The sequence below is a fragment of the Passer domesticus genome, chromosome 15, assembly GCF_036417665.1.
Source record: "Passer domesticus isolate bPasDom1 chromosome 15, bPasDom1.hap1, whole genome shotgun sequence".
Classification (NCBI taxonomy): domain Eukaryota; kingdom Metazoa; phylum Chordata; class Aves; order Passeriformes; family Passeridae; genus Passer; species Passer domesticus.
In genome coordinates, this window is record NC_087488.1 from 16,257,116 (window position 1) to 16,318,063 (window position 60,948).

At 60.5% G+C, this 60,948-nt stretch overlaps 2 protein-coding genes across 6 annotated transcripts in view; both read left to right on the top strand.

Annotated features, from left to right (window-relative positions):
- The window catches only part of PRKCB (protein kinase C beta), a 93,504-nt gene extending 67,731 nt beyond the window's left edge, over positions 1–25,773 (top strand). Inside the window, exons 11-18 of one of the 3 annotated variants that reach the window (XR_010348197.1) lie at positions 2,347–2,438; positions 3,253–3,315; positions 4,789–4,927; positions 6,529–6,609; positions 6,851–6,958; positions 9,064–9,204; positions 21,913–23,383; positions 23,444–25,773. Coding sequence is in view for 2 of the 3 variants with exons in the window: in XM_064390614.1 (XP_064246684.1) it covers positions 2,347–2,438; positions 3,253–3,315; positions 4,789–4,927; positions 6,529–6,609; positions 6,851–6,958; positions 9,064–9,204; positions 16,533–16,691 (783 nt within the window). In the remaining variant the exon portion in view is untranslated. Of the gene's footprint in view, positions 1–2,346; positions 2,439–3,252; positions 3,316–4,788; positions 4,928–6,528; positions 6,610–6,850; positions 6,959–9,063; positions 9,205–16,532; positions 17,784–21,912 lie in introns of those variants that run through there. The other 2 variants (XM_064390614.1, XM_064390615.1) reach the window with 2 other exon arrangements.
- Positions 25,774–29,749: 3,976 nt separating this feature from the next.
- Positions 29,750–54,662, top strand: CACNG3 (calcium voltage-gated channel auxiliary subunit gamma 3). 3 transcript variants are annotated; one of them, XM_064389991.1, is made up of 5 exons: positions 29,750–30,057; positions 31,066–31,259; positions 50,277–50,360; positions 52,003–52,143; positions 53,235–54,662. In XM_064389991.1, exons 2-5 carry the CDS (start codon positions 31,076–31,078, stop codon positions 53,744–53,746), a joined length of 921 nt encoding a protein of 306 aa, XP_064246061.1. In that variant the 5' UTR covers positions 29,750–30,057; positions 31,066–31,075; the 3' UTR covers positions 53,747–54,662. The 3 variants fall into 3 exon arrangements, with proteins under 3 accessions (XP_064246061.1, XP_064246062.1, XP_064246060.1); XM_064389992.1 differs by lacking the exon at positions 29,750–30,057 and having other exon boundaries at positions 30,797–31,259; positions 53,235–53,481; positions 53,605–54,662; XM_064389990.1 differs by lacking the exon at positions 29,750–30,057 and having other exon boundaries at positions 30,808–31,259.
- Positions 54,663–60,948: the final 6,286 nt, after the last annotated feature.

Here is a 60,948-nt window from a genome sequence, read left to right on the forward strand (position 1 = left end):
AGGCAGGGGATGGAGCAGTGGATTAGAAGGGCACTGAAAGGAGCCCTGGCAGTGCCACCCTGGCTGCCAGGGACAGGGGAGTGTCACCAGCTCCGTGCCAGGCTCTGCAGTGCATTTCCATCTGCGTGCTGCTGGGGTTGGGTGCTCCAGCCTTGGTGGCACGGGCAGAGGCAGGACACAGGACAGCCCGGTGCCCGTCCCTGCGTGCAGCCCGTGGGCTGCCGTGCCATCTGCCCGCCTCAGGCACAGCACGGCTCTGCTGGGCACCAGCTCCCTTCCCCAGCCGGAGGGGGAGGGCTCAGCTGGCGCTCCAAGAGCCGTGTCTGTCATGCTCTCCCTCCCTGAAGCAGATCGATATATTTAGGAGCAGCTGCAGCCCAGCCCGGCGCTGCCTGCTCAAGGTGACATTGCCACACGTGGCTCCCCACGGGGCTGCCCAGGGCTGTCCCCACTCAGGGGGTGCTCCCCAGTCCCCAGGCAGCTGAACAGCCAAACTCCCCACTCTGTCCCACCAGTGCCAGCTGTTTTACACAGCCCCATGGCCCCTGTGCTCTGTGTTCATCCCCCGGGGCTGCCCCACAGCTGGGGGCTGGGCTGGGGCAGCAGCTGCTGGGCCCAGATCCTCTGGGTGGGCACTGCCAGCTGGGAAATGTCCTGTGGATGCTGAGCCCATTGCTCTGGGTGGGCACTGCCAGCTGGGAAATGTCCTGTGGATGCTGAGCCCATTGCTCTGGGTGGGCACTGCCAGCTGGGAAATGCCCCCTGGGTGCTGAGCCCATTGCTCTGGGTGGGCACTGCCAGCTGGGAAATGCCCTGTGGGTGCTGAGCCCAGCTCCTCTGGGTGGGCACTGCCAGCTGGGAAATGCCCCCTGGGTGCTGAGCCCATTGCTCTGGGTGGGCACTGCCAGCTGGGAAATGCCCTGTGGGTGCTGAGCCCATTGCTCTGGGTGGGCACTGCCAGCTGGGAAATGTCCTGTGGGTGCTGAGCCCAGCTCCTCTGGGTGGGCACTGCCAGCTGGGAAATGCCCTGTGGGTGCTGAGCCCAGCTCCTCTGGGTGGGCACTGCCAGCTGGGAAATGCCCCCTGGGTGCTGAGCCCATTGCTCTGGGTGGGCACTGCCAGCTGGGAAATGCCCTGTGGGTGCTGAGCCCAGCTCCTCTGGGTGGGCACTGCCAGCTGGGAAATGCCCTGTGGGTGCTGAGCCCAGCTCCTCTGGGTGGGCACTGCCAGCTGGGAAATGCCCCCTGGGTGCTGAGCCCATTGCTCTGGGTGGGCACTGCCAGCTGGGAAATGTCCTGAGGGTGCTGAGCCCATTGCTCTGGGTGGGCACTGCCAGCTGGGAAGAGCCCCCGGGTGCTGCCCCCAGTTTCCCCTCACCCTGGCTATGGCAGTGTCCAGCTGCATCTCCTGGGGGCTCCCTGTCCTTCCTGCCTGCAAAGCGGGGCACGGCTTGGTTGAGGAGGAAACGAGCAAGGAGTTTTTTATTGTGCAATGCTGGAACCTGCAGCTCCGCAGTGCTCCTGTGTCCCCCTTCCCCCGGGGTGGGATGGGCAGCCTGGGCTGTGTCCTGGGTTGACAAACTTGCCCTGAACCAGGACAGGCTGTCCCTGGGCTCGTGCCTGGAGGGCCCGTGGCACTGCAGCCCTTGTCCCCCGTCCCTCTGCAGCTCTCCTGGAGCCCCTCCAGGCCCTGCAAGGGGCTCTGGGGTCCCCTGGAGCCTCCCCTGGGGCACCCCCAGCTCTCCCAGGCTGGTTCCAGCCCTGGAGCAGCTCCGTGGCCTCCTCTGGACCCCCTTAACCCCATGTGAGCCTGGCCAGAGGGACCCCTCAGAGCCGGCTGGAAGGAGTGGGGAGGGGGGAGCAGCCCCCTCCTTCTCTCCTGCAGAGCTGTGCCCCCCCAGCACTGCCATCCTGGAGGGGGCTGGGGGTCACACACCCCTGTCACACACCCCTCCCGGGGCCTGGCCGAGTCCTGGTGGCCGAGGATGGACTTTGGTGCCCTTGGGAGCTGCTCCTGTCTCCCCTGGCAGCCTGGGAATGCCAGCAGGGACCTGCAGAGCAGCTCTGAGGATGGCTTCGTCAGGAAGAGCAGATGTATTCCTGGGAAGTGAGAAACCTCTGGTCTAGGGGTGCCCCCCCTTGCCTTCCCCAGCGGGTCTGTGTGCAGAGCTCCAGTCCTGGGTGCTCCCAAGGAAGGAGTGCTCTGGGCTCTGCAAGGACAGCAGCCCTGGGGAGGACAGGGATCATTCCCTGGAATTGGAGCTCCAGTTGCCTTGTTCCCATCTCTGCCCCCCGCAGACTCCCTGCTCTGACAGTGCTGCTGCTAACTGCTCCTCTGTTCCTCCAGGATCGCCTGTACTTCGTGATGGAGTACGTGAATGGTGGGGACCTGATGTACCAGATCCAGCAGGTCGGCAGGTTCAAGGAGCCCCACGCCGTGTGAGTGCAGTGCTCTGGCACCTCTGGGCTGGGTGTGGGGTGCACCCCTGCCAGGGGCTGCAAACAGAGCCCCGGGCTTTGCAGTGCAGCTCCTGGGCAGAAAGCAGGAATGGGAAGGTGCACGAGAGCTCTGTGTGGGATGCTGGTGCCCCCCACCTCACCTTGGGGCACATTGTACCTGTGAGCAGTGGAGTGAAATAGATAAATTTGGGTACATCAGGGCACAAGGCAGGGAGGTGTGGAGGCTTCCTGGGAGACACCAGGCCTGGTCCTTTCCCAGGGCACCACAGGGATGTTGGGTTTTGGCTCCTCTGCCAGGGTGGCCACCCCAAGTGTTAACTGGGGCTCTTGGCTCCTGTTCCTTGAGAGCTGGGCAGAGCAGGATGTGTTCCTGAGAGCCTTCAGATGCTCACATAAAACCCACATAAAACACTGAGCACAGCCTGGTGGGCTGAACTGGTGTCTGGGAGCCCTCAGACCCAGAATATGCCCGAGGGCAGGGTGGCAGGACCTGCTGGCCCCAGAGCAGGGATGACTTTCCAAGCCACGCTGCCAACGTGAGGAGCAGCCATGGTCCAGCTCTTGCTTCATCTGTGCAAGCAGAAGTGACAGCCCCAGCAGCCCGCTGGCATCACTGCCAGCTCAGGCTGCCTCGGGTCATTCCCGGGTGCTCCTCCTCTGGAATTTCCCTGCCCTGGCTGCCTTGTCCTTTGGTCACACCTGCCTGACGCGTTTCCTTCGCTGCCACCCGACTGGCAAGGTTTTCATTGATCTCCTGCAATTATCAGTCTTCCTTTCAAACCTCCTCTTTCAGATTCTACGCAGCAGAAATAGCCATCGGGCTCTTCTTCCTGCAGAGCAAAGGCATCATTTATCGGTAGGTGAGCTCGTTCCTCCCCCTCCCTCCCTTCCCCCAGCCCCACCCAGAGCTGGAGCCGTGGGCAGAGCACAGCCCAGGGTCCTGCTGTGCCCCCAGCCCCCTGCCCGTGCCATGGACGGGGTCTGGCAGCTGCCCACAGGTACAGGAACAGCATCCTTAGGGCTGGAAAAGCCCTGTGGGATCACTGAGCCATCCACACCAGATGTGTCCCAAAAGGGAGCTGGGAGCTGCAGGGTGCCCTGCTCTGGGAGAAGTCCCTGCTTTACCCTGTTCATGGGAAGGCAGCTCTGGTTCTGTCCTGCCCCTGCTCCCGTGTTCCTCTCCACACAACACCAGTGCTCCCTGGCAGCCTGGAGCAGCTCCAAGGCCGAGTTTGGCTGCAGGGCCCTGCTCCCTTACCTTGGCCACTGGAGCCAGCGCTTGTTCCGAGCTCTGCCGTGCCACCCTGTCACTCCTGCCTCTGTCACTCAGCCCCTGAGGCTGCTCTGCCATTCCCAATACGATTCCAGCACCCAGAGGCAGCTGGGTCACTGCCACGTGCAGGAGCAGGCTCACAGGCTGCTGGTGTAGCTCTGAAACCAGCATTCACTGCTCTTCCCTGCTTGGGAGAGTTCCCAGAGCCCAGGGTGGAGCAGAGCATCCTAATGAGTGTCAGATACCATTAAGAGCTCTGTAAAGGGAGATGCCAACAGTGCTGCTGGAGTCAGGAGATGCTAAAGATGAAAGAAGTGGAACAAACTTGACGTGAGGGCTGATTCTTGCCATCAGCTGCTGCAGAGAGATTCTAGGTCTGTTGGTCCCCAGTGGCTCTGCTTCCTTCCTTCCTCGGAATCCGAATCCCAGCTCGGGTCCGTCTGCCTTTGGCCTGTCAGGGTTCTGAGCACTGACATGATAATTAGAAAATACAGCCTTGAACCCAGCCAGAATGTATAATCTGCACCAAAATGCCCAGACTTTGCTACAGAAGTGTCCTTGAGGCTGCAGCATCCACCTCTGGAGTGGTGGCTGGAGACTGGGATTCAGATCCAGGGATCTGTGCTTGGATCCACCTCTGCAGAGGGGCAGAGCTCCTGGGGGCTGGGTGCCACAAACAGTATTCTGAGCTGAGGAGCAGAGGGAAACACAGCTGGTTTGTGTTTCAGGGGGGCAGAGCGCAGGTGAGGCAGGGACTTGTGCTGAGTAGGTGCTTCTCCATGGTGAGAGCTCTAAGTGCACTTTGATTTTCACAGGAGTGAAAGGAAAAAATCAATTAAATCGGTCTCCTGCCAGATGAGTGCTTTCCATCGCACACTTCAAAGCCCTGTGCCCAGCACAGCATTCCTGTGGGTTAAAAGTAAAATCAACACTCCATCCTGACAGATCTGAGTTATTTTCCCTCGTTTCCCCAAACGTTTTGCTGCCAGGGCGTGAGACGTGGGCGCGGCGGGGCTGGCGCTGTGCCCCGTGTCACGCTCTGCTCTCGCCCTGCAGGGACCTCAAGCTGGACAATGTCATGCTGGACAGCGAGGGGCACATAAAGATCGCCGACTTTGGCATGTGCAAGGAGAACATCTGGGACGGGGTGACCACCAAGACCTTCTGTGGCACCCCGGACTACATCGCGCCCGAGGTACGGACGGGATGGCGGCCGATGCTCCCCGTGCTCCCTCTGCTCCCCCCCTGGGCTCACCCGGCTTTGGGCAGCTCTCCAGCTGAAACAGGGGCACTCAGGAGCCCACCATCAGCCTGCAAAGTTCATGCCCGCGGCCCTGTGCATCCCCACAGCCCCCTGAGGGAGCAGGGCTGCTGGATTTGCCTCCCTGTGGTGCTGTGTGCTGCCCCCACCCCAAAGAGCAGCACATCCTCCTGCTGCTCTCCCTGCAGTGTGATTTCCTCACGGGGGTTTTCCCACGTCCGTCCCGTGCCTGTTCTGTCCTTGGCATGCTCAGACCCTCTGCAGGTTGCTGCTCACTTGCTCCCTTGCTCCTGGAAATGGCAAACCCAGGGGCTCAGCTCTGCCCCTCACTCTGTGTGATAGAAGCTTCCAGCACAACAGGACCAGTGAGAAACAGGGAATTATCAGTGGATAACATTTCCATGTGGAGTGGAAATCCTTGGATCTCTCCAGCTCACTGTTTGCAGTGAGGGGCTGTGTGGCTGGTGGGGAGGGCTCCCCATCCATGGCTTAGATCCCCACAAAAAGACTTTGCATTTGGTTATTAGTGATGTGACAGAGTCACACATGACACTTCCATGAAGTGCTGTATGGGCTCAGTTTAATGCCAGACTTGTGAAATTCAGAGTAATTATTCTCAAATGTCTCTTCACTTAAAAGTATCCCTCTAAACTCTTGTCACTCTGCTGAATTTGCAATGATGAAGTTAATATTTATTCATTAAATGTTTCAGAGAAAGGGATTCTCTTTGCTAGGACATCAGTGCACTTGTGTGCTAAACCACATTGTGCTTGCTGCACCCAGTGAGGTTTCCCACCATTGCATCCAACGTGTGCTCCATCCCTCATCCCAGCAGGATTAATTCTGGTGGTGTTGGTGCAGGGCTTGTGACTGTGGGTGATTAATGCTCCTTCAAAGCAGGACAAATGACCAGCTCTCCATGTGTTTGCCCAAGTGTTTTCACTTGAACTCTTATTTTCTTCTCCTTGCTCTGATTTGTCTTTTTCCAGAAGAACAGCAAATGGGAAATTAGGATGCAAATCACTTTGGCTCCCAGGAAAGGCATTAAAGCCTGCTGCCCGTGGGTCCCAGAAGAGGATCCACTGCATTTGGGAACAGCAGGAAGGCTGTGGCTGTGGTGCCATGGGCACGCTCCAGCTGGGCTGTGTCACTGCCAGCCTTTGTCACCCACCAGCCTGTGTCACCTGCAGGGCTCTGTCACCTGTGTCACCTGCAGGGCTCTGTCACCCACTGGGCTGTGACCTTCCCAAACCAGCAGTGGGGGACAGCACGGACAGGGGATTTCTTTTAAGATCTCTTCCCTTTTAAAGGCCTGCAAGGTGTGAACTGTTCCCACCCGAATTTCCCAGGCTGCTGGTAGAGAGCCAGGGCTGGACTCGGGGTCCCTCGGGGAGGGGTTTTGGTGCTGAAGGCTGTCCCAGGGAATACCCCTGAGCCCTGCAGCTCAGGCTGGCTTTGCCTGTGTCAGAGCCAGGCTGTGACGCTGCTGTTGCTGGTGTGAACTGTTCTTATGCTGTAATTTTGGTTGTTTGCAGATCATTGCCTACCAGCCCTACGGGAAGTCGGTGGATTGGTGGGCGTTTGGAGTGCTGCTCTATGAGATGCTGGCTGGCCAGGTGACTGAGTTTGTCTCCTCTGGGCTGGCTCCATTGTGAGCACGGGCTGCTGTGGCATTTGCCACGCTTGGCACGTGGGTGGGCAGCTCCCTGAGCTGGGGTGACACTGCTCTGGGCACTGCAGTGACAGGACTGTGTCACAGTGTGGCATGCCCCAGGCTGGCCCCAGGCCAAGGGCCAGAGCAGCCCCAGGAGCTTTGGGATCCAGGCAGGCCCCTGAAGCTGTGTCTGCTTGGCTCAGGCCCCCTTTGAGGGAGAAGATGAAGACGAGCTCTTCCAGTCCATCATGGAGCACAACGTCGCCTACCCCAAGTCCATGTCCAAGGAGGCCGTGGCCATCTGCAAAGGGGTAAGGGCTGGCCTGGGTCCTCTGCTGGGCTGGGGGAGGGTGGGGAGTGGCAGCCTGCAGCCCTGGCTCCAGCCCACCCACTGCTCCCAGCATGGCCAGGGTCTGGCACTCCTGGGCTCTGGTGCCTGTGCCCGCCAGGGCTAAAGCCACAACTCGTGCTCTGTGTGTGTGTGTGTACTACACACAGATAAAATAACACCTGCATCCTCCCCGTGCCCCTAGACTGAGCAGAAATACAGCTGGGGCTGGGGCTGGGGCTGGGGCTGGGGCTGGCCTGGGGCAGGGGAGGGCCAGCACAGAGCTGCGTGCTGGCCAGAGGGTGGAAGGGAGGGCTCCTGCCCAGACACCCTCTGCCCCACCAGCTGAGGGCAGGGCAGCTCTGGGAACCTTTGCCTGGAATGAAAAATGATGCTCAGGGAAAATGGATGTGATTCCCAAGCAGATTTCCTAAGATCAGAGCCAAAACCTTCATCCTCCCACTTAGCTGTGATAAGTTGCCCTTCAGGACAACCTGAAGCTCTGCTGCTGTCTCCATGAGGTCAGGGCAGCATTTTCATTATCCTGTCTCTTAATTTGCACTGAAGCTCTGCCTTGCCCAGCATGCCGAGCTGGGCTCTCCATGGACTGGGCCTAGGCCTGACTTAATTGCAGCCTGAGTTAATTTGGGATGTGATGGATAAAGGCTGCCGAGGTCCTGATGTTGTTCTGTGTGCCTGGGGCTGAGCCTCATCTCACCCCCCAGCGCCACACACCGCTATAAATAAGTGTTTGTGTAGGAATTTAAGAAATGTTTGCTTATAATAGTTAATATTGAAAATATCTGAACGTTCCCTGTCTCAAAATAGTGTTTCTGTCTGCAAGTGGCACACGCTGCGCTCCGCTCCCACTGCGGCACTGCAGAGCCTCTCGCTGCCGTTGCCAGGATCCCGAGCTGGGTTTCCGAGAGCAGCCGCTCGTCCCGTGGGGAAGGGCTGCTGCAGGGCTCCCACCCGGGCCGGGCTGTTTGCACAGGGGCTCTCCAGGGAGCTGCTGCCTCGTCAAGCTGCTCCCCATCACTCTCCAGCTGCTGTCACAGCTGGAGCCGGGGATGGGGGGCTGTTTGCTCACAGAGCAGTTGGTGGCTCTGCTCTCGCCTTGTGTTTCTTGGAGGTTTTTTTGTCTTTTCAGGGTTTGGGGTTTTTTTCCCCAGGGTTTCCCTGGCTTTCAGTGCCCTGTTGCAGCTGTCAAAGATCAGCTTTCCTGAGCGAGTTTGTTTTGTGCCCTGGGGTGGCAGGGCTGACCTGTACCCACGAGTGGTGGGAGGTGTCCCCAGCTGGAGCACTGGCACCTCCTGTCCCCCCTGGGGGTCTCACAGACCCCAGCCCTGGGGCACAGAGCCAGCCTGGCTGCAGCCCTGGCGCCAGGGTGAACTGCCCTGCTTTTAATGAACAGTGCTTTTGCTGCAAGTGTGAAGCTCATATTCTCCATCCTTATCAAGGTCTTGTGAGTCTCTGGAATCTCCATCTGATCTCTGAGCAGGGCTCAATCCCTGCCCCAGGATATTAATGTTGTACAGCTGCCCGTGGTTCCTGGGGCCCTTTCCCTTGCTGAGCCAGTGAAGAGAAGTTTAGATGATAAACAACATTAATGGACTGTTCTTTTTTCCTCCAAACTGACTCTCTCATTAGAAATCCATCTTGTGTCTGCTCCGGAGGTGAGGGGTTCTGCTTCCAGGGCTGAGGGCAGATTTGGAGGGCAGATTGTCCATCTTAAAGGGGCAGTGGGGTTTATAGTTCACTCTGCAGATGCTGAGAAGTCTGTGCCAAGCCAAGGGAGCGCTGGGCAGTGCCCCTGCTGCAGCCAGGTGCTGAGGGAGCCCTGCCAGCACCCGGGGGGGTTCCTTGGCAAACCAGTTTCACTCCCAGATGGAAGGGGGACGTGCCCATCCTGCCAGTGCTCGTGTACCTGCCATCTGCACAGGCTGCTCTTGCAGAGCACTGTCACCTTCCCTGTCCCTGAGCCACTCCAGCTCCTTCCTCAGTGCCCTCTCCTCGGAGCCCCAAAGGCTGCCCAGAGGGGACACTGGGGGCAGTGGGACACGCTGTGACCGTTTCCTGCCTCCCCAGCTGATGACCAAGCACCCTGCCAAGCGCCTGGGCTGCGGCCCCGAGGGGGAGCGGGACATCAAGGAGCACGCCTTCTTCCGCTACATCGACTGGGACAAGCTGGAGCGCAAGGAGATCCAGCCGCCCTTCAAGCCAAAGGCTGTAAGTGTGCTGGGGGGCCCTGTGCCACTGCTGGGGGCCCTGTGCCACTGCCGGGAGCCCCTGTGCCACTGCTGGGGGCCCTGTGCCACTGCCGGGAGCCCCTGTGCCACTGCTGGGGGCCCTGTGCCACTGCTGAGTGCCCCTGTGCCACTGCTGAGTGCCCCTGTGCCACTGCTGGGGGGCCCTGTGCCACTGCTGGGGGCCCTGTGCCACTGCCGGGAGCCCCTGTCCCTGTGCTGGGAGCCCCTGTGCCACTGCTGGGGGGCCCTGTGCCACTGCTGAGTGCCCCTGTGCCACTGCTGGGGGGCCCTGTGCCACTGCTGAGTGCCCCTGTGCCGCTGCTGGGAGCCCCTGTCCCTGTGCTGAGTGCCCCTGTGCCACTGCTGGGTGCCCCCCTGTCCCACTGCCAGGGAGCCTCCCTGGCCTCTCCCACCCTGGCTGGGTGCTGCTGGCCCTGGAGCTCCCTGTGCCCTTGGAGGCTGGTGTTCCCTGGCACCTGGCACGTGCCACAGCCCTGCTGGGCCAGGAGCAGTCCCTGATGCCGTCCCAGCTCTGCCTTGCAGGGGTGGCAGCTCCATACCCTCAGTTCCTGGAGCTTTGTGTTGCAGCCTGTTTTGTCACCCCAGGTCTGTCGGGCTGTTGGGGTTTTCCTCCCTTTTGCTCAGGTCTTTTCTTTAATCCCACCTTTATTCCAGCACCCAGCTCAGCTCAGTGTGCCCGGCTGGGCAGTGCAGCTGGATTTCACCACAGCTTCTCTGCAGGGTGGAGGGAGGCTGGAGCCTGGCTCTGCAGCCCGGGGATCCTCTGCTGCTGCTCAGCCCTGCCTGGCTCTGCTGGGGGTGAGCTGGGAGTGCAGCCCGGGGCCATGGGCAAAGCCAGGTGGAGGTGGCAGCAACTGGAAACTGTCAAAAAAACCAGGAATGCCTGCGTGCTCCTGGTCCAGCTGTATGTGCAGTGACCCCTGTCCCTGTGACACGTGTCCCTGTGACCCCTGTCCCTGTGACCCCTGTCCCTGTGACACCTGTCCCTGTGACCCCTGTCCCTGTGGCACCTGTCCCTGTGACCCCTGTCCCTGTGACACCTGTCCCTGTGGCAGCAGGGCAGGGGTGGCAGCAGGGCAGGGGTGGCAGCAGGGCAGGGGTGGCAGCAGGGCAGGGGGCAGCCTGGACCCCTGTGTGGGTGTCCCTGCCCCTGGTGCTGCTCTGTGTCCCCAGACTCTGCCTGGCCGTGCTCTCCCTGCCCTTGTGAGTCACAGCAGCAGGGATGTCCCTCCCTGGCTCTCTCTGTCCCTGGGGCTGGCAGGGTCCCAGCAGTGTCTGAGTGTCCCTGTGCTGCTCCAGGCCCTCAGGCTTGCCCGGTTCTGGTGCTGCCCTGGGTGCTGGTGGCTGCAGTGCCCCAGCTGGGCACGGCTGTTTCACAGAGCTGAGTCCACACTGACTCTGCTCTCAGGCTGTGTTGGTGTCACTGTGGGGCCATTCCTCAGTCTGTCCCCCCAGGCCAGCTCAGAGCCCAGGGATGCTCGTGTGTCACCTGCAGCCTGCCTGTCCCTGTGCCCACAAGAACCTTCTGCTGCTCTGCCTCACAGACACCCTGCTCGTTCCCTGGTGCTTGGAAAGCTCTGCTTGCAGGGACCGCATGGACTGGGAGCTCCTGTGGTGGGGGGAGCTCGGTGCCTTTAGCTCTGCTCTCTCTGTGCCTCTCTGCTCCAGCAGGTTTTTCCCTCCCACAGCTCTTCCCTGGCTGATCCAAGCGGAATGAACACCCCTGGGTGGGTGGGCAGAGGCTGCACAGCCCCAGGGAGGGGCTGGGGGCTGGCCTGGAGAGCTGCCCTGGCCCTGGGGCTGCCCTCCTGTCTTTGGGGCTGATGTTTGTGTTTCAGGCAGGTGTTTCTCCCCAGGTTCCTGCTGGCAGCGCTGCCTTTGCAGGGAGCTCGTGGGTGCTGTCCTTGGGGCTGTGCCCACCTCAGGGGGGCCATGTCCTGCTCTCCTCCTGCCTGGGGATGGGGAGATGCAGGATGGGCAGCACAGGAGCCAGGGTCGTGCCTGCTTGCCTTTCCCTGGCAGGAAGGGAACCCTCAGGGCACTGGAGCCTGCAGAGCAGCATTGCTGGGACAGCTGTAACTTTGGTATCAAAGTGTCTGGGGCTGTCTGTGCCCCATGATTCACTGTCTGGGTGGGATCTGCCCTTGTGCCAGGGGTGCTGAGGTACAGGGGGATCCATGAGCTGTGAGGGATCCTCCTCACCTGGATTCACTGAAGGGGCACCCTGGGGTTGTTCTGCACAAGTCCCTGTCTCCTGAATCCATGGCTTCTGCCTTCTCCCACCTCTGTGTCCATTTTCCAGCGGAGCTGCTGCTGCTGTGTCCCCTGCTGCCATCTCTCTGTTCCTGAGCAGGTGCCCAGTGTCACTGCCTGCCCTGGGCAGGGCACGGCGTTGGTGCTTGGTGCTTCACAGTGAAAAACAGCTGAATTCCACCAAAAGTGCTGTCTTACTGCTCTGCTGCTTTAAACTGTGCAAATTTTATCCTGTTTGAAATGTCTCCTTCCTCCAGAAATCCCTCTGACAGCAGCCCTGGGGAGGGGCACTGTAAGCTGCTGCCTGTCGCCTCAGCCAGCGCTGGCGCCCGGAAAATTCCCTGTTTGATAGGACAGGGAGATTAACAGCAGCTGATGTGGGATTTAGGGAGGATTAAGACAACTCAGGTACCTGCTGATAGCTGATATTTCCCCAGCAGCGCTGGAAAAAGCTGGTTTTTGGTGCCAGGCGTGAGCACAGGGCGGAGCAGCAGGGATGGCAGTGGGGCTTGGACACTGCACGGAGCGTTTGGGGGTGGCAGGGGACATGTGGCCCCATGTTTGTGACCTGTGATTGCTGCACAGGGCCTTGCTGCTGGCCTGGCTCTTCACCTTGGCTTAAGTCTATGTTGTTTTCCTTTTATTTTCTCATAGTTAGCATCTGTAAAGGTCAGGCTGCAGTAATTGTGTGTGTCCAGAGCTTCAAAATAAGAATAAGATGCAAATGAGGGCTGGGACTCGGCCCCAGCTGTCCCCAGCTGTCCCCTCCTGCAGCCCATGCCCATCCAGGCTCATTCTGCATCTCAGAGCTCGTGTTTGGTGTGAGCTGGGCTCAGCTCCTCAGCCCCCTGGCCCGCAGAGCCCCCTTTGCCCTGTGCCTCTGCTGCAGCCCCAAACCCTCTGGCCACGTTCCTGTGGCCCCTCTGCAGTTTGGGGTGGGGGCACAGGGGTCCTGGGGGGCTCGGGGTGCCTGGGCAGGGATCCACACCCCTCCCAAAGGCTCCATCATCCCCCCCACAGCAGGGGAGGCTCCAGCCTGCGCCTGGCCGGAGCTCAGAGCCAATTCCTCAATTCCCAGGAGCTGCTGTGTTGCTTTGTGCTTGATTAACCTTTATCACAGAGTCAGGAACAAGACAGATCAGGGGCTGGCTTGTCTTTGGTGCTTCTGACGTGGGGCTCTGCTTGGCTGCTCCCTGCTCTGGCTGGTGCATAACAATTCCTTTCCTGGGTCTGCAGTTACCCTGGGAGTGTATTTACACTTCCCTGCTCTCCCTGTCTCTCGTTGAGATAATTATTGTTTTTGGTATCTAATTACTCCTTTACTTTACATAAAGCCTAGTGATTTGAAAAGTCTCATTTTGAAAGCACTGGAATCACACAGCAGAGCCCAGGATTATTCACAACAGCATGGGGGGGGTTAAAAAATGGCTTTTAATCTAATAATTTTTAATTGCATAAATTAATTTCCCCCTAACTGCTCAGAGTTAATTAATACTGAAAGGCCACTTGCAGACCTGGCTGTGTAAGAACAGCAGCTCCATGCACAGGGGTTTTGTAGCCTTAGTTCAGCCTGCACAGGGTGGGTTCTGATGTTTGCATAAGTCATTTCCTAATTAGATGGGATTTAAGGATCGAGGGGCTGACCTGGGCAGGTGGATGTGCTGAGGTTGAACACCTCTGGAAATCCAGTCAGGATTTACTCTGGGAGACCCAGGGCCCTGTAAAGACTGTGGCATTTCCCAGGCTCCTCAGCCTCTGTTTTCAGTGTAAATGTGGCTTTGTGCCTGGCTCAGGGCTGGTCCTGCACCAGGAGCCCTGCAAGGACACAGGGATGGGCTGCAGCACCCCAAACTGGAGCCAGACACCCCTGAAAGGCCCCAGTGCCCCCCGAGCAGCACAGGCACCCCCAGCGCGGCCCCAGGGTCGTGCTGGACCCCAGTTCCCCTAAACGTGACTGCCAGGGTTGCCCTGCTCCTCCCCGGGGTGCAGGGAGCCAGAGCAGCCCAGGAGGGTCAGCCTTGCCCAGGAGATGCCTGCAAGGCTGGGGGTTGTGGCTGTGCTGCTGTTTTGGGACAAAACCCTGGGAATGGAGGGTGCCCAGCACCTCCCTGGGCACTGGGACCAGGGTGGGTGGCAGCAGCATCCTCAGCTCCTTACGGTCCTTGATTGCATCCCAGGGATCAATGGCAAATATTTTATTGTGCCTTTTGTCTCTATTTGAAGTCGAGCAGGGAGGTGATTAAATACAAGGCCGTCTTTGGAGCTGACAGGTTTATTTCTGCAGCTCAGGAGGAAAAGCCATTCTGTGCTGGCTATAAATATTAGACAGGACACCCCGGGATTTATGTAAGATAAATTCCCACCCTCCCCCTTTCTGCAGGCAGGATGGAGTGATGCCTGCACGTTCATATCAGACTCAAACGAGGACGATTTTTCACTAGGTGGCTTTAGATAAATGTAAAAATTCATATGGCATCTGTGTCCACCAGGCAGGAGCTGGGTTTGGGAGCTGTAAAGAAGGTGCCCGTGCAGACAGAGACCTTTTCTGCCTGCAGCAGCAGGATCCTCCCTGCTTCCCCAAACTGGAGCCTGCACCCCCTCCTCAGCCTCGGGGCTGGGCTGGGATGTGCCCTCTGTAAACTCAGAGACAGCTTTCAGCTTTAAATATTGAATTTAGCCATGCATTTTATCTGCATCCAAACAGCAAGTCCATAAATTCCATGCAGCAGGGCAGGAAATACCATGGATAGATGCAACTTTTCAAATTTTCCATCCACATACTCTTACCTCATTGTGTGATAGTGAGAAATCCTCGCTTGCCAATATTCATATTAAAATATATCTGTGCTTCCTATTCCAACAACTGGCAGCCTCTCATCAGGATTAATTCTCCAGTCCTTCTGAGGGGGTTGCTGGTTTGGATTTTTTATTTTTATTTTTATTTTTTCTCTCTAAGGCAGCACATTTCTCTGTAGCCACAGGGCAGGCAGTGCTGTCAGACATGGCACGTGGGCTGCCCTGCCCTGGGCACTGGGAGCTGCTGGGGCTGGGGGCTCTGGGTGTGCACTGGGGGCTCTGTGGGGCTCAGGGTGTGCACTGGGGGGCTCTGGGTGTGCACTGGGAGCTCAGGATGTGCTCTGGGGGGCTCTGGGGGCACTGGGAGCTGCTGGGGCTGCCAGGTGAGCCCTGCCAGGGATGGCACAGCCCCTTCCCCAGCCGCCCTGCTGCCAGTCTGTGCCATGCCAGCGGGCTCCTCGTGCCCTGCCCTTGGCTCCTGGGCGCTGTGGGGCTGGCACTCCCACCTGCAGGGTCTCACTGCTCTTTGAGGCTGGTGAGGTGGCCTGGGGAAGGCGCTGGGCTCTGGCTGACCCACAGACATCTCACCCCTGCTCTGCTCAGGGCTCAGGCTGGGCTGATCCTGTGCCCTGGCTGCTGCAGTGCCCAGGGCAGGGAGGGGAGCAGGAGCCCAGCCCTGCTGAGCTCAGGCCTTGGGCAGCAGGAGTTTAACCAAGCCAGACCAGAAATGTAAAGACCTGGCCTTGCCAAGGCAGGGGTGCCACGGTGCCCACCCTGAGGGGCTGGAGCTGGGGGTAAATCCCCTCAAACATTGTCCCCTGAGCTTTGTTCAGAGGTTTGAGGAGAGCAAGTGTCTCACGTGGTGCTGTAGGGACGTGCAGAGCTGCCAGAACAGCAGCCCACCAGAGGCTGATGGATATTCACACTGTCCTCCCTGAAAGCTCTGAGCAGAGGAAGGAACTGGGAAACACTGACTTCTGCGTGTATTTGTCATTAATATTTTATTACATTTAGTCTGATGTTTATTAAAAATGCAAATCTGTTTACTTAACAAATGGAAGTTAAACACCCAGGAAAAATTGTGGCAGTGCTTGGAGCGTGTGTTCTCCCTGGGGCACTGGGAGAGGCCTGGGGGCACTGGGAGAGAGGCCTGGGCACTGGGAGCTGCTGCCAGGGCACTGGGAGAGAGGCCTGGGGGCACTGGGAGAGAGGCCTGGGCACTGGGAGCTGCTGCCTAGGCACTGGGAGCTGCTGCCTGGGCACTGGGAGAGAGGCCTGGGGGCACTGGGAGAGAGGCCTGGGCACTGGGAGCTGCTGCCTAGGCACTGGGAGCTGCTGCCTGGGCACTGGGAGAGAGGCCTGGGGGCACTGGGAGAGAGGCCTGGGCACTGGGAGAGAGGCCTGGGAGCACTGGGAGAGAGGCCTGGGCACTGGGAGAGAGGCCTGGGCACTGGGAGCTGCTGCCTGGGCACTGGGAGAGAGGCCTGGGCACTGGGAGCTGCTGCCAGGGCAGCTCTCTGAGAGCCTGCAGAGCCTGGCTTGTGTGACAGGAGGGACAGGGCCAGCCCTGGGGTGTGACGTGTGGGTGACAGGCAGGGATGGAGCCTGCTCTTGGCTGTGCAGTCACCTGGCACCCACCTGATGCCAGCTGCTGCTGCTGCTGTTCCCCTAAATCAGCCTGGGAAGATACAGCACCCTTGTTTTGATTGCTAAGGAAATGAAATCAGGATTTGGCACCTCTGGGGACCATGAGGCTGTGGAGCACTGTGGTCTGACTGGACTGGAGGGGAGGGACAGTCCTGGGAATCAGAACCATGGAATCCCAGACTGGTTTGGGGTGGAAGGGACCTTAAATCCCATGCCACCCTGGCATGGCAGGGACACCTCCCACTGTGCCAGGCTGCTCCCAGCCCCAGTGTCCAGCCTGGCCTGGGCACTGCCAGGGATGGATCCTCCCCTCCAGGAGGAAACCTCTGAGCAGCCCGGCCACGGTGGAAGCCCCCTGGGCAGGGGGGATGCCCACGTGGGCGCTGCCCTGCCAGCAGGTGCCAGCTGTGTGTGGCAGGAGCAGTGCCAGCCATGGCAGCCCATCTCACCGCGCTGCATTCCGCGGCACAGCGGGGTGTGCTGGCCGTGCCGTGCCGTGCCGTGCCGTGCCCTCGTGCCTAACCCCGCGTGCTGTGCCCTTTTCCCGTGCCACGCTTCCTGCCCCACCCACCAGTTCTTTTCTCCTCCTAGTGCGGACGCAATGCCGAAAACTTCGACCGGTTTTTCACGCGCCACCCGCCCGTGCTCACACCTCCCGACCAGGAAGTCGTCGGGAACATTGACCAGTCAGAATTCGAGGGATTTTCCTTTGTTAACTCTGAGTTTTTTAAGGCTCCGGCCAAGAGCTAAGGCGCTGTGCAGATCCCATCCCTGCAGCCGTCCTCCGGCCCCGGCTGCTGCTGTGGGACACATTCCACTGCAAACTGCATCCGTGGGCTTGCTTTAGCTCCTTACTAGAGTGACCATATCTCAAGTGTCTGCCTGTTCTTTGGGGTGTCGCTGCAGGGGAGTGATGTGCAAGAAATGCTGCAAATGGCTTTTGTAACGTTTTGTTTGGAGAAAATGGGAGCAGCTCAGGGGGTGACAGAACGAAATCGGAGACACGGTGACAACTGGGAGAAATGCCTTCATCATGTGCTTTAATTCCTGCTCTTTCCTTTTTCTACTCTTTTAAATAATCATGAAAATTTAATATTTAGCCTTAGTGGCAAGTAAATGTTTTTAATGAGGCCGTTCCCCAGAGTCTCTCTCGTCCCTGAAGCTCAGGAGAGCCAAGGTGCTGGGCTGGCTCCTTTTTTGGCCGTGTCCTGCTGTGTTCCAGCCCACCACAGCTCCCCTCCTGCACAGATGCTGTGGGCTGGCTGGGTCCCCAGCACTGGGATGAGTTATTTGGGCAGGCAGAGCTGCCCTTGGCAAAGATTCCTCCTGATTTGTGCAGTTTCTAAGTAGCATTTTTTAAGATCAAAGCAAACATCCCCTGGTGAATGGGAAATTTGGAAGAGCTGCCTTTGAATCCATGGTCACCCTAGTAAACACCACCAACATCCATTCTGTAGCAAAGCTTTTTCTTCTTTCCAAATGCCAAAGCCACTGATGGAGTTTGTTAGCTGTGCTTTAAATGTGTCAAAAATGGTATTGACCCAAACGGGAGGTACTTAACTCTGACCAGTATTGTGAATTCTGATATGAGGCGTGTAAAGAAGCTTGAAGCTTGTTTCAACGGGTACTTCTGTCCTTAAAAATGGCCCGAGTTTTGTTTCTGGCATCAAAGGAAACATTTCAGGAAGGGTGAATTTCTCTTGCAAGGACAACAGTCACACTGCTTCCTTTTATACCCTTGCAGATGTTCATGGGCTGTCACTGTATCAATCTGCTTCATTTGTAATGTGCCAATTTATTTTTTTCTGATACCGATTATAAAATAAAAAGTAAGAAAACCCACCCCAGAAACCTGCATGTGTTTGGCAGTAATGAGTTTCTGCAGTTCAGCCAGGTGCCTCCTGCCGACAGCCGGGGCTGGAAGCCGCCCCGGCCGCTGGGGGAGGCTGGCTCAGTGGCTCAGTCCCTGCGTTCGTCCCAAAAACCCGAGCTGGGATGTACTGGAAGCATCAACCGGGAGGGAGCGACTGCCCGCAGCCTCCTGCAGCAGCGCCCACGGCCCGGGGAGAGGACACGGCAGGAAGGATGCTCCAAGGAGAGGACACGGCAGGAAGGATGCTCCGGGCTCAGCACACGGCAGGAAGGATGCTCCGGGGAGAGGACACGGCAGGAAGGATGCTCCGAGCTCAGCACATGGCAGGAAGGATGCTTCGGGGAGAGGACACGACAAGAAGGATGCTCCGGGCTGGGACACGACAAGAAGGATGCTCCGGGCTGGGACACGGCAGGAAGGATGCTCCGGGCTCAGGACATGGCAGAGCCCGGCAGGAAGGATGCTCCGGGCTGGGACACGGCAGGAAGGATGCTCCGGGCTCAGGACATGGCAGAGCCCGGCAGGAAGGATGCTCCGGGCTGGGACACGACAAGAAGGATGCTCCGGGGAGAGGACACGGCAGGAAGGATGCTCCGGGCCCAGCCGCTGCGGCACCGCCCCGCACTCCCCGGGCTGCGGAGGCCGGCGTGGCTCACCCAGCCCTGCCCGCTCTCCCCGGAGCGCTTCTCAGGAGCGATTGGCACTTCCAGCTGGACAGGGACTACGGGCCCCCGTTAACCTCCCTCCTGCTCTGGGAATGGCTTCTGCCCGGTTCCGGACGCTGCAGGGCTGTTCCGAGAGGCCCCGAGCATCGGCCAGAGCTGCTCCCGGCCGCGCTGGGGCTGTGCCCTGGGCAGGGGGCTCCGTGGCAGCTCAGGGGGGTCCCCATCCCTGGGCCGGGCAGAAAGCTGCTCCGGGCCAGCTGTACCTGGGCCCGGTGCCAGGGGCTGTGGGACCCCGGCTGTCTGCCGTGCCACCACCATGCCATGACATTGCCGCACCGTCACATCGCCACGCTGTGACATCTCTACACCGTGACACTGCCACACCGTGACACTGCCACGCCGTGACATCACCACACCGTGACACTGCCACGCCGTGACACTGCCACACCGTGACATCGCCACACCGTGACATCGCCACACCGTGACACTGCCACACCGTGACACTGCCACGCCGTGACACTGCCACGCCGTGACATCGCCACACCGTGACACTGCCACACCGTGACATCGCCGCACCGTGACACTGCCACACCGTGACACTGCCACGCCGTGACATCGCCACACCGTGACACTGCCACACCGTGACACTGCCACGCCGTGACATCGCCACACCGTGACACTGCCACACCGTGACACTGCCACGCCGTGACATCGCCACACCGTGACACTGCCACGCCGTGACACTGCCACACCGTGACATCGCCACACCGTGACATCGCCACACCGTGACACTGCCACGCCGTGACATCGCCACACCGTGACATCGCCACACCGTGACACTGCCACGCCGTGTCACCGCCGTGCTCCTCGCCGTGCTCGTCTCCCATCGCTGGGGGCACTTTGTGCCCTGATTGTGCCCTGCCTCCCCTCTCTCCACGAGAGCCACGCTGCCGTCCCCTGCCTGCTCCCACGCTGTTCATCATCCTGACAGAGGCCAAATCGCCGCCAGCTCAGGCAGAACTCAAGGTAAGGCTCCAGCAGCCCGCACTTCGCTCAGCTCCAGCCAGGCCAGGGAGTGGGGGCTGCTGGAGAGGGCAGGGCAGGGAGGGGCTGCCCTGAGCCCCCTCCCGGGCCCATCGCAGCCTCTCCCAGGGCTTCTGCTGCCAAAAGCAGCAGCAGGTTTTCCCCACTCCAGGCTCCCAGGCTGAGCGCTCCCGAGGGCTGGGGACCAAGCTGCAGCAGTCACATGTGGATGTGTCATTCCCTTGCAGCCTCCAAAGCCTTCCTGCTCAGGAGAAGCTCCTGGCTTGGCAGGACGGTGCTGTCCTTGCTTTGGATGGATGTGGCCTTCAGGAGCCACCTGGTCATCTCAGAACCCTCCAGGACCTGGGGCCACTTTCCACAGAGAGACCCAAGCACAGCCACGGCCACTCTACAGGGACCTCCCGGGGACCCTGCTGCCATCGAGGTGGGCTTGTCCTCACGTTCCGACTGCTTCACCCTTTGCCTGCAGAACTCTGCTCCTGAAGTTGATCCTTCACCCTGTCTGCCCTTCCTGCTCCTGCTCTGTGCCCCCAAATCCACATCTCCTTCCTTCTCTGCTGGAGAGAGGGGCCCTGGAGGGACCCTGGTGCCCTGGGAGTGTCACCGTGTGCCCACAGCCTGACAGCACAGCCAGCACAGCCACATCTGCCTCTTCTGCTTCTCCTCTCTCGGCTCCTTCAGCTCCATCCAGACCTGTTTTCTTCCCACCTCGTCTCTGCTCCGTCATCCTTGGCTTTTCCTGATCTTCTCCCCAAGGCTAAAGCCCTCCTGACGGGATGTCTGCTGTGGCAAGTGGAATCTCCGAGCACCCCCTGATCCTGAGGCACTGCTGGCTCCTGTCCCAGGCTCAATCCAGCTCCACTGGGTTGGTGTGCAGGAGGACCTGGCTCTGTGTCCTGGCCGTGCTCCTGCTCGAGGCAGGAGGGTGCCCCAGTGTCCCACTGGGCCAGGAGGGGCTGCAGGGAGGACACAGCCTCTGTCCTGCCAGTCCTTCCCCAGGACAGCAGTGGGAGCCCAGCCCGGGGGTGGGATGGGTGCAGGACCTGCAGGCCCCCCACAGTTACTGTCCTCAGTTCCAGCTGGCAGATTCGTCCAGGTTTGGAAATCCTGGTGCAGCAGAGCCCAGCGAGGACCTGGCATGGTGGGGCCACACTTCAAAGGCAAAGTCTGGGGAAAGTGGAAAACAAATAGAGGTTTCTGCAAGGCTGGCAGGGTCCTACCTGTGTCACAGCAGGGGAAGGTCACCTCCAGCAGGGAGCTGGGGTCTCTCCTGTTTGGGGACATGGAAGGAGGGGTGGAGAAGCCTTTTGTCCCTGTTGGCTTTAGCAACGAGGCAGAGCAGAGCCAGCTCCCGGCTGCCAGTGTCCCTCAGTGCCAGTCACCGTGGGTGAGGGAGCTGGGGTGCCTGTGCTGCAGCTCCAGTGCTGTCACCCCTGCAGCCACGGCTCTGTCCCGTCCCCCAGGACAGCCCTGGGCCAGGCGCTCTCTGATCTGCAGGGTTTAGAGGAGCAGCCCACGCGCTCCCGGGCTGGCTCCGCAGTGCTGGGAGCAGGCTCCCGTGCTAATCCTGACACTAACGTCCTGCTTTTCCCTTTTCTGCCTTGGGTGTAGCTGCAAAGTTGTTCTCCTTAAGAAATTGCAAGGAGAAAATGTTGCATATGTGGAATTTTCCTTCTCAGAGGTTTTGAAGTGCTGTGTGTTTTCTCTCTGTACAACCCTGGAGCAAATCACATCCTCCATCAATGAACCCGTGTTGGTTAACAGCATATCACGGCATCATTCAAAAATCAAGCTTAAAGCAGACAGAGCTCTTACAGCCGATTATTTTGTGCACATTTTGACATGGTAGTGACTGTTGCTGCCATTTTGAGGCATGTTGCTTCCTCCAGGCTCCTTCCTCCTGTGCAGTGCCGAGCTCTGGTTGCAGTGAGGGTTCTGCTGCTGAGAACTGCTCTGTGCTCTCTCTCTCCCACAGCAAACAGGACAGGAGGGATGTTCCCTCCCCAGCACGGCTCTCACCTGTCCCTGTGTGTCCTGCTCGTGTGTCTCAGGCGTGTTAAACTGGTGTTCTCCTTTCCTGCTGGTGGTGTGGGGCTGCTTCTGTTTCAGTGAGCTCCTGCTCGGTGGCAGCTTGAGAAGGCAGCGTGGAGTGTGGAGTGTGGGACAGCACAGCTCCCTTGGGGACATTGCAGCTCCCTTGGGGACAGCACAGCTCCCGGGGACAGTGCAGCTCCCTTGGGGACACCACAGCTCCCCTGGGACATCACAGCTCCCCGGGGACAGTGTGGCTCCTCGGGTGATGCCACCACCCTGGTGCTGTCACCTCTGGTGCTGTCACCTCGGTGCCTCGCTCCTTCCCCAGTGTAACTCTGTGCTTTCCGTTTCACAGAAGGACAAACGCGACACTTCCAACTTCGACAAAGAGTTCACCCGGCAGCCGGTGGAGCTGACGCCCACGGACAAACTCTTCATCATGAACTTGGACCAGAACGAGTTTGCTGGATTCTCCTACACCAACCCCGAGTTTGTCATTAACGTGTAGTCGCGGCGCAGCCCTGTCCTCGCTGTCCCACGCCAGGTGGCCCTGTACATAGGACACTAGTCTTCCGGGATTAGCAGTGCAGACACACGTCCCCTCCCGCCAAACACGCCACCGCTTCTCCCCGGAGCTCTCCGTGTCCGTGCCACTCGCTAGCTTGGTGTCCCTAGCCGAGGTGTCCGGGGTGCCAGTTACCGGTCAGTGATACTTCTAGGAACTATAGTTGGTGGTGACTCATAGAGTTTTTAAACAGACATATACCAAACCGCTACGGTCTCTGTCGTTTTCGCAGCGGGACGCTGAGATCCCCGTGAGCCAGCCAGTCCCGAGGCGTTGCTGTGGAATGCTGAGCATGGTTGATCGCTTAAAGCGTTGTGCTGAAGCTTGCGATGAGTGTGAGCTTGTCTTAGAGGAGCCTTTTGTTCAAGACATGGATATATTTGATCAGTGTGGAAAAATCTGCTTCTAGACCTCTCTTTCCCAATGCATTGTCCATAGGGTCAGCCCGGCTCCCCCTCCCTGCCTCGGGCATTGCGACTGCCAACCACTCCCATGGTCCTTGTAAATCAGAGCAAACCTTTTTCTAAGTGAAAGGTGGGGGGTTTTTGTAACATCTGGAACAGTTTGCAGTTTTGATACGCTCTGTCAGCACTCGCATAAATCTTTCACAGATGCTGTTGAGATGTAACAGCTCTGTAAAGGATATTAATATTCTACCAACACAAAACACATTTATATTCTTGGTTTACAATTTACCAACTGAAAACGCGCCCAAGACCAAAGGGCTGCACTGAGGGCTATTTGTAATGGAAACTTTTCTACTTTCCACCCTCTGCTATTCTCTTCCAGGCTCCAAACCCATGGATTTCACAGACATCTTGATTTCCCTGATTTCCACCAAATTCCTGGGGGTTTTAGTCAGTAATAATTTTTTTTTTTAAATTCTGAGTGAGAAGAGACAATTCCAGCAGCTGCTTGTGAGGCAGAGCCGTGGCGTGCGGGAGGGCAGGGGCAGGCAGGAGCAGCAAGGAGGGAGCAAGGACTGGAAGGAGGAGACAGGAGAGGGCAGGAGAGGGCAGGAGAGGACAGCGGGGAGGAGGGGGCAGGAGAGACGGGCAGGGGCAGGAGAGATGGGGCAGGAACAGGCAGGAACAGGGAGAAGAAGGCAGGGGCAGGCAGGAACAGGCAGGAGCAGAGAGAGGAGGGAAGGAGAAGGGTGAGGAGGGCAGGAACAGGCAGGAACAGGGAGATAAGGGCAGGAACAGGCAAGAACAGGCAGGAGCAGGGAGAAGAAGGCAGGAGTAGGCAGGAGCAGGGAGAGGTGGGCAGGAGAAGGGTGAGGAGGGCAGGAGTAGGCAGGAACAGGCAGGAGCAGGGAGAGGAGGGCAGGAGAAGGGAGATAAGGGCAGGAACAGGCAAGAACAGGCAGGAGCAGGGAGATAAGGGCAGGAGCAGGCAGGAGCAGGGAGAGGAGGGCAGGAGCAGGCAGGCACTGCCCGTTGGGGGTGACCCTGGCTGGCTGTTGGGCTGGCAGAGGCTGAGCCCCAGCTGAGCATCCCCCAGGCCCTGTCACCCCGCTCCCGTCACAGCCCAGAGTGGTTTGCAGAACCCCGGCTGTGTTTTCTGAGCCAGCACTGCTTCTGCTGGATGCAGCCATTCCTCCAGGCCCCGGGACATGGGGGGGTTTATCAATCATGAGGAATTCTATAGAGGAAATTCTAGTTCGTAGATCTTTTATAAACATGGAACTCTGCCTTTGGAAATTTTTTTTTCTTTTAATGATTCCTTGAGAACTAGAGGCTGCCAGCAGCTAAGGCGCTGTCAGGGGCTGAGTGTCCCCTCCCTGTCACCCAGCCACGGGCACTGTCCTGTGCCTGCCGGGCTGAGAGCTGAGCCCGTGGCCTCGGGTGCTGCCCTGGGCTGGAGGAACCCAGACCAAACCCAGAAAAACTGCAAATTGTGCCAGATCAGGAGGGGCTCTGCAGCAGGCGAGGCCTGGGCTGGGGGCTGTGGCTGGTGGGGCTCCCCGAGGCTGGCACGTCCCAAAGCCACCGGCCATCCTCTGCAGACCCAGCTGACGTCAGAGCATGTGCGTTCCCGTGACCTCCCAACTGTTGCTGCAGAATTTGTGTTCCTCAGTGGTGAATGTTTCCATTTCCATTCTTTGGCTCTGGAGGCGCTCCCAGCTCTGCCCGGGGTGCTCTGGGAGCTCTGGGGGCTGAGGGGCACCCCGGGGCCGTGGGGGCAGGAGCTGCTGCGGGGGGAGTCACACCTTTTTGTTTGGAACCTGTGTGTCTGTGTTGGGGTGACACTGCTGCATGGAGCAGGCACTGCTGGACCCTGAGCACACCCGGTGGGCTGGGGGGGCCTGCAGGGCAGTGGGGATGGGCTGAGCACACCCGGTGGGCTGGGGGGGCCTGCAGGGCAGCTGGGATGAGGCAGCTTTGAGGCAGTTTGGGATTGAGATCCACGCTCCAGGGCGAGCTTGGCCAGCGCCAGGTCCTCTTCTCAGGACTCATACAGTAGGTGTTCTGCTGCTTGCCAAACTCTTGTTCCAAGACTCCTTCCAGGTGTCCTGTCTCCTCTGTGGAGGGATGCACAGTGGGAAGTGCCTGGCCCTGCGCACGCACTCAGATCTGTGTGGAAGGAACCCAAACCAAAGGAAGGGCAGAGTGGCAGGGGTCCAGTCACAGTTTGTGTCCTTTGGTGGTGTAATCCTCACTGTTGGGTGGGCAGAGCAGGGCTTTGGGAGGATGCTCAGAGCTCCTCAGGGAGCCCAGGCCCCAGGTGCTCCACAGGGCTGTGGGAAAAGCCCAAGAATCCAGACCTGGAGCTGCTGGGGATGCAGGGGAGGGGAGCTCAGCTCTGGTGTCCCCCCTGCATTCAGTGGCACTGGCAGGGTCCCCTGAGGCAGAGGGGGAGCCGGGAGGGCAGGGGAGGGGCTGAGTTGGCAGGACATGCACAGGGTGGCTCATCCTCTCTGTCCCCCTTGGACTGCACCCCAGTGCTGCAGGTAAGGGGGCTCAGGCTCTCGGCTGCTTCCCCCTGGACAGGGTGGGCCAGGCGGGTGTCCCTGGGCTGTGCTGAGCCCTTGGGAGCTGTGCCTGTGTCCCCGAGCAGCTCCTGGTCACCAGAGCCAGCAGAGGAGCCATGGATCAGCTGAGCCCATTCACAGATACACGGGGTTGGGCAGGGCCAGCCGTGGAGCTGAAGGGACAGCAGTGCAGGGCAGTCGCTGTGCTCTGTGCTTGAATCCCAGAGCTGGGAGCCCGCGAGGAGCCGGGGGTTGGAGCACAGGGCAGGGGGATCCCGCAGTTCCCAGGGCTGGGATTGCTCCTGGAGGGGGAGACCTGCTCCCCTGGCAGCGCTGGGCTGCTGTGGCAGGAGCAGGGGCTGTGTGACCACACGCCTCGGGCTCCATGCATGGGACTGTCACCTGAGCTGTTCATTTCTGAGCACATGCAAAGTGGCAATTAAGGAGGGAAAAAAAATTAAAAAATTTAAAAAAAAAAGAGAAAATGTTTATTGTTGAAGAGTTTGTGTTTGTGAATTTGATTTCACCTGCAAGTATTTGATGACTTTTCTACATCCTAGACTACCTGCTGTGTGTTGTCAAACGGTCCTCATGAAGACCTCCTTTTAGATGGGCATATACTCTTGATTCAATTTGCTGCATGTATGAAAAAAATAAAACATTTAATTTTAAAGAAACCCCGAGAGCTTGGCTTCCTTTGCCCACGAGACTGGGGGCGAGCCGGGGCCTGTGGGGTGGGGGCGTCCCGGGGGCCGGGGTCCCCCGGAGGGGCCGCAGGGAGTTCTGGCACAGCAGGAATGAATGCGGGGAGGGTCTGGGGTCAGAAATCTGCGAGAGCAGCTGCCCCAGCTAAGGAGGAGCCAGCGCTGGAAGGGGCACGGGGACGGGGGCAGGGCACAGAGGGGTTAATTGCCAGTTAATTGCTCGCTGATGAGTTACTGAAAGCTGCCGGAGAGCCCCCCCAGCAGCCTCTGGAGCCGGGCGGGGGTCGGGACCCTCTGGCTCCCCCGGCACCCGCGGGGGCTCCGGGGGCTCCCGGCCCAGCGCCCCCCGGTCCCTGGAGCCCGGCATTGCCTGCCTGTCCCTGCCCGTCCATCGAGGGCTCGGCTGGTGCCCGTGAGCCCCGGGGAGTTCGGGAAGGGCTTCTCCCCCCGTCTTAGCGAAGCTTGCAGCAGTGTCCCCTCGTCTGTGCCCCCCCTGCGGCTGGCGGTCACCAGGGACACCCCAACCCGCCCGGCTCAGCCAGCCCTGGCACTGCGGGCACCCCCTGGCATCTCCTCCGGGCTGGGCACCCCCCGAGCCCCAGCCCCCGGCCCGGACAGGGTTTGGGGTGCCCGGTGAGCCCCTCCCAGGCTCGCTGCCGTGCCCGCTCCCAGCTCCTTGGAACGCTCCCGAGCTTTGCCTCTCCTGGCTTGTGTAAGTGAAACATTTGGTTTTGTGACACTTCCCTTAATTATGGGAGCTAATGACAAAACCATTGTGACAAATGACTCAGCTTTTGATAGCGAAGTTAATTGATTCTGAAGTTAGAGCCTCCTTTGGAGTATCTGGAGAAGCCCGGTTGGGAAGTGCGCTCACCCAGCGTGACACGGGCAGCAGAGCCCCCGTGCAGGCCAGGTAAAGCCCCCGGGCTGGCAAGGAGACCTGCCCGGAGCAGGGGGTGAGAGGCCGGGCACGGCTCCCGATCCATCCCTCTGTCCGTCCATCCGAACTCCCAGGGAGCCTCGTTCATGTCGGACTGGCCAGGAGAGCTCTGGCTGGGCGCTGACCTTCAAGAGCGTCTCCCTGAAGCCATCTTTCATCTCTTTCATTTGCATTACAATCCTGTTTGCCTCATTATTCCTTATCCAGTTCTTCTTCAAAGGATTTGAATCAAATCAATTAAATTGTGGCAGGCTGCAGCGGCAGCGAACCTTTCCTCGTGGCTCAGCGTGGTCCGGCTGGACCTGACTGCAGAATGGGTTTAATCCTCTGCTATTTGTTCTTTTATTGCTTCTGGGCTACCTCTGCCCACAGCTGCCTTTGATCGCGGTCCGTCCCGTGCAGACGCTCCCTGCGCAGGCTGCTCTGTCTGACCTTGGGAAGGATTCTCTGCGGGGAGCTGGGGGCTGCTGGCCGCGGAACGGCTCTGGGGGCCCTGGGGCACTGCCGTGGTGCTGCTCCATCCCTTCCCATCTCCTCTGCTGGTTTTGTCTGCCCAGGGAGCCAGAGGATCATGGAATCGGTTTGGAAATGCTCCCTGAGCCCATCAGCAGCTCCTGCAGCACTGCCAGGGCCACACTGACCACGATCCTGTGTGCCACACCTGCACGGCTTTTAAACCCCCCCAGCTGCGGGGACTCTACCACTCGGCAGCCCTTTCAGTGAAGAAATGCTCCCAAATATCCAGTTTAAACCTCCCCTGCTGCCAGTCGAGGCTGTTTCCCCCTGTCCTGTCCCTTCTTCCCTGGAGAAGGGACTGAGCCCCACTGGCTGCACCCCCTGGCAGGGAGTCAGAGTCAGCACAGAGGGGGAAAATGCTGGAGAAATGTCACAAGTGTGGGCACAATCCCCCGGATCTGGGCACCAGCTGCTGCCAGAGTGGTCGCCCAGGCCCGGAAGATGCTGGCCCACGCACGGCCACCCCTGCTCCCCCAGCATCTCCAAGAATAAAGAGGCTTAATCAGAATGGATCCTGTTCCTCCCCTGCTATTTATATTGCTGCTCAACTGTCGGAAATCCAGCAGGGAGAGCAGAGCTGGTGGGGGATTGCTCGAGCTTGCACGGAGCAGCTCGTGCCGTGGCCCTGCCCTGTGGCACGTGTGGCACGGCTGGCACCCCTGGCAGCTCACCACGCAGGGACAGCCCAGCCTCACCCCTGGAGTCCTGCTGCAGCCAGGGGATCGCAGCCAGGCTCCCAAAGTGGTGCAGATATAAATAATCCCCTCGTAGGAGTGGGCAAGGATGAACACATGTGCCCGAGGCTCTGGAGTCCTTATCCCCCCGCAGCCCCCGGGAGCAGGAGAATGCAGCGAGGGCTGGGCAGGGCTGGAGCCTCTCCCTGCATCGCTAATGACCCAAACTCGCCTTGCCTCAGCCTCTCTTCCTTCAAGGAAAAACCTAATCCAGCTAGGGATTATTCTGACTACTTACTTCCTGTCGCTTTGCCAGCTTCAATGCAGCAGAGCTTTCATCGCTGGATTTGGGAGGACAAAGCCTCACTGATCTCGGGTTAGGACATTTTTGCCTGCAAGGACAGCTTTTTTCTTGCAAGAGTTGTACGATCTTTGCAGTGTGGGCTGAGTTTTTGATTTGTTTCAACTTTGCCCAGCGCAGTAGGGTCCAGGTCCAGGAGCAGGAGGATGATGATGGACAGGGCAGGGAACAGGAGGAGGTGATGAGCTGGAGCTGGAGCTGGGGCTGGGGCTGGAGCTGGGGCTGGAGCTGGAGCAGGAGCAGGCCAGGCTGCCCTGGTCGGGGTGCCAGGCTGTGACCCTGCACTTTGAGTTGCAGAGCAGGACACCAGGGTCACCAAATTCCCATTGGTCCCAAAGCTTAGCGAAGCCCGGGGGAGGCCAGAGCTCCCAGCTCGCTCCTGGAGCTGCCACCCCACTCACGGAGCAGCGAGAGGGGTGCAGGGCTGTCCCCACCTCCAGCCCCACAGGGGCCAAACACGATCTGACACGGACTTTGCTTCTGTTTGAGCTCGCTTTGTTCAAAGCCTAGGAAACGGTACATGTGCACTCTGCTCACACCTACACACGCTGTGTTAAAATAACACAATTAAGGCTGCAAGATCCCCCACTCACAGCGCAATTTGCAGCCCCTCAGCTGTGGGAGGCTGATATCTTTGCAGCCTCTGCGCAGCCGGGGCCGGGCGGGCGCTGCTGACGGGGCCGGGCAGGGGCGGCGGGGCTGGCAGGAGCGGGTGCCACCCGGCAGCTGTGCCACAGAGCCTGGCCGTGCCCGGCCGTGCCCCGAGCCACCTGCCTGGTGCCCGCGGGACTGCTCAGGGCTTTGGGAAAACCACCAAGAGGAACTTTTTACACAGGCTGGCAATGACAGGGCAGGAGGGAATTGTTATAGATTAAAAGAGAGATTCGTGTTGGATATCAGGAGGAAATTCTTCCCTGGGAGGCTGGCACAGGGTGCCCAGAGCAGCTGTGGCTGCCCCTGGATCCTTGGCAGTGCCCAGGCCAGACTGGACAGGGCTTGGAGCAGCCTGGGACAGTGGGAGGTGTCCCTGCCATGGCAGGGGTGGCACTGGGTGGGATTTAGGATTCCTTCCACCCCAAACCATTCTGGGTTCTGTGATTCTGTGCCCAGTGCAGCCATGCCCAGGGCTCATCCCGGTGTCCAGTCTGTGACACCGAGGTGTGCCCTGGGAACCGACCTGTGCCTCTGCCAGTGCCACTCCCCAAAACCGAGAAGCCACAACCCCTCCTCAAAAACACCCGAAGACCCCCTGAGCTGCAGGGGGGTGCTGCTGACCCCAGCCCCTGGCTCCCCATGCCGGCACTCCTCAGAGGGCTGTGTCCCCCCCAGCTGCCGGCTCTGGCACTCTGCAGATGGAAGCGCTGGGGAGCAGGAGCCGGTGCTGTGCGCCCGGAGAGCCTGGGCAGAGCTGCACCGCCTCCAGCCTGCGCTGGGAGCGGGCACGGGGCCCGTGGGGAAGCAGGGGATGAGGCAGGGTGCTCCGCAGCCAGGAGCCAGCGGGAGGCTGGGCAGGGACGCGGCGGGGCAGCAATCAGCGCGCCCTGCCTGGGGAGCCGCACAAACCGTGATTGCAGCTCGAGCTGCCACTTAATTCCCGCATTCTTAATTTCTCAGCACCTTCATAATTCTCTGTTTGCCTTTTTGGAGTAAATAACTAGTATTTCCATGTGAGTGCATGCAGATGAGGGCTGGGAAGCGCACGGCACCGTGTAAATCAGCCGCTTCCCCGTCTCAGCGTGGCCCTTCCAGAACCGTGAATTCCAGAGGTAAGTGAGTTCTGGAAAGGTCGCGTGAGTCAGGGCTCACCCAGCCGGCTGAGGGATGTGCCAGGGAGATGAGGAGACGGCGGGAGGGAGAGGGCAGGGGGGTAACTGCTGGGAATGGCGCAGGAGCGCTTTGAGGGTGCGAGGGACGCTCCGGCTGGAGCAGCTCCAGCGCAGGGGAGAAACCCCGGTTTGCCGGGGCCGGGACAGCTCCGTGCAGCGTGGGCAGGCGCTGTGCCCCCCTGGGCTCCGCTGTGTGCCCCCGGCCCCTCGTCCCGGTGCCAGCAGTGCCCGGTACCGGTGCAGCAGCTCAGGCACCGAGCTGGGGGGGCTCAGGGAACCGAGCGGCCCCGTGCCGGGGCTGGTGACTGTCCCTGGCACTTCCAGGGGATTTCCGCCCGGCCCGTGTTCCAGGGCAGTCCCGCTCCGCTCCCGCAATCCCGGTGGTCCCGGGGGCGGTCCCGGCACCCAGCGGTGCGATCCCCCCGCCCAGCCCGGGTTTTCTTGCAGGGTCTCTCTCCCCTTCTCGCGGGGCAGTCCCGACCCCAGCATCCCGGGGTGGGGTTCCCGGGGCACTCGCGGTCCCCGCCCAGCGCCGGCACCCCGGGGTGGCTTTCCCGTCCCGGTGCCCGTGCCCGCGGTGCCGGCCGGGGGGAGCGGGCGGGGGGCGGTGTCCCGGCGGCGCAGCCCCCCGCGGGTCCCGCCCCCCGCTGCCCCCCGCCCCCGCCGCCCCCCGCCGCTGCCTTGGCCGGGCGGCGCGGGGGAGGCGCCGGGAGAGGCGGCGGGAGCGCACGGCGGAGCCGCTCCGCCGGGCTGGGCTGCTGCGCTGCGCTGCGCTCGGGCCATGCCGGCCGGGCTCCCCGGGGCCGGGCCGCCCCGCTCCGCGCCGCCGCGGGGGCCCGGCTCTCCGCCGCCCGCGGGGGCATGAGGCGGCGGGCGGCGGGCGGCGGCGCCGGCCCTTCCCCTGCGAGCCGCCGCCGGAGGATGAAGCAGCATGAGGATGTGTGACAGAGGCGTCCAGATGCTCGTCACCACGGTGGGAGCCTTCGCAGCCTTCAGCCTGATGACCATCGCCGTGGGCACCGACTACTGGCTCTACTCGCGCGGCGTGTGCAGGACTAAGTCCATGAGCGACAACGACACGAGCCGCAAGAACGAGGAGGTGATGACCCACTCGGGGCTCTGGAGGACGTGCTGCCTGGAAGGTACCGACCCCCGCGGCCCCAAAACTTCGGGGGAAGGGTTGCATCGCGGGACCCCCCACCCCAGATCCGGGCCCCCGGCGAGCGGCGCATCCCCGGCCGTGCGAGCATCCCCGGCCCGGCGGCCCCGCCGCCGCCGTCCGCACCCCTCCCGGGCACTCGCGGTGGCACCGGCTGGAGCCTGGGGGGGCCGGGGGCAGCGGCTCTGCGCTCCCCCCGCGCTGGGCAGCGGCGCTGGCGGACGCGCTGTGCCCTCCCGGGCTGAGGGGCCACAGGTCCCTCTCCTGAGCAGGGATGCGGAGTGAGAGGCCCGCGGCCGCTCTCCCTCTCCGAGGCTCCGCCGGCCCCGCGGAGATGTCCCTGGCACCGGGGGGAACCCGGCGCTTCCATCACCGAGCCCAGCGCCAGCGCCAGCCCTTTCCCTGCCAGCAGCGTGGCTGCTGCTGCCCCCGGGCTGGGCAGTGCCACAGCGGGGCTGCCCAGCACGGCTGCCCCTGGCCGAGCTCCGCCTGCCCGGCCTCGCCCCGCTGCTTCCCCGCAGCAGCGCCTGCCTGGCGAGGCCCCGCGGCTGCCGCCCCCCTGCAGCACAGGCCACCCTTTGGGGCAGTTGTGCCCCAGAGCTGCTGGTCGGGGTGTTCCCGAGCAGCCACAGGCTGTGGTTAGGGATGGGCTTTGGCAGAGCCGGGTGCTGGTACCTGCGCAGCAATAAATGGCCGATGGCATCACCCTGGGCCCTCACTTTGGCGGTGAGGGGCAGCAGAGGGTGTCCTGTGTGCCCAGGGGACCCTGCCCCCCTGCCCTGAGCGGCCCTGGCCGTGCTGGCCGCCCCAGCCCCGGGGGCAGGCGCTGAGCTGCTCCTCCACGTTGGAAAGTTCTCGGTGAGTCACGGATGCAGAAATACCCTGTCTGCTCTGCTGCTCGGTCCTGAGCCCGCTGAAGTCAGTCGGAGCTTTCTTATTGATTCAAGGAGGGTTTGGATCATGCTCTAATTCCATAATAAATAATTTGAGATAATCTGTCTCCCCTCTTGGGCTGAGGGAGCCAAGGAGTCAGGAGCCAGGGCTGTGAAAGATGGGATCACTGGAGGCATGAGTAATATCCAAAATTCTTTGGTTTGCTACCTGTATTTTTTTTTTCCAGCCAATGTTTCATGTTTCCCTCACTGTGATCAATCACTGCTTTGGAAGGAGCCAGAGAGGCCCCTCTGCCCTGGGCACAGCTCACTGGGGAAAGGGCCTGGCAGTGCCAGGGCAGAGCTCAGAGCTGGATCCTCCAGCCTGAGCCTGGCACGGGGCAGGGAGAGCAGGGCACGGGCTGAGCCCTCCCTGTTCCACATCCTGCCCCGCGCTGGTGCTCCGGGAGCTGCGGGAGGGGAGTGGGGTGGACCGGACCGGACCGGACCGGACCGGACCGGACCGTGCGGGGCTCGGCCGTACCTGCGGCACCCCCGGCCTCGTGCGGGGCCCGGCTCCGCATCCCGCGCCGTGCGGGGACAGGGACGGTCCCAGCCCGTGTCCGGGGGATGCGGGGCTGTGATGGTGCTGGGGGGACGCGCTGGGGCTGCTTATCCCCTTCCCGAATTCTGCAGGGGAAGGCGCCCCGCAGGCTGTTAACCCGTGCGGTGCCGGCAAGGGAACGCTTCCCGGTGAGCCGCGCAGGGCTCAGGAGCCGTGCGGGGGAAGGAGCGTGCTGGGCCGGGGCTGAGCGGCCCCGCAGCCCGGGCAGCGCTGGGGGCACGGCCCGCACCCGCTGCGTGCGGAATTGCGATTGCTGCCGCAGGGCCTCGCTGCTCCCTGCTGCCCTGTGCAGGATCCCTGCTCCCTGTGCAGGATCCCTGCTGCCCTGTGCAGGATCCCTGCTGCCCTGTGCAGGATCCCTGCTCCCTGTGCAGGATCCCTGCTTCCTGTGCAGGATCCCTGCTGCCCTGTGCAGGATCCCTGCTGCCCTGTGCAGGATCCCTGCTCCCTGTGCAGGATCCCTGCTCCCTGTGCAGGATCCCTGCTTCCTGTGCAGGATCCCTGCTGCCCTGTGCAGGATCCCTGCTGCCCTGTGCAGGATCCCTGCTCCCTGTGCAGGATCCCTGCTGCCCTGTGCAGGATCCCTGCTCCCTGTGCAGGATCCCTGCTCCCTGTGCAGGATCCCTGCTCCCTGCTGCCCTGTGCGCTCGCTGTGGGGCCGGGCAGGGACCGAGGCTCCATCCCCGCTCCGGGACCCGGCCCGGTCTGTCGCTGCTCCCGCGGTGCACAAACGCTTCCAGCACCGAGCGGAGCTCCCTGCCCCTCGGGAGCCGCCTCGGCCCTGAACTTTCGGCCGCCAGCCGGGGCAGGAATCGCGCGTGGAGCCGCCGGGGCCCGGCCGGGCTCAGCCCCGGGAGCAGCCCCGAGCATCCCCGGCACGGCAGCGCCTGCGTGGGAGCCAGCGCCACGTGAGCGTCACAAGCCCTGGGGCGAGAGCGACAAATGCTGAATGGAGCCGCCGCAGACCCGAGGAGAGCCGCCCACGCTGGGAAACACGAATTAGCGTTGAGTCAGTAGCTGAGCCGGGCAGGTGCTCCCAGCCTGCCGGGACCTGCCTTTGCTGCTGGTTTTGCTCTTGCAGCGTGTGGACACTCTGTAGGTGTCCCCGTGTGTCCAGCTCAGTGTGAGCGGCGCTGGCCGCTGTGTGTCCCCGGGGCTGGCCCAGTGTCACCTGTCCTGTGTGCCCGCGGTGTCACCGGGAAGGGAGGGAAGCACACGGCGCCTTGGGCAGAGAGCTGAACTTGAGAAATCGCTGCTCAGGCTAGTGGTGCTTTCAAGAAAGTAACAGAACTTTGGTTTTCATCAAACTTAATTAAATTCAGCACCATTAAATGCAGCATCATTAAATGCGGGGAGGCTCCGGGTCCTCCCTGCTGCGTGGTGTAGATTGGGACTGGCTCCATGGCATCATGCGGATCTGAAACAGGCAGAAGGAGCAGGAGGATTTGGCCAAGGCTGCTCAAAATACCATATTTTAAGGCAATGTGGTACTTTTCCTTTCCTCCTTCATTTCCCTCATCAGAATAAAGTGCTCTGTCATTTCTGGAGGAGGCCAAGCGTTGCTCTGCCTGCCTCCCTCACAGAGGATGCTCAGCATCCTGCACTCCTCTGGGGTGGAGTGTGGGGTGCTTTGCAGGGGACACGGACACCTCATGTCCCAGAGCTGTCCTTCGGCTGAGCTGTCCCCCCTGGGCCCATCCTCCCCCTCCAGTGTCCCCCGGACCAGCTCCAGCACAGCCTTTGCCAGAGGCAGCTCCTCCCTGCAGAGCCCCGGGGAGCTCTCAGGGCTGGTCCTTTGGGATGATCCTGTCTGGATTTACACACAGCATTGCAGGAGCCACCAGCTGACCCCGCAGCCCCCAGGACCCTGCCCAGTCCTTCCTGCAGCTCCTGCAGCTCCTGCAGCCCCGTGGAGGTGGTGTCACTCCTGCAGGCTGCACCCAGGGTGAGCAGCCGTGTCCCTGGGCTGGGGGTTCCCCTGGGGAGCCCGTGAGCTCCTCCAGCTCCCCCTGAGCACAAGAAACAATCCCAGGTACTGGGTCTGCCCCAGCCACGAGGGCTGTCTGTCCTTGGGCTGCCTGCTGTGAGTCTGGCTGCTCGCTGGGGTCACCAAGCCCCTCACGGGGAGTCCCCACAGGCGTGGGACCCCCAGCCCCAACTGGAACTCGCTGTCCTGGTTCCTCACTCGCAGTCCTTGGGGCTGGCTGCATAGGGATGGCCATGGCTGAATGAGCCCGAGGTACTGAGCTGCCCAAATCTGCCTGGCCCACCTCCCTCACTCCTCAGCATTCCCATCACTCTTTTCTCTGCCATTTCCCTGGTTTACTCCCAATTATTTCATGTTTTATTCAATACTCTCAATGAAGACGTTGCCGTAGCCCAGCTCTGTCCTCGGCACAGGCAATCCTGTGCACGAGCATCCCCTGGATGGAGGGACTGACTGTCCCTGGGAGCTCCCAGCCCCGGTAATAAAGCACTGTTGATTCTGCATAATACAGGTCTTTAAGTTCTTCAGCAGAGCTAAATCAAATACCCTGTGGAACTCCTAAATGTATTATGTTACTGACTTCCTTTATCAACTGAATTTATCGCTATATCAGGAAAAATGTATGAAGTTTGATAAATCTGTTTTCCACGAGGCTGTTTGACATTTGCCTCCTCCTCCGTTCCCACCTCTGCTAGCCCACGGGCAGTGCTGGGGACACAGCTGCCCATGGCATCACTCCTGGCACTGAACCAGCTTCCCCCTTCTTCTAGAAACCCAGCAGATGCCAAGGTTTATTAAAATCCATTTCAGATCTTCAGAAGCCTTCTCAGCCCGTTCTCTGGGTGCTCCTGGGAGGAAGTGCTCTGGTCCTCCCGGCTCCATGTTTACATTTGCAGCGCTGTTTGGCATCCCCACTCCTGCCAGAGCCTGTTTGTCTCCACGTACAGAGCAGAAGTGTCTGATGAATAAATAAGCATGTGTCACTTGTGCTCCATGACTGACAGCTGCACTGTCATGATCCAGTCGTGGTTTACACGTCAGGGAAGCTGCTTCCAACACAGTGACAGAACTGCTCCTTGTTTTGCCTTGACCTTTCAGCTGCAGATTTATTCTCACTGCTCCCATCAGCTCCTCTACTTGTGCGTGGCCTGCTGCTTCTCATATCAAAGTGCCTGATTTTGAATTTTTTAATTCAGTTTCCCATCCCTCTTTTCCAGTGGGCCCGGCAGGGGTGTGAGGTGCAGGAAAGCACCTGCCCTTGCTCCTGAGTTTCCATTTATCTGTTGGTTGTGTCCTGGCTGGTTTTGGCTCCGCTGAGCTGAGCTGGGTCACAGTGAAGGCATTAAATCGGGCTGGAAGCCGCTGCCCTGGCTGGGCACCAGCTCTTCCCCCGCCTCCAGCTCCTCTCAGCCCTCTGAGGGAGGCCAAGCAGAGAATTTCCCCAAGGTGACAGCAAGATTGTTTCTGTTAGCGAGTTATTATCTTTAATTTTTAAAAGCGCCAAGCAAATGTCCCTGAGATTGCAATCACCCATGATGGAGCACTTTTTCTCGCTTTCATTACGGGCAGGTATTTAAGGAGCTGCTCATCCTGTTCCTGTGTCTGGTCAATGGCTGTGATGGATTCTCATCCCCACCCCAACGTGCCACTGCTCAGTGGGGCCCGCTCCAGCTCCGTGCCAGTGCTGCTGATGGTGTGGGGCTGCCAGGCCACGCTGACCATGCTGACAATGCTGACCACACTGACCACTCTGACCACACTGACCACACTGACCACACTGACCACTCTGACCACACTGACCACACTGACCACTCTGACCACACTGACCAGTCTGACCACACTGACCACACTGACCATTCTGACCACACTGACTGTGCTGACCATGCTGAACTGACCATGCTGACCACACTGACCACGCTGACCATGCTGACCACACTGACCACCCTGCCCAGCACCCCTGGCGTGGCTCCCACAGTGCCCCAGCCATGGCTCTGCCCAGGGCTGGCAGGGATGGGCAGGGGAGCACAGGGGGCTGTCAGCCGGGGCTGGAGGGGATGGAGGGGCAGGGCTGCCCGTGCAGCCAGGCAGGGCTGGGGGTGGTGGGAAGGGGTGTTTGCTCTTTGTTTCCTGAGGGCTGGGGGATGTTGAGTTTTCCTGTGTGATGGAAACACAGGATGTGATGGAGGCACCTAAGGAGAGCTGAGGGATGAAGGTGGAGAGGAGCAGTTACCTGTTTGGGACTGCCTGATGGGATCACCAGGCTGCAGCTTAACCCAGTGAGACTTCCCATCAGAACAGGCTGGAGCAGGGACAGGCAGCCCTGGCACTGCTGTCACACAGCACCAAACGCGTGCCCTGTGCAGGGTCACCCACAGCACCCAGGCACAGCCTCGGCTTCAGGGAATCCCTGAGCCTCGCCCTGGTGGAGATGTACTGGATAAAAGTGAATTACTGTCCTCTAATGGAGATGGAAATGAGGCTGGCCGGACCCTCAGGCTGCTCCAGACCCATCTTCTCGTGGCACACGGCCAAATGCCACGAGTCATAAGAACCCTTCTGGGCACAGAGGGGCTCGTGCCCCTGCCAGCTGGCACCGTGGCTGGAGCAGCCGTGCCTGCAGCTCCCGGGCTGGCTGGAGAGTGTCCGGGGAGGAGCCGTGCCTCAGCTCCTGGCACCAGCCCTGCTTCGAGCCCAGGGTGCAAAATTCCCCCTCCTGGGACGCTGCGGTGTTTTCTGGGCAAAACCCCTGACTTGTGGGGCGGGTTAAAGAGCCGGTTCCCTCTGCCTGCGAGCAGCACGTGATGAGTAAAAGGCTGTGAACAGCTCAGAAGCAGGCATTTTACTGCTGCATAGGCGTGGTGCAGAGCCTGTCATCTCCGGAGCTGTTCCCGTGTAATAGAGGTGGAAGGCTGAATTTGAATGAGGCTCGAGTGGTTTTTTTCCCGTGCAAGGTCACTGGCTCCACGCCGGCTGTAAATAATTAGGGATGGCTGCCGAAGGCTCCCGGCGTGGGGCTGCGGGCAGCCGTGCTGTGGGGATGGCTGCGGATCCTCGGGCTCCCAGCGAGGTGGGCACTGGCCAGGAGGTGCCAGCGATGGCTTTTGGCCAGGGAGCGATGCCCGGCTCCACTGCCAGGAGCTGCGTGGCCTTTGGTGAATCCCTTCCCTCAGCAGGAGTTTTGCCTTTTGGAAGGTGAAGCGGGATGCGTGGGGCAGTCCCGCGGGGTGATGCCATCCGTGCCCCTGGCACAGCCCCCGGGCACTGCTCAGGGGACAGGCCAGGTGTGGAGAGCTGTCACTCTCTGCTGCCTGCGGCGAGCTGAGCTGAGCATTAACCCCGCTCAGGGCTCCTCGCCGCTCCGGGGCTCCTGTTCACATGGGTTCCACCATGGATTTTTAATGAACAGTGCGCGCTTCACAAACAGACTGTAATCTCCTTTTTCGGGAAAATCAAAACCGGCCTTAAATTTACATAAATGCACTAATCGGTGGGCGTGGGGGTTGCTGGGCTGCTGCCCGAGGGGTCCCGCTGGGCAGGGGGCTCTCCCTGCCTCGCCTGCTGCCGGGCACCCCCTGCCACCGACAGCAGCGCCGGCAGCCGGGACAGCTCAGGGGGAAAGGCACCAGTCCTGAGTGCCCGCAGAGTGCCCGCAGGGAGATGGGAGGGCGTGGGGAGGGTCCTGCCCACTGCCCGCTGCCTTTCCAGAGCCCTTTTCCAGGGCTGCCCGGCTCTGCAGCTGGGCTCCAGCACCTCCAACACCTCCAACACCTCCCACCCTCGTCAGCCTGTGGCGTGACCCTCGGAAGGAGATCCCCGAGGCTGGTGGATGCACTTTGGGTCAGTGCTCGGTGTGGAGGTGGGGGTTCCACGCCTCTCCTGGGGGCTCCCGGCTGGGTTGGCTGTGCTCATGGGCTCTGCTCCCGAGGTTTTGGGGAGCTTTCCTCGGGGTGAGGAGCTGCTTGCCCCGCGCAGTCCCAGGCGGGCTGTGAGGAGCGCAGCAGCTCCAGATAAGGGCTGTGATTAAGGGGACACGGCGGTGCCGAGCGATGACAGCGCCGGGCTGGCAGCGGGTGGCTGTCCCTCGGGTGTGCGTGCTGCCAGCCCTGCGGCCGGAGGAGGCTCCGAGGAGGGCAGGGGCTGCATCCCGCGCCCGGACCAGTCACCCAGCCCCGGGAGCTCCGCCTGGCCCGGCTCGGGGCCAGCCCGGGCACCGGGGCTGCTGCGAGTGTCCCCGTTCCGCAGCGCTGCCAGTGCCGGCCTCTGCCTGCGGCAGGATGGAACTGGCTTCGGGATCGTCCAGGTCAGGGCACGCCGCCGCTCGGGGCTGTCCTGGGCCCCTTGGTGCCTCCAAACAGTGCGGGGGTCTGAGACCCTGTGGCACACGGATCTGAGACCCTGTGGCGCAGAGGAGGAGTGCAGGGTGCTCTGGCTGTGGCTCCTGTCCCTCCTGGGTGTGCCAGGACCCCTGGGCTCCTCTCGGCCCCCGAGCACTGCAGGAACCCCTCAGTGCCTGCTCAGTGCCGAGCACTTCTGGGCTTTTCACAGCCCAGGCAGGGCAGGGATGGTGCCTGCCGAGCCGGCGACAGGCTGTGATGGTTTTCTCAGATATCGCCTGTTTCTTATCTCCTGACAGCACGATGTAAAGACAAATCTCGTGCTGCTGGGCAGCAGAGGGAGGCTGAGCTGGCGCGGTGCCGGGTCCCAGGGATGGTGCTGTGTAATCACTCGGTGCTGTGGGAATGCCAGGGTGGCAGGAAGGGCAGTGGGCAGGTCTGGGAGCAGTCAGTCCCGGCTGCCATCCTGTCACCCCAGGGCTCTGAGTGTTTGCTGTCTGCCAAGTGGTTTGTACTGAAGGAGGAGAATTGAGGTGGACAGGAGCCCCGGGGTGGGGACAGGCACAGGGGGGACGTGTGACCTCCCAGCCTTAATGGGGGACGCTGAACACTCATAGGGATGTTGGCATTGGTCATACATCCTGTGGGACTGTGGTGAGCAAAGGTGGTGTTTGAGGGTGACATTTGTGTTCATGCCTCTCAGATGGTCACATTTCCAATCTCAGTGGTGTTTTGGTAATTGTCCCCTAATTCTGCCTTTAATCTCAGTTTGTGCCTGGAATCACGAGGGGAGGGGAGAGCACCCCAGACAGACTGCCAACAAGCAATGGCCCTTTTGAGATGTGCCTGATTTAACTCTCTAAAATCAGCCTTGCCTTGTGCTGCTGCCATTGTCATCAAGCAGCTCGTGCCCTGAACTTGCCTGGCCCCAGGGTTGGCACCTCCACCCCCCTGGGGAGCCTGGGCTCCCTCCTGACGTGGAGCAGGAGCCCTGCAGGCTCCGGTGATGCTCAGCTGGGTGTTAAACACCAGCTCCTGTGTGACACCTCAGCACCCCCGGGGGCATCGCAGCGCCGTCACCGAGCGCTGCGCCTGCCCTGCCCGGGAAAGTCGCTGTCACCTGCCCCGGAGCCCTGTGACTGCCGGGGGCTGTCCCTGCCTCAGCCCGGCTGTGTGTCCGGCCAGCGGGACTGTCACTCCTGCCGGGACCTCGGCAGCCGTGCCAAGCCCTGCATCAGCCTGGCTCGGCCCGGCAGCTGTGCCAGCGGGCCGGGCGGGGCCGGGCCGGGCCGGGGGCTGCTCCAGGGGGGCACGGGCTGCTGGCCTGCCCGCCGCGCTGCTCGGGGGCTGCCAGCCTCTGCCGGCCCCGGGGCTCCTTGTCCCCGTGCTGGGAGAGCCTCTGTCGCTCCTCAGCACTCCAGCCGAGGATGAACGTGCTCGCTGTGCCCCAGTCCCTGGCCTTGTCCCCAGCGTGAGAGGCTGCAGGATCGGAGCGGTCGTGCCTTGCATCGGCAGCAGGGGAGCGGCAGCGGGAGTGAGACCTGAGCCGGGGGCTGCGGGAGCGGGGCCGCTGCTCTGCCCGTCAGCGGGACAGATGGGGGGTCCTGGGGGGCGGCGGGGCGAGCAGCTCCCGGCAGCTCAGCCCTGCCCGCGGGGCCGGTGCGGCCGGCTGAGCCCGGTGCCTGCCCGCCAGCCCCCGCCGGGCCCCCAGCCCCGTCTGCCGGGGACAGCTCTGGGCCTTGGGCACACGAGCTCAGGCACCCTTCAGAAATCACTGCTCCGTCAGTGTGAGCCCGTTCGGGGCGAGGGAAGTCTCCCTGCAGGCAGCCGAAGCAGAACGTCGCTGGCGGCTCGGGGGGGCTGAGCCCCGCTGGCGGCGCGGCCGGGCTGTGACAGCAGCGTCACCTCCCGCGCACAGCCTTGCCAGGGCTGTGAAATCCCCGGCTCCAGCTGAGCACCCAACGCGAGCAGATGCTCGTGATCTGCATCTCTGCAGCGCTGCCCTTCCCGCCTGTAAACTGGGGAGAGCAGAATCGTGGAGCTGTGCAAGGGTTTGGGTTGGGAGGGACCTTCAGGGTATTCACTGCCACCCCTGCCATGGCAGGGACACCTCCCACTGCCCCAGGCTGCTCCCAGCCCTGTGCAGCCTGGCCTGGGCATTGCCAGGACCCAGGGGCACCCCCAGGAGCAGGGGGAGCCCTCGTGATGAGCGGGTGGAGCTGCTGGGCTGCAGCTGGGACGGAGCCATCAAAGGCGGCTGCAGGCACTGCCCTCCCTGCAGGGGTGTGTGCTGCAGGCTGGGGGCAACGCCACGGACCCTGGGCACGATCCAGAGCTGAAAACAGGGCACTAAAACCGCAGGGGCAGCCCCAGGTGAGGGCCAGGGGCCCGGTGGAACTCCTCTGTGCCTGGGAGCGATGGCAGAGCAGCACCAGGATGTGCTCTCCGTGGTTCCGTGCAGAGGAGGAGGATGGAAAGCCTCGGGTGAGTGCTGAAGCTCTCTGCTGCCACCCGTCCCGGGCCTTTCACGCCTTTCTCCTCCTCCTCTCGCTGGCTCCCGAAGGGCAGAGCCCAGGAGCTGGGCTTGTCTGGGCTTGTCTGGGCTTGTATGGCGTTTGCAATGGCAGGGCCAGGCAGAATTGGGGCTGTTTAAAAGCTCAGGTGTTTCCTAGCAAAGGATTTTGTGCTGTGAGCCAGGTTTGGGCAGCTGGGGAAGGTTCAATGGCCAGGGTGATGCTGTGAGTGGCTCAGGGAGCACGGAGCAGCCGGGCCAGCTCTGACCCCGTGGAGCAGCTCTGGAGCCAGGAGCAGGTCCTGCTGCCTGGGCTGGAGGGTGCAGCGTGGGCAGGGACACCACGGCCTCAGCCGGAGGAGCCAGGGGCTGCCCGAGGCAGGGCAGTGTTGCAGCTGGAGCACTGCTGCTGTGTGCTGGGTGCTGTGGAATCCCTGTGTGAGGGACGAGATGCACCCTGCCCTGTCACTGCCAGGCAGGGAGCCTGTGCCAGTGCAGGAGTGCCAGGTGCTCCCAAACAGGGCAGGGAGGGCGTGGAACACCCTGGGAGTGCTCTGGGTCTCTGGGCAGCTCTAAAGGGCAGCTTGTATTTCATGGATGGGGAAGACGAGGTTGGCGTCGCTCACTGGCTCACCAGCAAAGTTCTCTCCTGATGCTCCGTCTGCAGGAGAGTTCCTTCTTGTTCTCCCAAAAAAGCCCCGAGTGAGACTGCGGTGCTACTCCTGAGCACCGCCCTGCCCACCTGGGGCGCTGCAGCCGCTCCCGGGGCTCTTCCCTCCCGCAGATGGCGCGGAGGCTGCCCCGGCGGGCAGCAGCTCCATCGGGCCGGGCTGGCTGCTCCGAGCGGCCCGAGCCAGCCCGGCCCCGCCGGGCGAGCCCGCAGGGCGGGGGGCTCTGCCCGGGGGGCTCTGCCCGCCCCTCCCTCCTGGCACAATGCCCGCTGCCCTCCTGCAGCAAAGAGGCTGCGATGGAGCCAGGCCCTTCTAACACTTCAGCTGAGAACTTCAGATATTTATGCCTGCAAGATGTGACAGAAGCACAGATATATTTTAAAAAAGGCAGGTGCTGGAGTGGCAGTCGTGTATTTGAACTTCAAATACTTGCCTTCAAATCCGTGCTATAAAAGAGGAAGAACGTAATAAATTTAATATCACTTTTTCAGGGAAAACAACCTGCCGAGCCTCCTCCCAGGCTAAATGTGCTTTAAAGATTGACTGTGCAGCTGTAATAACTATTGATGAACTGTAAACATGAAAAGATCTCCCTGCTCCCGGCCTGTCAGGAGCATTAGGGTGGAAATGCTCTGTGCTCCGCTCTGCCATGACTCACCCAGGCAAATGTGTTTATTTGTAAAGATCCTTATTTCAGAAATACTGACCTTTTTAATGCCGCGTGCAGCGAGCTCAGAAATTCCAAATTGCCTTTTGGCGACTGGCTCCTCTCGCTGCAGCTCTGACAGTGCTTTTCATGGCCATTTACATATTTTTAGCCTGGATATTCTGCACCGTGGGGCTCCTTGGCAGAATGATTTGGTTTTTGCAGCCCTGGGCCTGCAGTGCTGGGCTGAGGTCAGGCTGTGCTGAGGGCACGGGGGGGCTCACTGCCCACCAGGCTCCCCTGGCACCCCCCAGCCTCTGCCCTGGCACCTCCCCATCCTCTCTTCATGGGATGGAGTCAGTAACATCTTCCTTCAAACAGGGACTGTGGTGTTGATCACAAATGTAAGCAGCTGCTTCACCTTGAAACAGGGAATATTGAGGGTGGCAGGCCCTGGCACAGGGTGCCCAGAGCAGCTGTGGCTGCCCCTGGATCCCTGGCAGTGCCCAGGCCAGGCTGGACAGGGCTGGGAGCAGCCTGGGACAGTGGAAGATGTCCCTGCCATGGAGGGCTGGCACTGGGTGGGCTTTGAGGTCCCTTCTAGCCCAGGCCACTCTGGAATCCTGCGATGATTCCATGAATAAATGTGTTTTTCCAGGCTGCTGTACACACCAGGATGTCCCTGCTGGCCCCACGCTGTCACCTGCCGGGCTCTGTGCCTGTCACTGTCACTGCCCAGCCTGCTGCTGGCTGCCCCAAAGGAGTGTGAGCAGACTGTCACTCCGTGCCAGTGGCTGTCCCCTTGTGCCACCAGGTGCCAGCCCCTGCCCTGGAGCAGCAGTGGGGCTGCAGGGCGGGCAGAGCAGTGCCTCAGCCTCCCTTCCCTTCCCTTCCCTTCCCTTCCCTTCCCTTCCCTTCCCTTCCCTTCCCTTCCCTTCCCTTCCCTTCCCTTCCCTTCCCTTCCCTTCCCTTCCCTTCCCTTCCCTTCCCTTCCCTTCCCTTCCCTTCCCTTCCCTTCCCTTCCCTTCCCTTCCCTTCCCTTCCCTTCCCTTCCCTTCCCTTCCCTTCCCTTCCCTTCCCTTCCCTTCCCTTCCCTTCGCTTCCCTTCCCTCCCCTCCCCTCCCAGGGTGGCTCGGCGGCCCCTGCGGCCCCGGGAGGAGGGAGCACAGTGGCAGGGATGTGCAGAGTGAGCAGTGCCGTGGCTGTGATCAGTTCTTGAGCCTTCCTGGGCCTGTGCCTAGCGCTGCTCGTTGTTTGGTGGCGGGCGGTGGCACTGCTCCTTTCTGTGCTGCTGCTCAGCCCAGAGCTCTGGGAAGGACGTTTTGATGCTTTTCCTCTGCTTCTTCCAGCCTTTATCGGCGCTCTGCCACTCCAAGTCGCTGATTTATATTCGGAGTTATGAATATCTCCTTTCTTCTCTTTGTTGGGCCTGCTTTTATTTTTATAGCTGTTTGCTTATTAGCCAGGCAGTTTCTAAAGCAGAGCAAACTCCCGTCATGGTGATGAGTTTTCGGGCAAAACACTCTTAAATCATTCTCTGTGCACAGTTGTGCTTTTATGCTCAAATCCATTCTCCTAAGTGATTTGGCTTATAATTGTTTTGTGCTCTGTGAATCGACCTCTCGAAGCACCAGGAGTCTGAGCTGGTGCCTCGGACCTGCCTCTGTGTGCCCATAAGAAACATAATCAAGCCATGATTGCTTGGACTTGGGCAGCAACTAGTTTTTAATTCTGTGATCCATTCCCCTTCAGCTGTCAACACGGAGTCGAAAATAGCACTCCCCTGTGCTGGATGCCACGCTTCACAGCTATGAAATTGTCATTTATAGGTTTTTAGAAATTCAGAGGACATTTTAATACCGGTGAAGTGAAACCTCCAGCTCCCCATCACCATGCAGCTTCTCTCCTCCTTGGTATAAATAGGTGCTTAAGCAGCCTGGGGATGATCTGGCCCTGCCGAGCTCGGGGTGGGAGCAGACACCCGAGCACCCACCCCCCAGATCCCCTTGGGCTGAGTTCTGGCAGGTCCTTGTTTCACCAGAGGATCCCAGCTTTTACACTCGTGGTTTTCTTGGTGCCAGCTGGGCAGATTTTGTCCCCAGTGTTCTGGACATGAAACTTGTGGGTCCAGCTCACTGCTATCAATGAGTGTGTCTGGATCTCTGTAATTATCCAGCTGGATAATGGGATCATGGAGTCATGGAATGGCTTGGGTTGGAAGAGACCCTAAAGACCAGGCACTCGTGCCAGGCTTGGGCTGGCAGCTTCTGGCAGCTCTGGCCAGCCCTTGGAGCGGGGAAAGGGGAGGAGGGGGATGAGCCCGAGCCCCCTCTGCCAAAGGGGCACAGAGCTCCCACCCCGCAGGACAGAGCCCCTTCCCACACCCTGCTGGACAAGGATGTGGGATCCAGGAATCTCCCAGAGCTGGGCTGCTGCCCCTGTTACCTTCAGCCAGAGAGGAGCTGGAAGGCAAACCCTTCCCAGGGGCTGATCAATTAACCCAGGTAAATCTGAAATGTTCATCAGACAGGGAGAGCAGGACCCAGGCCCCGGGCTCTGGGCTCAGCTGGCCAGCCCTCCTGCCCTGCCCCATCTCTTGCCATCAATGCCTCCAAGCAGGCAAACAAACCGAAGATCATGATTTTTTTATATAATTGCCAGAATTGTATTAATTTAAACAGATAAACTCAATCAGTGAAGCTCATTAATTTCTAGCACATGGCTTATTTACGCCAATTCCGGCTGCTCCAGCACTCATTGCGCTCTCATAGGAATGTCAATTACCTTTTAAAATAAAAATCAATGTTTATCCCCTGTTAAAGATAAAACATGAAATGATTTCCTTGGACATGCTGCTGAGTGCTCTGCTCCCCAGCGTGATCCCAGCGTTGGCAGCTGCTGCCCATGGGGGAAGCAGAGAAGGGGCCACGCCGAGCCCCTGCACCCGCCGGGGCCCTGCTCCTCCTGCCCCAGCCCAGCGCCGTCCCAGGAGCGGGGAGCTCTCCTGCCATGAGCTCCAGCAGTGTGGAGGGGCAGAGGGAGGAAGGCTGGGAGGATGCAGGGAGGAAGGAAGCTCCGGAGAGCGTGGGGGGAGCCCCTGGAAGCGGCTCCAGAGTGTTACCTGATTACTTTTCTAATGAGAAAAAATGAGAAAACCCTCAGAGCAAAGGGCTGGAAATTACCCATCAGCTGCAAACTTTTTTTTTCCTCCTCTATTATTCAGAATTGTTTTGCTTTTCTGAACTGCCTTGTGTAGGTTGCACCAACCCCACAGATTCCAGAATGGGAGATGATGAGTCACTGTCAAAATGTAGATTTTTTTTTCCCTTTTTTTCCATTTAACACTGCTGAGGGAGTGAAGTCCCTGTGCCACGCGCCGAGCGCTGGCAGGAGCTCCCAGCCCACCCGTGGTGTGAGCGCCAAGCTGTGCTCGCCGTGTCCCCCTGGGGATGCCCAGCCCGGGCACCTCCTGCTCCCCACAGCCGGCAGCCCCGGGCTGCTCAGGCTCTGTCCCTGCCAGGCGTGTGCTCAGGCGTGTGCTCAGGCGTGTGCTCAGGCATGTTCTCAGGCGTGTGCTCAGGCGTGTGCTCAGGCGTGTGCTCAGGCGTGTGCTCAGGCGTGTGCTCAGGCATGTTCTCAGGCGTGTGCTCAGGTGTGTGTTCAGGTGTGTGCTCAGGTGTGTGCTCAGGCGTGTGCTCAGGCTCTGTCCCTGCCAGGTGTGTGCTCAGGCGTGTTCTCAGGCGTGTGCTCAGGCGTGTGCTCAGGTGTGTGCTCAGGCGTGTGCTCAGGCTCTGTCCCTGCCAGGTGTGTGCTCAGGCGTGTTCTCAGGCGTGTGCTCAGGCGTGTGCTCAGGTGTGTGCTCAGGCGTGTGCTCAGGCGTGTGCTCAGGCTCTGTCCCTGCCAGGTGTGTGCTCAGGCGTGTGCTCAGGCGTGTGCTCAGGCGTGTGCTCAGGCTCTGTCCCTGCCAGGTGTGTGCTCAGGCGTGTTCTCAGGCGTGTGCTCAGGCGTGTGCTCAGGTGTGTGCTCAGGCGTGTGCTCAGGCGTGTGCTCAGGCTCTGTCCCTGCCAGGTGTGTGCTCAGGCGTGTGCTCAGGCGTGTGCTCAGGCGTGTGCTCAGGCTCTGTCCCTGCCAGGTGTGTGCTCAGGCGTGTGCTCAGGCGTGTGCTCAGGCGTGTGCTCAGGTGTGTGCTCAGGCTCTGTCCCTGCCAGGCGTGTGCTCAGGCATGTTCTCAGGCGTGTGCTCAGGTGTGTGCTCAGGCATGTGTTCAGGCATGTGCTCAGGCGTGTTCTCAGGCATGTTCTCAGGTGTGTGCTCAGGTGTGTGCTCACACCGGGCTCTGCTCACAGCCACAGCCCAGCCACCTCTGCTGCCTCCTCGCTCCTGCATTCCTTTCATCTGACTTGGGTTTTTTCCACTGGTGGGGTTTTTTTAAAATATATAAAAAGAGGGAAAAATGTCCTTCGGAACAGGCGTATCTGTGTAGGTGCCTCTGCTCAGGCACAAGCCACCACCGCAGCGAGGGGGAGAGGGTGTGAAATGCAGACGGAGCCAGATCCCTCCCGAGCCGGGGGAGCTGCTGTGGGGCTGCTGGGGCCCAGGGACAGCTCAGTCCTGCCGAGGAGGAGGAGGAGGAGGATTCCTCCCCCTGCCAGGTGTTGAGGGGCCCAGGGCCAGCAGGGCTGGGGGCTCTCGGGCTCTGCCTTCCCTCGCCCTCCTGGGCTCGGGGCCAGCAGGAACGGTCTGAGGGGTCACAGAGCTGCTGGGCTGGCCAGGACAGCTCCCCTGGCTCCCCAAGGCTTCCTGGCCTGGTGGAGAACAGCCCCTGAACCCAGCTCCAGCTCCAGGGGCTGCTCAGTGCTGCGGATCAGGGCTGCAGTACCCCACCAGCCTTCTCTGCTCCTCTGCGCTGCTCTGTGCCTGTGAACTCGGGCTGTGTGAAAAGCTGGTGATGCAGGAGACAAACAATGTGCTGGGGGGTGGCTGAGACCCCCCAGAGCCTTCCCCAGGGCCACCGGAGCTGCTCGGTGTCACCCCCTGAGCCCTGTGCAGGGGCCAAGCCAGCACAGAGCCCAGGCCCGGAGCTCTGCAGGCTCCCAGCAGGGACCTTGTGCAAAGAGCCCCAGGATGCCTTGCAGAGCCTGGAGCTGGGGAAGGGAAGGAACACGGATGAATTCCTCTCCATCTCTCCAAGCATCTGGGAGGTGGGTGGGAGGTAAAAAAAGATGAGCCCTGAAGTTTTAATTCCTCGGAGATATTTAGGTATCTTGCTCTTGTTACTCAGGGAGTGCAGAGCCTGAGCATCTCTGGGGCTGTGCAGCAGGCTCCTTCCTACCCCAGCCCTCCCCAGCTCAGCTCCGACCTCTGCCTCTCCAAAATATTAATTTTCCAGCTCCGGAGAACTTAGACCATAATGACCTGCCACTTCCCCCAGATGGATTCAGTGCAACACTGTCCTTAGGAAGGCCATTAGTGGAAACCACAACTTGGGAGATAACTCACTCGGATTTATCAGCAGGAGCAGAGAGCTGAGGGCTGGAATGTGACCTTGACTCCTGGCTGAGCCACTGCCAGGGGAGCAAGGAATTTTGTTCTCATTTGAGAGTGGTCTCAGCTCATCCTCCTCAGCCCGAGTCTTCCTTTGCACACACCAGTGGCACCCAGAATGGTCCCTGGAAAACCGTTCCACCAGATGAAAAGTAATGAGATTTTAATACCCTAACTGGAGCTCTTCAGCCTCCTGGCTCGTCGGGCTGGGATCGATATTCTTGGCTGTATTTCCACCACTGCAAACCTATTTCCCTCACAGGCCCCTCCCCGTCCCCCCGGCCCTCCCTGGGGAGAGGGGCTCTGACAGGAAAACAACCTGAGATCAAATCAATTAATTGCCTCTGCATGTGCCGATAAGGGCGGAGCGGGAGCCCGGCGGTACCGCGGAGCAGGGGGGGAGAACAGGCCCTGCTGGGGCTGGGGGAGCACGGACCCTGCTGGGGCTGGGGGAGCACGGACCCTGCTGGGGCTGGGGGAGCACGGACCCTGCCCGGGGCTGGGGGAGAACAGGCCCTGCTGGGGCTGGGGGAGAACAGGCCCTGCTGGGGCTGGGGGAGCACGGACCCTGCTGGGGCTGGGGGAGCACGGAGCCTGCCCGGGGCTGGGGGAGCACGGAGCCTGCCCGGGGCTGTGCCAGCTCTCGGGGCACACCCGGGGGCTGGGGAGGCGTTGGCAGGGACTGCGAGTGCCCAGAGGCGGTAGCAGGGCCAGGGCACGGCCCTGGGGCACATCCCGGTGTCCCTTAGCCCGGCCCGGCTGCAGCGCGGGGATGGAGCTCATGGAGCTGCCTCGGGGGACAGGGACGGGGGCTGGGGGTGTGACACCCGGCCCTGGGGGCTGCTGGGGGCTGTGTGCCAGCCAGACCGAGAGCTGCCTCGCCCGTCCTGGGGCCGCTTCCAGCCGCAGCTCCCGGGGCAGCATTCCCTCCCTGGGCAGCACCTCGGAGGTCAGAGGGGATTTTTGGGCTTGCAGCCTTGTTGCGGTGTGTGCTCGGAGCCTGAAGTTGTGTGTCAGGAGGCTCGGCATTGCCATGGCGACGGGCATCAGCTGCTGAGCAGAGGGAGTAAAGGAGACAAAATAAATGTCAGAGTGTGAGTGGGGCCGTGGAGCCGGGGCTGCCCCTGCCCCGGGCAGCCGGGCGTGCTCTCTGCCCGTGCTGCTCAGCCCAAGGCTGCACCCCGCTCTGGCAGGGCCTGATGGCTGCAGGGCAGAGGGACCCGTGGGGGCACAGCCTGCTGGCTCTGGGTACAGGGACAGGGTGGGTGGAAGCCCAGAGCTGGGAGGAGGAGGAAGAGGAGGAGGAGGAGGCTGTGCTGTGGAGCTGCTGTCCTCACCCTGCCCAGTGCATCCCCTTCTCCCACAGTTCCCAAAGCAGGCAGCAGGCAATTCTCCCTCGGGTGCTGTGTCTCCCTCTGGATGACAGCCTGCCTCCTCCAGAGCTGCATCTTCAGGCTCTGACTGATGCCTGTCGTGCTGCTCAGCTCCCCCGGGCACAGCCTGGGAGCGTGCAGGACACCCTGAGGCTGCCTTGTGCTGTCTGCAGCCCTGGTCCCTGGTGACACGTCCTCCTGCTGCCATGGCAGAGGGGACAGAGCCAGCACGACCTGAGCATGTGCTCTAGAGCCGGGATGCTGAGGGGCTGCCCTTCTGGGGATGCTGCAGTTCCTGCCACCCTCCGTGCCCCTTGCTGCTGCAGAGCAGTCCCACACCGTGCCTCAGTGTCCCCATTTAGAGCGTGAAGGCCCCCGGGCTGCTGCACGTCCTGGCCAGCAGGAGCTGAGCATTTCCTGGCTTTTGTCTCCCCAGGAACCTTCCGAGGAGTGTGCAAGAAAATCGACCACTTCCCTGAGGATGCAGACTACGAGCAAGACACGGCCGAGTACCTGCTCCGTGAGTCTGCTCTCACACCCCCGGCCCCTCACCCTGCAGGGCACCCCCTCCCTGTGCCCTGGTGTCACCCAGCGGGAGGCTGAGGGGTCACAGCCCCCCTGAGCAGCATCTGCACCCTCTGGGCTCCCCGAGCCTGGCCGTGCCACGCTGCAGTGCCCCGTGCTCATGGCACTGTGCTCATGGCACTCGCTGTGCCCTGTCCCCACGGCCAGTCCCAGCAGCTGCTGCCCAGCCTGAGTCTCTCGGTGCCCCCACGGGGCACTGGGACCCCACAGGGCCCAGGTGCAGCACAAGGGACATGTCTCCATGTCCCTGCTGGTGTCCCTGCTCCCCGAGCCTCCAGGCAGGCTGGGCTGGCTGGGAGAGCACGGAGCAGGTGCCAGGTGCTCTGCAGTGCCAGCCGAGCACAGGGACACAGAGGGGCTGAGCTGGCAGATTTCCTGGGAAAAGGGGGTCCTCCTGTCCCAGGGCCCAGCCAAGCTCCAGGGCAGAACCACAGACCTTCCCACAGCACCCCAGAACGGCCCGGGCTGGAAAAGCCCAGCCCAATCCACCTTCCCACATGGAAGGGACCTTAAAGCCCAGCCCAATCCACCTTCCCACATGGAAGGGACCTTAAAGCCCAGCCCAATCCACTTTCCCACATGGACCAGCTTCCAAAATGACAGTAGAGAGTAATGAATGCAGCAGATCACTACCTGCTGCACCAAAAATACACTGTGCCTTGGCTTGGGCTCTCATCCCTCCAATAGGGCCGTTATTAAAGCAGAGAAATACAGAGAAGCTCCATTAAAATTCCACTCCTGGGGGCTTTAAAATAGACTTTTTACTTTAAATGTGAGAGGGAGTGGGAGAACTTCAGCACTAATCTACTCAAAGTGCAAAGCCATTTCATTAAACTCGCTCTCCTCTCCACTGGGTGAGCAGAGATGTGGAAATTTGAGACTCCAGAGCAAGAAGTGGATGAGCAGCAGCTGGGTCAGTCGGGCTGGGCTGAGCAGCAGCCCATGGGCACGGGCCCCTCTCCCAGGATTCCTCCCAGCCCCAGCAGCTCAGGGAGTGCCAGGGCTGCTGCACGCCCCTGCTGCCTCTGGTTTGGCAATGCAGAGCTTGGGTGAGCCCTCAGCAGCCTGGCACACACGTGTGGCTCTGCGTGTCAGGGATGTCATCTGTGTCCAGCCTCTGTCACGGTGCCTGGCACACGCCCAGCTGAGGGGACAGTGTCCCAGGGCTGCAGGGCCACCCTCACCCAGCCTTGGCACTGCCCATGTTTCTGCTGGAAGAGGGGAAATTCAGGTGAGATATGCAGAAGGAATCCTTCCCTGGCAGGGTGGGCAGGCCCTGGCACAGGTGCCCAGAGCAGCTGGGGCTGCCCCCGGATCCCTGGCAGTGCTGGATGGGGGTTGGATCAAGCTGGGATGGTGGAAGGTGTCCCTGCCATGGCAAGAGGTGGCACTGGATGGGATTTAAGGTCCTTTCCAGCCCAAACCATTCCAGAGCTCTGGGACAAGCAGAGGATGCCGGGTGGGGACCGGTGCTGGGTCTCCCCCTCCATGCTGGCAGCACAAGGGGTGCCCTCGCACGGACCCTTCCCACGTGCAGGGGGTGCTGGGGCTGATGCTGCCCCTGTCCTGTCCCACAGGTGCAGTCAGAGCATCCAGCATCTTCCCCATCCTCAGCGTGGGGCTGCTGTTCTTCGGGGGGCTGTGCGTGGCCGCCAGCGAGTTCTACAAGAGCAAACACAACGTCATCCTCAGCGCCGGCATCTTCTTCGTCTCTGCAGGTAGGAGCTGCCAGGGGCTCCTGCGGCCCGGGGGACACGGGGAGCAGGGCTGGGCTGTGGGTCCTGCCAGGCTGTCAGCACTGAGAGACTCTGAGGTGTGAGAGCTGTTCCAGCCCTGTGGGAACATCCCCACAGAAGGGAAAAACTGTCAGGGGTCTCTGGCCACGGTCCCTGCGCCAGAGAGGGCTTCAAGTGCCCCCTGCCCTGCCTCGAGCAGAGCCCACGTGGGGGTACAGCCCAGGAGGGGCTCCCCAAGTGCAGCCATCCCCCTGGGGGTTACCAGACCCCGGCACAGGGACTGGGGGCTCTGCCCTCCACCCTGGACAGTCAGTGGGCACTGTGCCAGCAGCAGCAGGACCAGGCACAGGGGCTGCCACATGGAGATCACTCTCGGGGAGGCTGTTCCTGCTGGATTACTCATTCCTCTGTGCTGTTCCCCAACGCTTCCCCTGATTATCGCGTGACAATGTCTTTGTCTCAAGGAACCGCTCTATTTTGTGTTTTTCTTCTCCCCACAAAAAGACAAATGACTCTTCCTCCTTGGCTGGCAGGAGCTGCTGATGCAGATGAGAAAACAGCAGAGAGAACATAATTGATTCATTAAGTAAATCTGGGAATGCACCAGCCTCTCCCCAGCCTGCAGCACAGCTGGTGGGGCACAGGCTGCCCCTGTCCCGAACAAAGCCTCAGGACTCCACCAGAAATGGAGAGAGACGGAGCCATTCCAGCTTCCCTGTGCTCCCAGGGCCACGGCGAGCTGGCTTCATGCTGGGGGGATCCCCCTGCACCCCTCAGGCTGGCTCTGCTGCTGCACGACACAGCCAGGCTCCTGCATGCGCTGCTCAGCAAAGCAAAGCACAAGCAGCTCCTGAAATGTCCCTGTTCTAGAGAAAACAGTGATTATTCCTCCTTCCTGGGAACGTGTAAGGGACAAGTGTGTAAGGGAATATGAACGTGTCCTGGGAGATGGGCAGAGGTCTGCAAGGGGATTTGGTCTGTGTGCTGGCAGAGGGTTGGTGCCCCGTGGGGACACGTCCCCCCACCCACTCCTGGCTCTCAGGTGAGCGCCTGCCCCGCTTGTCCCCCTGCAGGTCTCAGCAACATCATCGGGATCATAGTCTACATCTCGGCCAACGCGGGGGACCCGGGCCAGAGCGACTCCAAGAAGAGCTACTCCTACGGCTGGTCCTTCTACTTCGGGGCGCTGTCCTTCATCATCGCCGAGATGGTGGGGGTGATCGCCGTGCACATGTACATCGAGAAGCACCGCCAGATCCGCGCCAGGTCGCACTCGGAGCTGCTGAAGAGGTCGGCCTTCACCCGCCTGCCCCCCTACAGGTACCGCTTCCGCCGGCGGTCCAGCTCCCGCTCCACCGAGCCCCGCTCCCGGGACATGTCGCCCATCAGCAAAGGGTTCAGCACCATCCCCTCCACCGACATCTCCATGTTCACCCTCTCCAGGGATCCCTCCAAGGTTACCATGGGGACGCTGCTCAACTCGGAGCGGGACCACGGTTTTTTACAGGTCCACAACTCCATCCCCAAAGAGTTCAAGGAGTCTTTGCACAACAACCCGGCCAACAGACGAACCACGCCGGTCTGAGGCGGGCTGGGCCGTGGGCAGGCTGCATGGCATCACCCTCGTGACGGTGTAACCTGTGAAACCCCGTTTTTAAGGACAAACCCGGAGGCTCCCCGTGCCCCTGCCCGCGGGGCTGGTTTTTCACTCCTGAAATGCCACTGGCCGGGCCAGGCCGCCGCGCTGCGGTGGGAGCGGGACCCCGGCGGGGAGGGGACAGGGCCGCGCTGGGACCCTGGCCCCGGCGCCCCGCGGACTGAGCGGGCTCCACCCCCGGGGCAGCGGCTTCCCGAGGTCTCCATCGTCCGTGTGATCATAAGCGCAGTGTTCCCATAGCTGTGTGTCCATGGAAATGCTGGCGGTAGCCCTGTCCGTGAGAACCCTTACCCGGTAGTTACGTCTCGGTGGAATCGCCTGGAAGTCCGGAGCTGGAAGCACTGAGCTAGTGCCGGAGCGATGCTTGTGTTCCGAACCCCTTTCCCTGTCGTGCTGGATGGAGTGCTCGGGCTGGGTTCCTCTATGGCGTTTCGTGCATGCATTAAATAGCTTGGAATTCAATTTTGTCATGTCGGGTTGGAAGAAACATCCTTTTGCAATTTTCTGTGGTCTCGAAAGGGCTTATTTCCTTCCCTCCTTCCCTTCTTCCCTCCTTCCTTCCCTCCCTCCCTCCCTCCCTCGAAAGGACTCAGGAGCAGAATTACTCCAGTGACTGGTAGCAAGTATCCAGCGTTTAATTCACCTCTAATGTTGCAAGAAAATGCATTACTTCCCTACAGTTGGTACACACGCAGTCAGAGATGACTGTCTGGGCACGGCCGAGGGGCAACGCGCGACCGTGGCGCTGCGGGAGCGGCCGCAGCCGCGTGCGGATGGGGTGAGATTCCCTAATGGCTGGGAGATCCACGAGAAAAACAATAAAATTGTCCAGTTTGGCAAGTTCCTTGGCTGAGTAGGTCACAGTGACCCCGCAGCGGGCACCGAGAGCGGCGCAGCGTGGCCGGCAGGAGGAGGAGGTCAGGCTGGGCTGCCACGAGCGCGTGAGCAGACGGAGGCTCGGCTCTGAACTCTCCCACTGGAGCAGAGCTCTAAGTGGAGGCAGTTCTGAAGCAGCTGGGCCGCGGTGATGTGTCACTTAATGGGAATCTTATTGAGCCTTGTGACAGAAGTGGCAGATTCCCACAGGGGCTGCTGGGGGCCAGCAGGGCTCTGTTCATTGCACTCCTGCAGAAGGGAAATGTCTGGTGTGCAGAGTGTGAGCCTGAGCAGCCTCGGCCTGGGTCTGCTGCCCCAAGTCTGCACATCCTAATCCTTCCTGGAATAATGGACAGGCCGCTGGGAAACCCAGCACAGGAGCTCTGCTGGGGTGAAATACCCCGGGAGCTCCACAAACAGCCTCGGCCAGGGCTGCACTTCCTTCACAAATCACAGAATGCTTTGGGGTGGAAGGGACCTTAAAAAATGCTTTGGGGTGGAAGGGACCTTAAAGCTCAAGTCATTCCATGGGCAGGGACACCTCCCACTATCCCAGGCTGCTCCCAGCCCCATCCAGCCTGGCCTTGGGCACTGCCAGGGATCCAGGGGCAGCCACAGCTGCTCTGGGCACCCTGTGCCAGGGCCTCCCCACCCTCCCAGGGAGAATTTCAAATCCCTCGCCCTTATTTGCTACTGTTGCAAAGGGGGTTGTTCGAGAAGGCTGATTCAGATGCTAATTAAGCCTTTTAATTGCTGTAGTTGCTGATTGCATGTGTTAAAAACAGTCAAAGGAGAGTTGCACCCCCATCTTAGGGCAATATTTAAAAGCAAAGCAGTGCAAGGGCTGGCAGTGCCAAACAGGAGGAGCATGGAGTGGAATAGCTCAGTTGGAAAGGACCTACAATGACCAACTTCCCGAACGCTTGGTTTTGATTGCGGCTGGCCAAAAGCGAAAGCAGGGCCTTAAGGGCACAGCCCAAATGCCTTTTCAGCCCCGGCAGGCTCTGACACGCTGGGGCCAGGAGCGCCGGAGCCGCAGAGCCGGGCAGTGATTGAAGGTGTTTACTGCCACGGGTAATACCTTCCCTTTGTGCCGATGTCTTTCCCCTGGAAGAGAAAATCAATACCCAGGCTAAATCTGGAGGCTTCAATATTTCTCAGAGAAGTGCAAATCAATATGGATTTCTTAACAAGTTTAATTTCAATACCTGAAAGTGCACATTCTGCCCATTTCCTGACCTTTCCAATCCCCGGGAGAGGAGGATTAAAAAGATTTGTTCAAATTCGACGAATTGAATCAGCAAATGCCCCATTAGCTTGTTTTCTTTCCGCCAGACCTTGATAAACAGCATGATAGCCCATGGTCCACGCGTGGCTGCCAGCGCCGCTGCACCGCCGACCCGCGGGGCACGGCAGCGCCTGCGGCCACCTCATCGCGGGCAGAGCAGCCCCGCTGGTGACAGAGGGCCGGTGGCACACGGAGAGGCACCCGCTCCCCTCCTCCGAGTGCCAGCGGACCCACACCCCTCCGTGAGCGCGGTCCTGCCGAGCCGGCTGATTTATGGCGCTGCAGTGCTCTATATTTATCCTACAGTGGCTTTGTGCAGCGTTAGATCATCGGGGAGCCCGGTAAACACCGCGGAGCAGCGGAGCGGGCTCGCAGAGACTCCGACTTTGCCCTTGGAAGGGTGCCCGGGCAGGAGGGCACAGCCCGCAGGACAGCCTGTGTGGCAGTGCCAGCCCCAGCAGCGGTGTCCCCGGTCCCGCACAGCCTGTGTGGCAGTGCCAGCCCCAGCAGTGGTGTCCCCAGTCCCGCACAGCCTGTGTGGCAGTGCCAGCCCCAGCAGCGGTGTCCCCGGTCCCGCACAGCCTGTGTGGCAGTGCCAGCCCCAGCAGTGGTGTCCCCAGTCCCGCACAGCCTGTGTGGCAGTGCCAGCCCCAGCAGTGGTGTCCCCAGTCCCGCACAGCCTGTGTGGCAGTGCCAGCCCCAGCAGCAGTGTCCTCAGTCCCACACAGCCCACAGGACAGCCTGTGTGGCAGTGCCAGCCCCAGCAGCAGTGTCCTCAGTCCCACACAGCCCACAGGACAGCCTGTGTGGCAGTGCCAGCCCCAGCAGCAGTGTCCTCAGTCCCACACAGCCCACAGGACAGCCTGTGTGGCAGTGCCAGCCCCAGCAGCAGTGTCCTCAGTCCCACACAGCCCACAGGACAGCCTGTGTGGCAGTGCCAGCCCCAGCAGCGGTGTCCCCAGTCCCGCACAGCCTGTGTGGCAGTGCCAGCCCCAGCAGCGGTGTCCCCAGTCCCGCACAGCTCCCCGCAGTGAAGCTCCCCAGTCCCTGTTCCTGCAGGCTGTTTCTTCCTCAAAAGCATCCTTTGTCCTTTCTGGGTTTGATGTTTTGGGGATATTTACTGTTTGCCATAGCTCATGGGAGCCTGGGTAAGGCCAAACCGTTTATATCGTGTGTTGATTATTTACTTGATGGACAGTAATGGTTTCTGTGGTGCCATTACTACCTGTCATCTAAATCCAAGCGCTGAGGTGCTGTAAAGGGCAGCCTTTCACTGGGGGCTGGAATAGCTTCTCCAGCATCGTTATCCTGCACATCCGTAAATCTCCAGCCGACCACAGCCACTAAACACAGCTCTCAGAAGTTCCCTGGAAAATTTTCAACAAATGAGACTTTCACCTGCTCTTCAGTAATAAACTCCTGTCCCTCTGCCATTATCCTCCCTCCAGCCACTGGAGAGAAAGTCCTCCTTCAGCAGGAGCTGGGCTGTGTGGGGATGGGAGCTCTGTGCCTGTGGCTGCAGCTCTGGGGCTGCTCCACGCTGGGGAGCCCTGGCAGGAGCCCTGGGAACACCAGGGGAAACAGTGATGCAGCTAAATGCAATTAGGAATAATTACCACAGCTTCTCGTTGCCTGCTCCTGGTGCTCCAGTACCCAAAGGGAGCCTGCAGGAAAGATGGAGGGAGAGTATTTATTTACCAGAGCATGTAGTGACAGGACAGGGAGGAATGGTTTCACACTGTCAGAGAGTAGATGAGATTAGATTGGGGGGAAAGCTCTTCCTTGGGTGCTGAGGCCCTGGCACAGGTCGTCCAGAGCAGCTGTGGCTGCCACATCCCTGGCAGTGTCCAAGGCCAGGCTTGGAGCAGCCTGGGATGGTGGAAGGTGTCCCTGCCCGTGGCAGGGAGTTGGATGAGGTGCTGCTCTCACTTTGCTGAATTAAAGTTTCAGCTTCTTTAGTAACCTGCAGGTCCGCTGGAAAATTGTGACGAGTGGCATCAAGAAGCAACTCGGTAAGTTTATTTTGATGAAATACAATAATTATCATGCTTAGCAGCTGTTGCTATTTAAAATAAGAAAAAACGGGGCTTGCATTGAAAATGTTTTGTAAACCATGTGCACCAACAATCTGTTCCAATGAAACCAGCCATTATGGAAACGGTATAATAGCAGGAGCTCATTATGGAAAGTTAAATTGCAAATCATATTTTGTTTCAAATGAGCTGGATGAATGCATAATTTGCCTCAAAGAAATAGTTTTGTAGTTCTGATCCTCCTGCCAAGAGCTGAAGCTCTTGGGCTGCAGCTGCCGGGGCGGCCTGATTGTCCATTTCAAACTGCAGGAAGTTTGGGTTTCAAAGGAAGATTTGAAGAGAGAAAAGGGGAAAAAAAAGTGAAGGAATAAAAGGCAGAGCAGTGGGAGCTCTCAGTTGGTTCCCTATGCGAGATTCTGGCGGTGCAGGGTGTGTTTCAAACACACCAAGGGCCTGTGTGGGGCTGACCACAGTCCCTGTGCTGGCGCCAGACCCCGCACCCTGGGCAGAGCCGGATCCCCAGGAGTGTGGTGGCAGCCCAGGTGGCACCATGGTGACAGCCAAGGTGACAGCCGTGCCTGGGAAGGGTGGCACGTGCGGTGCCACTCAGGCTGGGGGGTGGCAGCTGAACACACGTGCCAGAGCATGGCCCTGGGGCCACCCCGAGCCCCCGGGGCACAGCACTGAGGGGGCCCCGTGCAGGCTCTCCCTGAGCCCTGCCAGCTCTGGCTCCAGCCAGGGTGTCACCGGAGAGGCCGCACAGCCACCGCCCAGGTGACAAACCGCCAGCCCCGCAGGACCTGCTGGCACAGCTCTGGTGGTCAGTGCTGCAGGGCTGGCTCGTGGTGCCTCAGCCCAGAGCCCTGTCCTACGTCAGATGCCACACGAACAGCTAATGGCATTTCCTCGTGGCGGGGTGGCTCTGGGGACGGGCAGCGGTGGCACAGGGGACACGGAGCCTCCGCTCGTGGCTGTGCCACCGTGATGTGGCTGGTGGGAAGGGATGGAGAGATGACCATGGCAGGACCCTGTGCCATGGGGCCAAGCCCAGAAACTGCCCAGAGCCTCCCTGCTGGGTGGGGCACGCTCACCACAGGTGACCCTGTCCCTTGTGGCAGGGCACGTGTCACAGCTGCTGTGCCCCAAGCACGAGGTCCTGGGGCCAGGGTCACCCCAGCTGTGGTGGCTTTGCAGGACCAAGGAGCTGCCCCTCTCCTGCCCCCAGGCTGTCCCCGTGCCTCACTCCAGGCACTCTGGGGCTGCTCCAGTGCCCCCAGCCCCGCTGCTGCATCCAGCCCAGCCCAGAGGCAGTTTCATTAAATATTAAACCCAGCAGCTGCTGGCAGGGTTGGGGGGTGGGTAAAGACAGCACAAGCAATTTGCAATTAAAATGTGTTTATCTTAGGAAAGAAGTCCCGGAAACTTGTAATTAAAATGTTTATACCAAGGGCAGGATCTCATAGCCTGAACCGTCAGAAATCAGTGAAGCAGCAGTGGCACAGGTGAGGCTGGCACAGGACAGATGGGAGCTGAGCTCCAGGCAGTGCTGGGCACCCGGGATGGTGAGGGCATGGTGGGGAACCACGTCCAGCACGCCTGGAGCAGCCCCACGAGCCTTGCAGAGCAAAAGCCCCCACCCAGGCAGTGTGCCCAGAGGATGCAGGAGGGCAGCAGTGGATGCAGGAGGGCAGCAGTGGATGCAGGAGAGCAGCAGTGGATGCAGGAGAGCAGCAGTGGATGCAGGAGGGCAGCACTGGGTGCAGGAGAGCAGCAGTGGATGCAGGAGGGCCACAGTGGATGCAGGAAGGCAGCAGTGGGTGCAGGAGGGCAGCAGTGGATGCAGGAGGGCAGCAGTGGATGCAGGAGGGCAGCAGTGGATGCAGGAGGGCAGCAGTGGATGCAGGAGAGCAGCAGTGGATGCAGGAGGGCCGCAGTGGATGCAGGAAGGCAGCAGTGGGTGCAGGAGGGCAGCAGTGGATGCAGGAGGGCCGCAGTGGATGCAGGAAGGCAGCAGTGGGTGCAGGAGGGCCGCAGTGGATGCAGGAAGGCAGCAGTGGGTGCAGGAGGGCAGCAGTGGGTGCAGGAGGGCCGCAGTGGATGCAGGAGAGCAGCAGTGGATGCAGGAGGGCCACAGTGGATGCAGGAGAGCAGCAGTGGATGCAGGAGAGCAGCAGTGGATGCAGGAGGGCCGCAGTGGATGCAGGAGGGCAGCAGTGGATGCAGGAGGGCAGCAATGGATGCAGGAGAGCAGCAGTGGATGCAGGAGGGCAGCAGTGAATGCAGGAGGGCAGCAGTGGATGCAGGAGAGCAGCAGTGGATGCAGGAGGGCAGCAGTGGATGCAGGAGGGCAGCAGTGGATGCAGGAGGGCAGCAGTGGATGCAGGAGGGCCGCAGTGGATGCAGGAGGGCAGCAGTGGGTGCAGGAGGGCAGCAGTGGGTGCAGGAGGGCAGCAGTGGATGCAGGAGGGCCGCAGTGGATGCAGGAGGGCAGCAGTGGGTGCAGGAGGGCCGCAGTGGATGCAGGAGAGCAGCAGTGGATGCAGGAGGGCAGCACTGGGTGCAGGAGGGCCGCAGTGGATGCAGGAGAGCAGCAGTGGATGCAGGAGGGCAGCAGTGGATGCAGGAGGGCAGCAGTGGATGCAGGAGGGCAGCAGTGGATGCAGGAGGGCAGCAGTGGATGCAGGAGGGCAGCAGTGGATGCAGGAGGGCCGCAGTGGATGCAGGAGGGCCGCAGTGGATGCAGGAGGGCCGCAGTGGATGCAGGAGGGCTGCAGTGGACGCAGCTCCTCCCCTGGTGATGCTCGGCCACATCCCTGCCAGGCACAACCAGCGTACTCCTGGCAAGTTCCTGTTGGGCTGCTGCCTTCCCCAGCACCCCGCAATCCTCTAGGGGTGTTTTTGTGCATTTTTAGTCTTGTTTTTCCTCCAGTTAT

Coding starts and splice junctions, on each gene's coding strand:
- CACNG3 (XM_064389990.1), top strand. CDS start 31,049: ATGAGGATGTGTGACAGAGGCGTCCAGATGCTCGTCACCACGGTGGGA. Junction 31,260..50,276: donor GAGGACGTGCTGCCTGGAAG/GTACCGACCCCC, acceptor TTGTCTCCCCAG/GAACCTTCCGAGGAGTGTGC. Junction 52,144..53,234: donor CATCTTCTTCGTCTCTGCAG/GTAGGAGCTGCC, acceptor GTCCCCCTGCAG/GTCTCAGCAACATCATCGGG.